The sequence below is a fragment of the Salvelinus fontinalis genome, chromosome 8, assembly GCF_029448725.1.
Source record: "Salvelinus fontinalis isolate EN_2023a chromosome 8, ASM2944872v1, whole genome shotgun sequence".
In the NCBI taxonomy this organism is placed as follows: domain Eukaryota; kingdom Metazoa; phylum Chordata; class Actinopteri; order Salmoniformes; family Salmonidae; genus Salvelinus; species Salvelinus fontinalis.
The window spans coordinates 15,031,550-15,102,704 of NC_074672.1; the positions used below are offsets into that span (position 1 = coordinate 15,031,550).

At 42.9% G+C, this 71,155-nt stretch overlaps 4 protein-coding genes and 1 long non-coding RNA gene across 9 annotated transcripts in view; 3 read left to right on the forward strand and 2 right to left on the reverse strand.

The window, feature by feature from the left end:
- Positions 1-14,314: 14,314 nt before the first annotated feature.
- LOC129860671 (trypsin-like) lies at positions 14,315-24,267 on the reverse strand. Its single transcript, XM_055931303.1, has 5 exons — positions 24,167-24,267; positions 21,706-21,862; positions 18,222-18,363; positions 15,311-15,577; positions 14,315-15,027 (listed from the first exon to the last, which is right to left on the reverse strand). Exons 1-5 carry the CDS (start codon positions 24,219-24,221, stop codon positions 14,857-14,859), a joined length of 792 nt encoding a protein of 263 aa, XP_055787278.1. The 5' UTR covers positions 24,222-24,267; the 3' UTR covers positions 14,315-14,856.
- Positions 24,268-32,003: 7,736 nt separating this feature from the next.
- Positions 32,004-35,769, forward strand: LOC129860672 (uncharacterized). The gene is made up of 2 exons (XR_008760399.1): positions 32,004-32,584; positions 34,932-35,769. It is a non-coding gene; the product is annotated as an uncharacterized LOC129860672 (long non-coding RNA).
- Positions 35,770-44,526: 8,757 nt separating this feature from the next.
- On the reverse strand, positions 44,527-52,901 carry LOC129860673 (dnaJ homolog subfamily C member 16-like). Its single transcript, XM_055931304.1, has 15 exons — positions 52,730-52,901; positions 52,225-52,413; positions 52,028-52,094; positions 51,579-51,903; positions 51,178-51,362; positions 50,983-51,087; positions 50,459-50,617; positions 50,021-50,151; positions 49,712-49,895; positions 49,260-49,442; positions 48,971-49,047; positions 48,793-48,873; positions 48,627-48,716; positions 48,284-48,454; positions 44,527-48,076 (listed from the first exon to the last, which is right to left on the reverse strand). Exons 2-15 carry the CDS (start codon positions 52,401-52,403, stop codon positions 47,620-47,622), a joined length of 2,394 nt encoding a protein of 797 aa, XP_055787279.1. The 5' UTR covers positions 52,404-52,413; positions 52,730-52,901; the 3' UTR covers positions 44,527-47,619.
- Positions 52,902-52,952: 51 nt separating this feature from the next.
- Positions 52,953-59,092, forward strand: LOC129860674 (caspase-9-like). Its single transcript, XM_055931305.1, has 11 exons — positions 52,953-53,049; positions 54,516-54,681; positions 54,872-55,076; positions 55,181-55,306; positions 55,391-55,452; positions 55,720-55,896; positions 55,994-56,083; positions 56,178-56,325; positions 57,817-58,008; positions 58,133-58,242; positions 58,394-59,092. Exons 2-11 carry the CDS (start codon positions 54,550-54,552, stop codon positions 58,517-58,519), a joined length of 1,368 nt encoding a protein of 455 aa, XP_055787280.1. The 5' UTR covers positions 52,953-53,049; positions 54,516-54,549; the 3' UTR covers positions 58,520-59,092.
- Positions 59,093-62,505: 3,413 nt separating this feature from the next.
- LOC129860676 (basement membrane-specific heparan sulfate proteoglycan core protein-like) overlaps positions 62,506-71,155 on the forward strand; it is a 160,517-nt gene continuing 151,867 nt past the window's right edge. For all 5 annotated transcript variants that reach the window (XM_055931307.1, XM_055931308.1, XM_055931306.1 and 2 more), the window contains exon 1: positions 62,506-62,877. In XM_055931307.1, the coding sequence (XP_055787282.1) occupies positions 62,809-62,877 (69 nt within the window). In that variant the 5' untranslated portion in view covers positions 62,506-62,808. The remainder of the gene's footprint in view (positions 62,878-71,155) is intronic.

The following is a 71,155-nucleotide window of genomic DNA, read 5'->3' on the forward strand; positions in this document are numbered from 1 at the left end:
GAGTGTATGTAAACTTCTGACCCACTGGAGATGTGATGAAATCTGAAACAAATCATTCTCTCTACTATTTTTCTGACATTTCACATTCTTAAAATAAAGTTGTGATCCTAACTGACCTAGGGTATTTTTGGGTATTTTTACCTGGATTAAATGTCAGGAATTGTGAAAAACTGAGTTTTTAAATGGATTTGGCTAACGTGTATATAAACTTCCGACTTCTACCTCAATTTTCTTTTCTTTTTTTAAATTTTATTTAACTAGGCAAGTCAGTTAAGAACAAATTCTTATTTTCAATGACAGCCTAGGAACAGTGGATTAACTGCCTTGTTCATGAGCAGAACACCAGATTTGTACATTGTCAGCTCAGGGATTCAATCTTGCAACCTTTCGGTTACTAGTCCAACACTCTAACCACTAGCCTACGCTACCTCATACCCCTGCATATAAACTCGGTACTGGTACCCCTGCATATCAACTCGGTACTGGTACCCCATGTATAGCCAAGTCATCGCTAGGCTACCCATTGTGTATTTATTCGTCTGCTATTATTTTTCTATTTTTCTATTATTGATATGTTTTCTCTCTGCATTGTTGGGAAGGGAAGATCATTTCACTCTAAGTCTACACCTGTTGTTTACCAAGCATACGATTTGACTTTGATTTTGAGTCGATTAAATTTCTCTCTCAATCAGGGGGAAGAATACATGGGCCCCATTTGAGTGGTAATTGGTTTCAGTGCTGACTGGCTGTAAAACACTTGAGACTGTCTGTCAGACCAATTATGAGATTGGACAACTATTAACTGGAGGAATTTGTTCTGTTCTTTTCAACCATACAGGAGCTATGACTTATGTTTCTACATTAGCTAATGGATCGCTTTGTCTCGGTTTGTATCTTGGCAGGAGAATTGACTCTGAGTGGTATGTTTCTGTATTAATGACAGTCTGAACTGTAGAGGATAATTTATTCAGTTAAAACGTTTGTTATCCTTTAATGGTAACGTCATGACTGAGTCAATTATCCTTTGAATTTAACCTCTCTGGACACCTGTGAGTAGCAGATAAAAGTGTCATCTGTTGTGGTGCTCAGTGCCATCTACTGCGGTCATCAATTAGGCTATGCTGCTTTAAATCAAACAACATTTTATTTATTGCATGCTTCGTAGACATCGGGTGTAGACGAACAGTGGAATGCTTACTTATTCACAGCAACAATGCAGAGTTAAAGATAAGATAAAACAATTGAATAACATACTGCTTTCTAAAAATCTAAGACCATGGATATATATATATATATATATATATATATATATATATATATATATATATATATATATATATATATATATATATATATATATATAGTTCCAGTCAAATGTTTAGACACGCGTACTCATTCAAGGGTTTTTCTTTATTTTTACTATTTTCTACATTGTAGAATAATAGTGAAGACATCAAAACTATGAAATAACACATATGGAATCATGTAGTAACCAAAAAAGTGTTAAACATTACACATTAACTTCTTGCGACTATAGGGGGTGCTGTTTCGCATTAGCATAATTTGCTCTACACATTAAACGGCATCCTACTCAATTCTTGCTCGTACAATATGCATATTATTATAATTATTGGATAGAAAACACTCTCTAGTTTCTATAGCCATTGGAATTTTGTCTCTGAGTGAAACAGAACTCCTTCTACAGCACTTTTCATGATAGGGAGTCAGATTTCAGACATCTTGGCCCCTGATCTGGAGTCAGTTTAAAGGTCCGTGTAAATGCTATGGAGAAACAGACACTTCTTACGTCTTCCCCTGGATGTCAGTACGTGATGACGCTTTGAATGGAGTCGATTGCGCAATCAGGGGCTGTGTAAAACAGCAAATACCGGAAGTAGCTTCCCTTTGCTGCCTGCGCCTGGCGCACGAAGGATGTCGGACTCGCCTCCTTCCAAGCTTTTGTTTAGCCAGTAATATTTCTCAGGTCATGTTTTTACTCGTTATAGGTGTTAAAAACATCATAAGGTAGTTAATTTAAACCGTTTTATAGCAATTTATATCCGTTTAGTGTGATTTTGAGGCATTGCTTTGTAATACACTTTGAAGCGCCGGGCACGTTTCGGGGTCCCGGTCGTACGTTAGTGGGCATTTCGACGGACAAGTGGACATCTTTCGACCAAAAGAAGATTAGACCCAAGAAAGGATTCATTGCCCAAGATTCTGATGGGAGAACAGCTCATAGTAAGAACAATTTATGATGATAAATCGTGTTTCTGTCGAAAAATGTTAAACGCTTATTCCGCCATTTTGTTTGCTATAGCTTCGCTTGGCGCAACCTGTATTGAAAAGTAAGGATAATTTAAAAAATGTAATTCAGCGATTGTATTAAGAATTAAATTGTCTATCAATCGCTGTCCACCCTGTATTTTTTAGTCAAGTTTATGAGTATTTATGTATAAGACTAGATCACTGTCTAATATGGCGCACGACATTTTCTGACCAGCTGGGCTACTTTTATCATTGTCTAACCATGATTTTGGTGGCTAAATATGCACATTTTCGAACAAACTCTATATGTATGTTGTAATATGATGTTACAGGAGTGTCATCGGAAGAATTCTGAGAAGGTTAGTGAAAAAGATAATATATTTTGGCGATGATAACGATATCGCTCTCTTTGGCTTGAATCAGTGCTCGGGTAACGTTTGCATATGTGGTATGCTAATATAACGATTTATTGTGTTTTCGCCGTAAAACACTTAGAAAATCTGAAATGTTGTCTGAATTCACCAGATCTGTGTCTTTCCATTGCTATGTGCTGTGTATTTTTAAGAAATGTTTTATGATGAGTAAATTGGTAATACAAGTTGCTCTCTGTAGTAATTCTAGTCGCTTTGGTGAGATTTGTGATGGTGGCTGCAATGGCAAACTATGATTTATACCTGAAATTTGCACATTTTTCTAACAAAACCTATCCTATACCATAAATATGTTATCAGACTGTCATCTGATGAGGTTTTTTCTTGGTTAGTGGCTATCAATATCTTAGTTTAGACAAATTGGTGATAGCTACTGGTGGAGAGAAAAAATGGTGGACAAAGAAAAATGGTGTCTTTTGCTAACGTGTTTAGCTAATAGATTTACATATTGTGTCTTCCCTGTAAAACATTTAAAAAATCTGAAATGGTGGCTTTATTCACAAGATCTGTATCTTTCATTAGGTGTCTTGAACTTGTGATTTAATGATATTTAGATGCTACTATTTAATTGTGACGCTATGCTAGCGATGCTAATCAGTGTGGGGGGGCTCCCGGACCCGGGGTAGAGGCTCGTGAAAGGTTAAGACATGAAGGTCAGTCAATACGGAAAATTTCAAGAACTTTGAAAGTTTCTTTAAGTGCAGTTGCAAAAACCATCAACCGCAATGATGAAACTGGCTCTCATGAGGACCGCCACAGGAAAGGAATACCCAGAGTAACCTCTGCTGCAGAGGATAAGTTCATTAGAGTTACCAGCCAAAGAAATCAGCAATTAACTGCACCTCAGATTGCACCTCACAGAGTTCAAGTAACAGACACATCTCAACATCAACTGTTCAGAGGAGACTGCATGAATCAGGCCTTCATTGTTGAATTGCTGCAAAAAAACACGACTAAAGGACACAAATAATAAGAATAGAGTTGCTTTGGCTATTTGACCAAGAAAGAGAGTGATGGAGTGCTGCATCAGATGACCTGGCCTCCACAATCACCAGACCTCAAGCCAAATGAGATGGTTTTGGATGAGTTGGACCGATGAGTGAAGGAAATGCAGCCAACACGTGCTCAGCATATGTGAGAACTCCTTCAAGACTGTTGGAAAAGCATTCCAGGTGAAGCTTTTATTTATTTTATTTATCCGTTATTTTACCAGGTAAGTTGACTGAGAACACGTTCTCATTTACAGCAACGACCTGGAGAATAGTTACAGGGGAGAAGAGAGATGGTTTGGGATGAGTTGGACCTCAGAGTGAAGGAAAAGCAGCCAACAAGTGCTCAGCATATGTGGGAACTCCTTCAAGACTGTTGGAAAAGCATTCCTCATGAAGCCGAATGCCAAGAGTGTGCAAAGCTGTCATCAAGGCAAAGGGTGGCTACTTTGAAGATTCTCAAATATAACATTTATTTTGATTTGTTTAACCGTTTTTTGGGTTACTACATGATTCCATATATGTTATTTCATAGTTTTGATGTCTTCACTATTATTCTACAATGTTGAAATTAGTAAAAAATTAAGAAAAACCCTGATATGAGTAGGTGTGTCCAAACTTTTGACTGGTACTAGATATAATAATATATATACAGTACCAAAAGTGTGTGCTCGTCTAACATCTGATTCCAAAATAATGGGCATGAAAATGGAGTTTGTCTTCGCTTTGCTGCTTTAACAACCTCCACTCTTCTGGGAAGGCCCTCCAATAGATTTTGGAACGTTGCTGCAGAGACTTGCTTCCATTCAGCCACAATAGCATTTGGTCAGGCAGTGATGTTGGGCGATTAGGCCTGGCTCGGGTCGGCTTTCCAAATCATCCCAAAGATGTTCTATGGGTTGAGGTCAGGACTCTGGGTAAGTTGTTCCACACCAATCTCGGCAAGATTTTTCTGGAACTAAGGAGCATGAATCATGAATAACAGCCCCAGACCATTATTCATCCTTGAGATTTTTTTGATGTTGTTTGTACTTTCACTCCTTTTTCTCCCCAATTGGTAGTTACAGTCTTGTCCTATCGCTGCAACCCCTGTACAGACTCAGGAGAGTCAAAGGTCAAGAGCCATGCGTCCTCTGAAACACGACCCTGCCAAGCCGCACTGCTTGTTTAACCCGTAAGCCAGCCACACCAATGTGTTGGAAGAAACACAGAACAACTGCCAACTGGAATCAGCTTGCAGGCACCCAGCCTACCATAAGGAGTCACTAGAGCGCAATGGGACAAGGACATCCCGGCCAGCCAAACCCTCCCCTAACCAGGTTGACGATGGGCCAATTGTGCACCGCCTCATCGGTCTCCCGGTCACGGCCGGAAGTGACACAGCCTGGGATCGAACCCGGGGCTGTAGTGAAGCCTCAAGCATTGCAATTCAGTGACTTAGACCGCTGCGCCACTCGGGAGGCGCTCCACCAAACTTTACAGTTGGCACTATGCGTTCTCCTGGCATCTCTCGAACCCAGATTTGACCGTCTGACTACCAGATGGTGAAGCGGGGTTCATCACTCAAGAGAACGCATTTCCACTGCTGAGCTTTACACCACTCTTGATATTGCGCAAAGTGATCTTAGGCTTGTGTGCGGCTGCTGGGCCATGGAAACCCATTTCATGAAGCCCCGACAAACAGTTTTTGTGCTGACGTTGCTTCCAGAGGCAGTTTGGAACTCGATAGTTAGTGTTGCAAGAAAGGACAGACAATTTTACGCACTACGCACTTCAGCATTCAGTTGTCCCATTCTGTGAGCTTGTGTGGCCTACCACTTCTCGGGTTGAGCCGTTGATGTTCCTAGACGTTTCCACTTCACAATAACAGCACTTACAGTTGACCGGGTAAGCTCTAGCATGGCAGAAATTTGACGAACTGACTTGTTGGAAAGGTGGCAACCCATAACAATGCCACATTGAAAGTCACTGAGCTCTTCAGTAAGGCCTTTCTACTGCCAATGTTTGTCTATGAAGATTGCATGGCTGTGGGTGTGAGGTGTGGCTGAAATAGCCGAATCCACTAATTTGAAGGGGTTTCCGCATACTTTTGTATATATAGTGTATGTCACAAATCTCTCCCATAGGATGTAATGTAAAAAAAATCATCCAACACATCAGTTATGGAAATATGGATATTGCTGCCTGGCCTAGTTCATGGAAGTCCATTTTCATTCCCCAAACTATATAACAAGCTTTGTCTTCGCAGTCACGAAGCCCTTTCCCCTGGGATTGCTTGTTTGTCTGTGCCAGAATCGATAGCCTACAATACTCTTTATTCAACGAACAAACACAACAAAAAGATTTCCAAATTTATTTGAGGTTAATGTATATATGGCAAACTAAAATGGTCAAATGTCAGACGATACGTTCGATATACCCTGTAGACCCATTCTAAAGATGGCAGTGGCAAAATAGTAACCACTCTTTATGTAACCACTTGCAAAGTTTTAAAAAGGCCAAGAAACATGTCAATCATATTATATGACGCCTGGCCAACAGCAGTGAAACCAGAGAGGCCCATTAAGCAGGCTATCAACTATTCATTCTGTTGTGATACGCCTAGCGCTATCAGGAGTCGCTCGATTCGGTACATATTTGTCAGAGCTACTAGGAGTACTGGGTGGATGGAGTCAAATGCAGAGAGCAGGGTTAAGGAACGTGGATTTATTTCCAATGCACAGGGAAAAAGATCATGCCCTAAAACATACGGGCGCATGAGAAAAGGAGTCCAAAAAACACCGGACTAAACTGTTCCGAGGAAATACAAAATCCACTACACGATCCAACACCAACATAACAGAAAACAAGCCCGCACAACAGCCAGCGGGCTACCTAACCTTAAATAGCCTACCCACCAAACTAAACTCAAAACAGGTGCACCCAATCAGCCCAAACTAACAGAAACAAAAAGGAAAGAATCGATGGCAGCTAGTAGGCCGGTGACGACGACCGCCGAGCTCCGCCCGAACAGGAAGAGGCACCATCCTCGGCGGGATTCGTGACAGTACCCCCCCTCTGACGCGCGGCTCCCGCAGCGCGCCGACCCCGACCTCGAGGACGACCCGGAGGGCGAGGCGCAGGACAATCCGGGTGGCGACGGTGGAAATCAGCCAAGAGGGAAGGATCTAAAATATCTCTCCCCGGTACCCAGCACCTCTCCTCCGGACCGTACCCCTCCCAGTCAACGAGGTACTGCAGGCCCCTCACCCGGCGTCTCGAGTCCAGAATAGCTCGTACAGCGTACGCCGGGGACCCCTCGATATCCAGAGGGGGCGGAGGGACCTCCGGCACCTCACCTTCCTGAAGGGGACCAGCTACCACCGGCCTGAGGAGAGACACATGAAACGAGGGGTTAATACGATAGTAAAAAGGGAGTTGTAATCTATAACACACCTCGTTTATCCTCCTCAGGACTTTAAATGGCCCCACACACTGCGGCCCCAGCTTCCGGCAGGGCAGGCGGAGGGGCAGGTTTCGGGTCGAGAGCCAGACCCTGTCCCCTGGTGCGAACACAGGGGCCTCACTGCGGTGGCGGTCAGCGCTCCTCTTCTGTCGCTCACTGGCCTGCCTGAGAGAGGCCTGGACTGCCCGCCAGGTCTCTCTAGAGCGCTGGACCCACTCCTCCACCGCAGGAGCTTCGGTCTGGCTCTGATGCCACGGAGCCAGGACCGGCTGGTACCCCAATACGCACTCAAATGGCGACATGTTAGTTGAGGAGTGGCGGAGTAAGTTCTGGGCCAACTCTGCCCACGGGACGTACCTTGCCCATTCTCCAGGCCGGTCCTGGCAATACGACCTCAGAAACCTACCCACTTCCTGGTTCACTCTTTCCACCTGCCCATTACTTTCGGGGTGATACCCAGAGATAAGGCTGACCGAGACCCCCAGACGCTCCATAAACGCCCTCCATACCCGGGACGTGAACTGGGGACCTCGATCAGATACGATGTCCTCCGGCACCCCGTAGTGCCGGAAGACGTGGGTAAAGAGAGCCTCCGCAGTCTGTAAGGCCGTAGGGAGACCAGGCAATGGAAGGAGACGACAGGACTTAGAAAACCGATCCACAACGACCAAAACGGTAGTGTTCCCCTGAGAGGGGGGAAGATCAGTCAGGAAATCTACCGATAAATGAGACCATGGCCGTTGTGGAACCGGGAGGGGTTGTAACTTCCCTCTCGGCAGATGCCTAGGAGCCTTACTCTGTGCGCATACCGAGCAGGAAGAGACATAGAGTCTCACGTCCTTAGCCAAGGTGGGCCACCAGTATTTCCTCCTAAGATCCCGCACTGTTCTCTCAATCCCCGGATGACCCGAAGAAGGTAGTGTATGGGCCCACCGAATCAAACGATCATGAACACCAAGCGGTACGTACCTAAGGCCAGTTGGACACTGGGATACCCTTAACGCCCGCTCGATGTCCGCGTCCACCTCCCATACCACCGGGGCCACCAGACACGAGGCTGGAAGGATGGGAGTCGGATCGATGGACCGGTCATCCGTGTCATAGAGACGAGACAGCGCGTCGGCCTTAGTGTTGAGGGAACCTGGTCGGTAAGAGATCGTAAACCTAAAACGAGTAAAGAACATGGCCCACCTAGCTTGACGCGGACTCAGTCTCTTCGCCTCTCGGATATACTCCAGATTTCGGTGGTCAGTCCAGATGAGAAAAGGGTATTTTGCCCCCTCAAGCCAGTGTCTCCACACCTTCAGGGCTTTTACCATAGCTAGTAACTCCCGGTCCCCCACATCATAGTTCCGCTCCGCCGGCTCCAGCTTCTTTGAAAAGAAAGCACAGGGACGGAGCTTCGTGGCGTGCCCGAGCGCTGGGATAGCACGGCTCCAACACCAGCCTCGGACGCATCCACCTCCACTATGAACGCTAGCGAAAGGTCCGGATGCGCCAACACGGGAGCCTCAGTAAACCTTGCCTTCAACTGGTTGAAGGCTCCATCTGCCTCAGCCGACCACCGTAAACGCACCGGCCCCCCCTTTAGCAGTGAGGTAATGGGTGCCTCCACTTGACCAAAACCCCGGATAAACCTCCGGTAGTAATTGGCAAACCCTAAAAACCGCTGCACCTCCTTTACCGTGGTTGGAGTCGGCCAATTACGCACGGCGTTTACGCGGTCACACTCCATCATCACCCCCGAGGTGGAAATGCGATAACCCAGGAAGGAAACGGCTGGTTTGGAGAACACACATTTCTCAGCCTTGACGTATAGGTCATGCTCCAGCAGTCGCCCAAGCACCCTGCGCACCAGGGAGACATGCGCGGCGCGTGTGGCAGAATAGATTAAGATGTCATCAATATATACTACCACACCCTGCCCCTGCAAGTCCCTGAGAATCTCATCTACAAAGGATTGGAAAACGGCTGGAGCATTCTTCAACCCATACGGCATGACGAGGTACTCATAGTGGCCTGATGTGGTACTAAACGCTGTTTTCCACTCGTCTCCTCCCCGAATACGCACCAGATTATACGCGCTCCTGAGGTCCAGTTTTGTGAAAAAACGCGCTCCGTGGAATGATTCCATCGCCGTAGCGATCAGAGGTAGTGGATAACTAAATCCCACTGTGATTGAATTTAGACCTCGATAATCAATGCACGGACGCAGTCCTCCCTCCTTTTTTCTCACAAAAAAGAAACTCGAGGAGGCGGGTGACATGGAGGGCCGAATGAACCCCTGTCCCAGAGCTTCCGTGACATATGTCTCCATAGCCAACGTCTCCTCCTGTGACAAAGGGTACACGTGACTCCTGGGAAGTGCAGCGTTCTCCTGGAGGTTTATCACGCAATCCCACCGTCGATGAGGTGGTAATTTAGTCGCTTCCTTCTTACTAAAAGCGATAGCCAAATCGGCATATTCTGGGGGAATGCGCACAGTGGAAACCTGGTCTGGACTCTCCACCGATGTGGCACCGATGGAAACTCCCACACACCTACCTGAACACTCATCTGACCACCCCTGAAGAGCTCCCTGTCGCCAGGAAATGAGGGGATTGTGAATGGCTAGCCAGGGAATCCCCAACACCACTGGAAACCCAGGTGAATCAATAAGGTAAAAACTGATCTGCTCCCTATGATCCCCCTGGGTTACCATGTCCAGCGGAATCGTGGCCTCCCTGACCAGCCCTGACCCTAACGGTCGGCTATCTAGGGAGTGCACGGGAAAAGGTGGGTCTATCTGCACCAGCGGAATACCCAACCTACGGGCGAGTCCGCGATCCATAAAACTCCCAGCTGCGCCTGAGTCGACTAGCGCCTTATGCTGAAGAGAGGGAAAAAACGCAGGGAAAAAAATAACCAAAAACATATGACCAACAGGGAGCTCTGGGTGAGTCTTGTGCCTACTCACCTGAGGTGGCCGAGGAGTATTCCGCCTGCCATCCCGACTCCCAGATGGACTCCTCCAGCACCGGTCCGAAGTGTGTCCTCTCCGGCCACAGTAGGTGCAAGAGGAGCCACCTCCTCCGGTCCCCCTAGATGCAGCTCCTCCCAACTCCATCGGAGTTGGAGCGGGAGGGCTGGGAGGTGGAATGGACAGGACCCTCTCTGAACGCCCGCGGGCAGCTAGCAGGTTATCTAGTCGAATCGACATGTCAATCAGTTCATCTAGAGATAGTGTGGTGTCCCGACAAGCTAGCTCCCGACGAACGTCCTCCCGAAGGCTACAACGGTAATGGTCTATTAAGGCCCTGTCATTCCACCCCGCACCAGCAGCCAAGGTCCGGAACTCTAAAGCGAACTCCTGGGCGCTCCTCGTCTCCTGTCTCAGGTGGAACAGACGCTCACCCGCCGCTCGGGCCTCTGGTGGGTGGTCGAACACAGCCCGAAACCGGTGGGTGAACTCTGCATAATGGTCCCGAGCTGAGTCTGGGCTGTTCCATACCGCGTTGGCCCAGTCCAGGGCTCTCCCCGACAAACAGGAGACAAGGAGGCTTACACTCTCCTCCCCCGAGGGAGTCGGACGCACGGTAGCCAGGTAAAGCTCAAGCTGGAGCAAAAATCCCTGGCAACCAGCCGCTGCTCCATCGTATTCCCTCGGGGGGGTGAGACGCAATGAGCTGGTCCCAGCCGATGACCCTGTGGGAGTGGGTTGTGTCGTCTGCAGGGGAGCTGTAGGGGGCGTCGGGAGACCACTCCTCTCCCATCGTTCCATCCTCTCCATCATCTGGTCCATCGCTGATCCGATACGATGAAGTACAGCTGTATGATGCTGGACACGCTCCTCCATAGTTGGGAGAGGGGTGGTCGCGGCTCCTGCTGACTCCATAGTGTGGTGCGGGCTTCTGTCAGAGCTACTAGGAGTACTGGGTGGATGGAGTCAAACGCAGAGAGCAGGGTTAAGGAACGTGGATTTATTTCCAATGCACAGGGAAAAAGATCATGCCCTAAAACATACGGGCGCATGAGAAAAGGAGTCCAAAAAACACCGGACTAAACTGTTCCGAGGAAATACAAAATCCACTACAAGATCCAACACCAACATAACAGAAAACAAGCCCGCACAACAGCCAGCGGGCTACCTAACCTTAAATAGCCTACCCACCAAACTAAACTCAAAACAGGTGCACCCAATCAGCCCAAACTAACAGAAACAAAAAGGAAAGAATCGATGGCAGCTAGTAGGCCGGTGACGACGACCGCCGAGCTCCGCCCGAACAGGAAGAGGCACCATCCTCGGCGGGATTCGTGACAATATTCTCCAAGGTGTTAAGGCAGTCTCAAGGAGAGGGAGGCGGGTCCTTCCTGGAATCACAGCTGTTTTGTTTAGTATTTACACTTCCGCCAGGCAGGGTGAGGGAATCTATTAAAGTCTTAGTCATTACATTAGAAGAAATTGCAGAGCCAAGCCTGACTCTATGCATATTTCATTAGGATTCTACGCCAGTCTTGAGGTAATTCATCAAGCAAAGAGCACCATCTACAACCATATTATTAAAGATGGTGACCTTAAGCAAACAGAGTGGCCGTGATATCCGGATGAAGTATAGATGAGGGTTACTGTACAAATGTTTGAGACAGACATTAGTGCAGTCGTGCTGTTGAGCAACTGCCGACTTAATTTTGAATCACATGGTTAGCTACATAAGGACGCTGTTGTATCTCAGAAAACAAGTAATGAAGATTGATGCACATCCCTAACAAGCTGGGTAGCTATGTTTCACTGAATTTTATTTCTGTAATTAACCCACTCCCAGTGTATTACTGAATATATCACCCTGTGTCCCACTGCTGGCTTGCCTGTGAAGCTAAGCAGGGTTGGGCCTGGTCGGTCTCTGGGTGGGAGACTAGATGCTGCTGGAAGAGGAGGGCCAGTAGGAGGCATTCTTTCCTCTGGTCTAAAAACAATATCCCAATGCCCCTGGGCAGTGATTTGGGACATTCCCCTATGTAAGGTGCTGTCTTTAAGATGGGATGTTAAACAGGTGTCCTGACTCTCTGTGGTCCTTAAAGATCCCATGGCAATTATCATAAGACTAGGGGTGTTTTCTTTTTTTGTAACAGTATTTGTATTGGAATATTACAATTTTCTCCCATATTAAGAGATACAGTAACAAAGATAAAACAAGAATAACAACGAATATATATATATATTAAATGAACATAGAGACAGAAAGTAAACACAAAAGCTCAGTTTAAATAAAGGAATCAGGTCCAACACATGGAACGTACAGTGTAGTCCAGCGACAAGTAAACAACCACCCTTCTAAGAAAATCAATGTAGCATAATAGCTGATAAATTAGGTTCTAGGGCATTTAAATAAGGTTCCCACACTTTGTAGAACTGATCTGTTTTAGAATTGAATGTACATGTCAGATATTCCAAAGGCACCCATTGAAATAGTATCTTATGCAATCCTTAATAGAAGGGACCTTGTCATGAATCTACTGTAAAAGGATGTTTTGCGATTTGGGGATATATGCAATCTGTGTATTATTCTTAATTGGATTGCTCTAGTACAACTACAGATAGATTTTGTTTTTGCATACATGTATCTCCAAATGTCCTCCCACATCTCCTCGTCAGTAGTAACAGACAATTATTTCTCCCACACTCGCTTGACCCTCTGTGCGTCCACAGTAGAAAAGGACCTCAAAGCATCATAAAATAAACTTACAGACGTTTCCCTTTGTGAGAAAAAAAGCATTATTTCAATGACAGACGCATCAGGGTTGCCAATTAAAGTGGTGCTCTTCAAATTATGTCTTGCTTGTAGAAAGTGGAAAAAGTCCTGCTTTGGAAGTTAATATTTCTCAACCATCTGCTCAAATGAAATTAAAATCTTATCAGCGAATAAAACATTTAGTCTGCCTATGCCCTTATTAAGCAAAATGTTAAAGCCAGCATCCAGCAATCCTGGTAAAAAATCTGGGTTGTTAAGAATTGGGGTAGTAGAGGTTAGAGGTTAGGTTAGGTTAGAGGTTAGAATTGGGGTAGTAGAGTAGAGGTTAGTTTGGACCTTCCCAGGAAGCATTGAACTGACCTCCATACTTTGAGTGTGTTAAGTGTAATGCGATTATTGCAGTGATCTTTTATAGGCTTTAACCTTCTGAAAAATAAAATATCCTGCAGGGGGTATTTTGAAAAAGAAGTCTCAATATCTAACCAAATAGAGGAGTCATTATTTGTGATCCAGTCAGAAATCAAACATAAGTGGGCACACCACTGATAAACCTAATATTGGGAAGATCCAAGCCACCCATAGAACCTGGCAGCTGCAATATTGTCAAGTCTTGGCTTGTGTTTACTCGATATGAAGGGACTTAACCAGCCACTTAAATAGTCTATTACCTTATTGGAAAGTAAGACTAGGATAATTTGGATTGGGTAAAGTAGTCCAGGTCAAATGTTCATTTACAAGCGGGATTTTCTATCCAACCACGAAATCGGAAGAGAGTTCCAGCGCTCCAGATCCTGTCTTATTGTATCAAACAGGGGAACGAAATTGGCTTTGTACATTTGCTGGAATTTAGGAGATACAAATATACCCAGATATGTAAAACCTGAGGGGGACCATTTAAAAGGAAAGGGGGGAGAGGTAATAGGTACAGATGGAAGACAACCAAGTGGCATAGCCTCTGATTTAGTTAAATGAATTTTGTAGCCTGAGAATTCACTGAGTAATTCAATAGTATTAACAAGAAGTCTCGGGGCTAGAGATGAATATCAAAGCATCATCAGCATACAAGCAGATTTGATGATGAACGTCACCAATGAGCAGACAAGAGTAGCGGTGTTAACCCTGGTGTCCTGGCTACATTTCCAATCTGGCCCTCATATCATCATGGCCACCTAATCATCCCCAGATTCTAATTGGCTCATTCCTCTCCCCTGTAACTATTCCCCAGTTTGTTGCTAAATGAGAATGTGTTCTCAGTCAACTTACCTGGTAAAATAATGGTTAAATAAATGCAATTATGGGTACAGCTGGGATATTTGTTCGGCAACTTTGGAAGTTGATAACATTTCTACTCCACATTTTTTTTTGTAAATATGACTGTCCAGAATTTGATTCCTCAATTAAATCTGGATGACACACTTGTAATACAAATTGTGAAAATAAAACCAGTCCACCTTGAATTGGTAGTGATGTATTATATAAAACAAGGAAAACATACAGTTCACTTCATTTTTTTACAACACACTTACAATTTCACAATTATTTAACTATTCTATGTCGTCTAAATATACATGCACTCACCACTCAGACTTGAAGTTGCTTGATTCAAGTTTATGCTTTATGCATTAGTGTCTGGTTGATAACACTGGTCTTCATATAAACTAAACCATGTTAACTTGGCATTACATCTCTTGTTAAATAAATGTTTTATTGTTGACATTATTTATATTTTATCAGTTGTTCTTCATGTTGCTTTGTGGAATAGCATTGCTAGGGGACTACAAGTAGCAACATACAGTACTGCAAGAACATGTTGGGAATGGTCCATTATCTATGTTTCTATCTATTTTTTATAAATCTGATTAATATACACAAATAAAAGTAATGAAAAACTACATGAAACTGGGAGACTTTTTTATCCCCATGTTTCACATCAAGCTCTCTGAAATGTTTCAAGTTCAAGATAAGGGTAGTGTTTCAGACAGAAACACTTGATTCTAATACTTGCTGCAGTGTCCGTAGTAGCTGAATATGGTCCGGTCTATCCACCTTCGATACTTTGACACAGCAGTGTAGACTCCTGGGTACTTGGCATCGGCACAGCCCATCCCCCAGGAAACCACACCATAGATCCGACCTTCACACACCAGTGGGCCCCCAGAATCTCCCTGAAACAACAAACAGACAAAAGCCTGGAGTTTAGAGACACAAAATCATCTATACCGTGTGCAATGGCAATCAATATTTGGATGCCGAATTCGATTTTTCTAGATATCCTAAAGATTCAAGGCATGTTTGACGGACCAAGCTTAAACCTACTCCCTCGACTAATAGCCATGCTCAATGGAAAATATGTATTAAACATGCTTTTTAGTCTAGTATTAGGTATAATCCGAGCCATAGCATTAGAAATCGTAAACCCTATCCTAGTAACTATAGCATGGGTCCTACCTTACACGCGTCCTTTCTGCCAGCGCTGTAGCCTGCACAGATCATGTTGGATGTGATGTTCCCATTGAAAGACTCACTGCTGTTGCATTTGGCTGTGGAGACGATGGGAAGTTTGACGGTGCGCAGGGAGGAGGGTATCTGTCCCCCACTAGAGCTGGTGAACCCCCAGCCTGACACCCTGCACAACTGCCCCTCTGCCACCGAGGCACTCTGGCGGGGCAGCGGAGCGATGGACACATAGCTATTCAGGTACACTGGAGCTTTCAGCTGAAAAGAGATGGAGACAGACACAGGAAATGTGGATCAGGTTAGGTTTGAAGAAAAAACTTTCTGTCTTTTACCAAGGCCTTCAAAGAGTAATAAAACACCTAATGATGACATTTAACTAAGCCTTGAGTGAAAAAGTACAGTACCAGTCAAAAGTTTGGACACACCTACTCATTCAAGGGTTTTTCTTTGTTTTTACTATTTTCTACGTTGTAGAATAATAGTGAAGACATCAAAACTATGAAATAACACATATGGAATCATGTAGTAACCAAAAAAGTGTTAAACAAATCAAAATATATTTTAGATTTTAGATTCTTCAAAATAGCCACCCTTTGTCTTGATGGCAGCTTTGCACACTCTTGGCATTCTCTCAACCAGTTTCATGAGGTAGTGACCTGGAATACATTTAAATTAACAAGGTGTGCCTTGTTAAAAGTTAATTTGTGGAAATTCTTTCCTTCCTAATGCATTTGAGCCAATCAGTTGTGTTGTGACAAGGTATGGGTGGAATACAGAAGATAGCCCTATTTGGTTAAAGTCCATATTATGATAGCCCTATTTGGTTAAAGTGCAAATCCATATTATGCCAAGAACAGCTCAAATAAGCAAAGAGAAACGACAGTCCATCATTACCTTATGTTATGGAGATTCATATGTTTAAGGTAATGGTAAGATAATGACTAAATTATTTATACTTTCAAATTAATGTTAAGGCAATAACTAACAGTATTCCACCCTGTCACTGGATAATGGAGTGAGATGTATTTGAATCATAAGACTAGAATTGTGCATAGAAAAAGAGGAACTGTTCAACAGACAAGGAACTGTGGCAGACAGTTCGGCCACAAAACCTGAACCTATAGGGGAGGGTCTGGGTGGGCATCTGTCCGCGGTGGCGGCTCTGGCGCTGGACGTGGACCCCACTCCACCATAGTCTTAGTCCGCTTCAGTAGCGTCTTTAGGGCGGCGACCCTCGCCGCCGACCTAGGACTGGCAACCCTACTAAAGGGCCCCACTGGACTGAGGAGCGCCTCTGGACTAAGGGGCAGCTCCGGACTGAGGGGCAACTCCGGACTGAGGGCCAGCTCCGGACTGAGGGGTAGCTCAGGACTGAGGGGTAGCTCAGGACTGAGTGGCAGCTCAGGACTGTGGGGCAGCTCTGGACTGAGGGGCAGCTCCGGACTGAAAGGCAGCTCTGGACTGAAAGGCAGCTCTGGACTGAAAGGCAGCTCCGGACTGAAAGGCAGCTCCTGACTGGCGGGCGGCTCTGGCGGCTCCTGACTGGCGGGCGGCTCTGGCGGCTCCTGAGTGGCGGGCGGTTCTGGCGACTCCTGACCGGCGGGCGGCTCTGGAGGCTCCTGACTGGCGGGCGGCTCTGGCGGCTCCTGACTGGTGGGCGGCTCTGGCGACTCCTGACTGACGGGCGGCTCCGGCGGCTCAGGACAGACGGGCGGCTCTGGCGGCGCTGGACAGACGGACGGCTCAGGCGGCGCTGGACAGACGGACGGCTCAGGCGGCGCAGGACAGACGGACGGCTCAGGCGGCGCTGGACAGACGGACGGCTCAGGCGGCGCTGGACAGACAGACGGCTCAGGCGGCGCTGGACAGACGGACGGCTCAGGCGGCGCTGGACAGGAGGGAGACTCAGGTGGCGCTGGACAGGAGGGAGACTCAGGCGGCGCTGGACAGGAGGGAGACTCAGGCGGCGCTGGACAGGAGGGAGACTCAGGCGACGCTGGACTGGAGGGAGACTCTCACAGCGCTGAGCAGGCGGGAGCACCTGTAGTACGGAGACGGAGAGACAGCCTGGTGCGGGGGGCTGCCACCGGAGGGCTGGTGCGTTTAGGTGGCACCGGATAGACCGGACCGTGAAGGCGCACTACAGGTCTCGAGCACCGAGCTTGCCCAACCCTACCTGGCTGAATGCTCCCCGTAGCCAAGCCAGTGGCTGCGGCGAGGTGGAATAGGCCGCACTGGGCTGTGCTGGCCAACCGGGGCCACCATGCGTAGGGCTGGTGCCATGTACCCCGGCCCGAGGAGACGCACTGGAGACCAGATGCGTTGAGCCGGCTTCATGGCACCTGGCTCGATGCCCACTCTAGCCCGGCCGATACGAGGCGCTGCTATGTACCGCACCGGGCTATGCCTGCTCACCGGGTTTGCTGGTGACACTGTTAATGAATTATTTAGAATTCAAGGCACACTTAACCAGCAAGGCTACCACAGCATTCTGCAATGATACGCCATCCCATCTGGTATGTGCTTAGTGGGAATATTTGTCTTTCAACAGGACAATGACCCAACACACCTCCAGGCTGTGTAAGGGCTATTTGACCAAGAAGGAGAGTGATGGAGTGCTGCATCAGATGACCTGGCCTCCACAATCACCCGACCTCAACCCAATTGAGATGGCTTGGGATGAGTTGAACCGCAGAGTGAAGGAAAAGCAGCCAACAAGTGATCAGCATATGTGGGAACTCCTTCAAGACAGTTGGAAAAGCATTCCAAGTGAAGCTGGTTGAGAGAATGCCAAGCGTGTGCAAAGCTGTCATCAAGGCAAAGGGTGGTACAATTGGTATAATATACTACATAGCCTACCTAGATACTACAGATATTACTAGTATTTCTTCCTCTCTTTTACCTTGATAAGCATAATATCTGCGTTGTTCGTAATCTTGTTGTACTGGGGGTGGGGTATTAAGAGCTGGGGTATGAAGAACTGTTCGGTCCCTTCATACATGCTTACTGAATAGTCTCCTGCTACTATCATAATTTGTTCCACCCTGTAAACAAAAGAGACATATTTGTATTACTTCCACGTTAATGCAGAGCCAACCATGGATACACACAATAGGCCTTATTGTATGTGTTGACAAACTGGAGGAAATGACTGTTCAGCAGTCTAATTATTTTTCATTCCCCTCAGTGTCATCACCAGAGCATAACTGTAGCTCAACCAACATAGTTAAAAACAAACTAGGGTAACACTTTGCCAATGACTATATATATGAATGGACAAAGCCATCAATCACGTGACACCATAAATCTCATGTGAAGACTCAATAGCGCATTGAAGCCAAATGGATTGTGTCTCATGGAGACGTAATATGCACAATTTGAGCTACTCCAGGAAGTAACGTTGCAGTCCAGCTCAGTGCTGCCCCTCTCATTTGGTAACTAAAATGTAAGGCCAACCTTGGAATTGCAGGCTGCCATTAGCAACTAAATTATCCTTATAACTTCTTATGGGTGCAATTTTATGAGTCACAGTATGAGATGTTATACAACCGGTTATAATGGGTGTTAAAAATTACTGTTCATGTCCATTCAGGCTGCAAAGGCGTCAATTTCCTCCTTAACTAAATTTAATGGCGAGAAGGCGGGAAGAAAATTATGAAAATATGCATACTTTCTTTTTGAAACACCATTTTCCATCACCATGCTGGAGTAGCTAATGCTACTTCCTGATGTTGCGCTCCGCACTCAGCCAGGGGTAAACAACAGACTGCTGCAGTGTGATTGGCTGAACGTGATACGCAACATCTAGCATTCCTAGGCATTAGCCACTCTAGCATGGTGATATGATTATCTGACAGAAGGGCTCTTAATGACTTTTCATTGGATCTGCTTTGTGTCAGCATATAGCTGAAATTTCATGGACAGTTTGGAGATCCAATGAAATGTTATTGAGAGCTCTCGTGCCAGCGAATCATATTGCTGAAATCAGAAGAAAGGTGGGAAATGAGATGGAGAAGAGATATTGGCACTAGCTACAGCAAATAACATGGATAACAATAATGTTAGTTTGCTTGAGTTAAATAACGTGTATTAACATGAAAAGGTAAATGTGTTTAAAGTGAAAGAGAATGTTAATGTGCTACAGAGTTTTTAAACTCCACCTGTAGCTAGTAAAGTTAGCTAGCTAGCTAGCGCTAGCAGATTGCTAGATAGCTAACGTTAGCCGTCAGTGGGTCAGCAAAATGCTGCAATTGTAACAATCGTCGTCCCCGTCGGATGAGGAGTAGTCAAGATCAGACCAATACGCAGCGTGGTAATTGTCCATCTTTATTAATATAAATAAACTGAACACTGAAGTAATCAAAAACAACAAAGACAGTGAATGAAACGAAACAGTCCTGAAAGGTGCAGCAACACTAAACAGGAAACAACCACCTACAACCAAAGTGGGAAAACAGGCTACCTAAGTATGGCTCTCAATCAGAGACAACGATTGACAACTGCCTCTGATTGGGAACCATACCAGGCCAAACACAATAGAAATAGAAAACATAGACATACAAACATAGAATGCCAGACATAAAATGCCCACCCAAACTCACGCCCTGACCAACCAAAATAGAGACATAAAAAGGATCTCTAAGGTCAGGGCGTGACAGCAATAAAGCTCACCAGCTTGTTGTCCTAAAAAAACTAAATGAGTTAGCATTTTCTACCTCTGGTTCATTAGCCATTCCCGTGGGGGAAATTATTAGAGAAAATAATGGGGTTTTGGGATATACGTTGAAAATAATTAGATTTAGCTTTAGCTAGTTTGTAGTTCCATTTTTCTGACAGTTAGTTTACCACAGACCTTATTTTCAGCATTTATCCAAAACCCTACAAAAAAAAAAGAATCCCCATAATCTTTTCCCAACGAGCCATAGCGGAGTTAGCCTCCGTTAGTGCCTACAAAAATACACCATTATTATTTCTCTCTATTGCAACATAAACCAACTAGTCAATTACCTGATTAACAAGCCATTTTTTCATAATATAGCAGTCATTGTTACTGTAGCTTGCACACATTCCTTTTTAACAGCTGTCACAAATCCTGTTGTGTCCCATGCAAAGTTGGTTTTGTTATCCATTTCGTTTCAACATTTTTATGTTTTTTTGGCAAGCTGTTGGTATTAAGTACATCTGTGCTCCCATTTGCACATTTCTCTTGGAGATCCTTTGAATGGTCAAGGTTTGTGATATTCTTAACTCATCCTGTGTGTATAAGCCCACTTATAACTGTTTTATAACATCTCAAAATTAATGTAACTGTACTTGTCCGTGCACACCATATGACATGGTTATGACGCCTATCATTACGTTCAATGTAATACTGGTTGGTAAATTACATAACACCCTGTTACAAAATCTGGTATCTTGACTCTTATGTAGCATGAGTTGTCATGCTACATAAGAGTCATGCAGACTATGTAATAGCAGTTTTTATTAGCAGTTGACAGAGCATATGACAACAGAACGAACGGTCATTTTTAACAACTATTATAACCGGTTTCATAACATCTCATACTGTGACTCATAACTATTTAAAAGTACTTATAACAGCTTATGACAAATATTAAAATGTGTTATATAGCTGTTATAAAGGCTTAATGAATGCATGCATAACAACACCCACAGTAACGTATTACCCCCAAAAAGTGGCACAAAGGTCACTCAGCCATAATAGCTCACAATATCTGTCCTGGATTCCATTCTTTAAAAAATATAATATTCATAATAATGTACAGACATAAATCTTGCATTTTGGGTTCATGTGTAAATTCACTTTCCCGAACAAAAGCTTCTGTGTTTTGGTGTCAGTACAGTACAGTATGTAAGTACGTCAATTAGCCTCTGGGCCCTGGGATGCTTGAGTCAGATTGCTGTGCCACAGAATCACGGCACAAAACCAAGCTCACAAAACTCATTGTGAGCTTGGTGTCCGTATCGCTTTCAGGCACTTGCTCTCAGCCTTGATACGTTTCAGCTGGGACAATCTGATACCTATCCATGGACCTGCTAACGGACTTGACTTACACACACCCACAAACACACTCTTATGGATGTCAAGTCGAGCTGCCCTGTAATAAGTCTATTATATTGTTTCCCAGTTCCTGTATACTGTACTTTTGAGGCCATCGTAGCTACATCATTTCCCATAAATACTAAGTTACAGAGTGAGTAATGCTGTATAATATATCTATATCATATCTGACCTGGTTAATTTTGTCCGTTAGATCAGGTTTGCGCTTGCAACATACATACTGTACGCATGTGTAAAGCTTACTATTACAGAAAGGAGGGTGGGGTCAAATAATGACAAAACAAGGACATGAAAAAAAACTTACCCTATAGTACAATGTGCTGCTGTGAGCACCCAGTATTTATTTATCAAGGATCCTCCACAAAAGTGATGTCCTCTAGTTGACTGTATTGATACAAGGTATTTGATGGAATGGGGTGCAGGGGCATATCCTCCCACTATACGCCCTTGTAGCTCCTGGCCTGTGATATAAAAAAAACATAAGTATATAGTACATAACACAATCACATACAGTTGTAACAGTTACTGTGGCAGCACACACCTCATAAAGACAACATCATAGGGTTTTATGGCACAGATGCTGTACAGATCAATAAAATCCAATCTCAGGCGTGCACAGAATCAGAGTCAATATCAATCACGTTTCACTGTGGCCATTATAGAGTGTAGCCTCTCATGTTGGTAACATGTTTTGGGGGACAATATTGAATTTGACCTGGATTGGATCTTATTTTCCATGACATGCTTTGTTTTGCTTGTGCTGTTTCTGTGAATATCTATACATATAAAGCAGAAGACTGTTTCAGAGTAACATCCATCATTTTACTGTTGTCTGTTTACTCATCATGTATAGGAGAGGATAAGATAGAATAGGATAGGATACAATAAACTGTATTTTTCCAGAAGGAACTAAGGTCCATGTACTACATTAACTAAAGTTTATCTGCATCATAATTGCCACCTTTTTGTCTTTTTGTATTGTCCTAGAAGGGGAAATTGTCTAGGACACAGTCTAGGTACAGTATGTATTTAATAAAGTTAACACACAGAAAACCCAGGTTTGAGCACCACCCACTGGGCAAAAAACTGGTTCAAACAACATTGTTTCCACGTCATTTCAACTAAAGAAATCAATGTGATGACGTTGAATCAATGTGGGAAACTGATTGGATTTACAAAAGTCTTCAACGTAATGGAGTTTCAACCTAAATCCAATGACTTGGTGACATGTTTTGTTGATGTTATGTTCAATTCACATTAGTTGACAACTCAACCAAATGTAAATCAAAACTAGAAGTTGAAATGACGTCTGTGCCCAGTGAGTAGAGACCAGACAGGAACTGAGATCTCTCTATGGCATAAAAGCCAATGCTCCATTAGGTTCCTGGATATTGATCCTGTCCCATGCTTTAATTAGACAGTTCCGTGTAAGAAGCAGCAGGAAAGGTAACCCTATACAATATGACCTAGCACGGAATAGACTGCACTGTTTAACGTTCATTGTCATGAGTCTTGCCCTGGAGGCAGAACTGAGCGGTTTCCGCTACATGGTATGTGGTTGTCCCATCTAGCTATCTTAAGATGAATACTCTGGAGAAGAGCGTCTAATAAATTATTAAAACATCAAATATAAATGTAATGGGCGAGCTGCAAAGTCAGAATTGGCTATATTGTCAAAATTCATGGAAACAAAAATGTGCTTTTTGGTCATCATTTATGGTTAGGGTTAGGCATTAGGGATAGCGGTGTAGTTAATGTTAGTGTTATGGTTAGGTTTAAAATCTGATTTTATGACTTTGTGGCTCTGCCAGCAAGTGAACACTCCGCAGTGCAGGAGTCATCTCAGTAAATGCCAAGCTGCATAGACTGCACCCTTATTCTGGTACAGTATGTGCTTGAAATGGATGATGACTATGTCCTGTCTACCACAGGATGAGAACACAGTATGAGAACTAGCACGTTAATGATATACGTAAGTCTATGGAACTAAGACCTAGGGAATTAACACATAATGAACAAGAACTATAAGGCACAGAGAGCATGTGTTTGAAGACACTAATCTGAATCTACCTTGATTTTAACTTCCATGGCTTAATAAACATGCATTGCTTCCACAGTTTTTCAATCCAAAGGTATAACTGAAATGCACTTTTGAACTTGGATACATACATTGCCTCTTTCCTGTAATTGATATGTGAAAACAGTTGCTAGAGTAAAAATGCATTATTGAGCATCTGTTAAAGAAGCTAAAAATAGTACGAGAAGAAAATCACCTCATGAGTGTTTGGGTGAAAACGTAGCTTGTCAATAATTGTTTGGTCAGACAAATAAGTCAGACATCATAACTTGCCTTTTCAGATGAGAGTGAGCCTGACATTTTCGATAAATGACTCTTCCCACTTTGGACCTCAGCCATAACTGTCAAAGTGATTTCATTTCTAAATTAGGATTCCTAATTACAAACAAATCAACTGTAGCAATAATCATCTCTAGATAATAATGACATTGACAAATAATTGGCAAAAAGATAGTCCCAAGGGGTATATGACATCAGAAAAAATAAATACAGAACATAGAAAAACTGTTAAAGCTTACGATATAATGACCACAATGAGCAAAATCTACTATTATCTATTCTACATTTTTTACCTTCGTCTTTTCACATTCAATCATAAAATCAGCATTCAATGGACTAGTCATCCAAGCACAGCCACGTACTACAACAGTAAATTAACCAGAAAATAGAAAATGAAACATTTGCTTACAGCTCACAGCAAGGAGTTCCAGAAGTATACATAGTAAAACTGAAGGCAGGTCCATGCTGAAACAAAGGAGAGGCCAGACCAGACAGAGACGTTCACCTTGACCTGTGCTACACTAATCCAATCTTAAGGTGAAGGGATCTAGGAACTCAACAGTATTCTCAGGTTTCTTAGTTCCGATGTCCGTTTCCATGGCCACTCTGTCGTCCTGAAACAATATATTCAGTGCATCCTGAAAGTATTCAGACCCTTTGACTTTTTCCACATTTTGTTACATTTACAGCCTTATTCTAAAATGAATTAAATAGTTTTTTTTATCAACATACACACAATATCCCATAATGAAAGCAAAAACAGGTTTATAGAAATGTTTGCACATTTATAAAAAATTCAAACGTAAATATCACATTTACATAAGTATTCAGACCCTTTACTTAGTACTTTGTTGAAGTACCTTTGACAGCGATTACAGATTCGAGACTTCTTGGGTATGACGCTACAAGCTTGGCACACCTGTATTTGGGGAGATTCTACCATTCTTCTCTGCAGATCCTCTCAATCTCTGTCAGGTTGGATGTGGAGCTTCAATACACAGCTATTGTCAGGTCTCTCCAGAAATGTTCGATCCGGTTCAAGACTGGACTCTGGCTGGGCGACACAAGGACCTTCAGAGACTGAAGCCACTCCTGCGTTGTCTTGGCTGTGTGCTTAGGGTCGATGTCCTGTTGGAAGGTGAACCTTCGCCCCAGTCTGAGGTCCTGAGTGCTCTGGAGCAGGTTTTCATCAAGGATCTCTCTGTACTTTGCTCTGTTCATCTTTCCCTCGAACCTGACTAGTCTCCCGGTACCTGCTGCTGAAAAACATCCCCACAGCATGATGCTGCCACCACCATGCTTCACCATAGGGATGGTGCCTGGTTTCCTCCAGACTCCAGACACTTGGCATTCAGGCCAAAGAGTTCAAACTTGGTTTTATCAGGCCAGAGAATCTTACTTTTGGCAAACTCCAAGCGGGCTGTCATGTGCCTTTTACTGAGGAGTGTCTTCAATCTGGCCACTCCACCATAAAAGCCTAATTGGTGGAGTGCTGAAGACATGGTTGTCCTTCTGGAAGGTTCTCCCATCTCCACAGAGGAACTGGAGCTCTGTCACTGGACTGGAGTGACCATCAGGTTCTTGGTCACCTCCCCAATCAAGGCCCTTCTCCCCCGATTGCTCAGTTTGGCCAGGCGGCCAGCTCTAGGAATGATGGATGCCACTGTGTTCTTAGGGACCTTCAATGCTGCCGTAATGTTTTAATACCCTTCCCCAGATCTGTGCCTTCACACAATCCTGTCTCGGAGCTCTACGGATAATTCCTTCAACCTCAACGGTTTGGTTTTTGCTCTGACATGCCCTGTCAACTGTGGGACCTTATAGAGACAGGTGTGTGCCTTTCCAAATCATGTCCAATCAATTGAATTTACCACAGGTGGACTCCAATCAAGTTGGAGAAACATCTCATGGATGATCAATGGAAATTGGAGCACAATTTTGAGTCTCATAGCAAAGGGTCTGAATACTTATAAGGTATTTCTGTTTTTTATTTGTAATACATTTGCAAACATTTTTAAAAACCTGTTTTCACTTTGTGATTATGGGGAATTGTGTGTAGATTGATGAGGAACACATTGAATTGCATAAATTTTCGAATAAGGCTGTAATGTAACAAAATGTGGAAAAAGTCAAGGGGTCTGAATACTTTCCGAATGCACTGTAACTGAAGCAGCAGCAGCGTAAAGCCTACACCCCCTGGCGTAACCTGTACTGTGACCTTTTCAGTCTTTCTAATGATTAGAAAGGAAGAAATGTGAGGCTGCTGATTGCTGCTGGGATGGGGAGATGTTTTTCTCTAGTTTCCCAGGGACAAAAGGGCAATTTCCACAGAAACAGAGTGATGCTGAGACTTAGATTTTTCACTTTAAAATACATGCCAAACATAAAACCAATGATTGCAAAGTTAAACAAACCATACAATTCTATGCACAAAGACTAATTTTAACAATTTCCACTGAACATTTTACAAAAATCCATTCACTTGAAGAACAGCACAGCTGCAAAGTTTGGTAACAAAATGACGGTGTGTGCTGTCTGTGCCGTCATTCTGTTACCAAACTTTGCATCTGCGCTGTTCTTCAAGTAGGTGTAAATATTCTGAATGAATGCAACAACCTGCTATGGGTTTTGTCTCAACCTGCAACTGATTGAATTGGGGCCTAAATGCAATACACTGTCTTACCATAAGATCGCTCCTGGTGAGCGCTTTACGGCCAAAGCACTACCAATGTGTATGAGAAATGGGCTGTACCACCAATGTGTATGTAAAATGGGCTTTACCACCAATGTGTATGAGAAATGGGTCGACTTCATGCCTTAATGAAAAAGAGAGTGAAGAGTGAGGTTTCTCAGCTCTTCATCATTATTGTGCCTTTTCTTATTGATCTCTACTGTCTGGAGTGATTGACTACCGTTTGACTGAGCCGCAGCAGTGTACTGCCTCAGGCTTGGCCCAGTACATCTTCCCAACAGGCCTGGCTAGGGCATCATTAAAAATGGAGCACAGAGCATTGACAGGGCTCATCAGTGCCATTTTACGCACCCTCTCTCTATGTATTTCTCTCTCCTTGTCTCCCTCTCACTATCTCTCTCACCAGTGCCACCTTCCCCTAGGTGGACCTCCTGACCTCAGCCAGCTAATGGCCCTCAGCCAGCTAATGGCCCTCAGCCAGCTAATTTGCATCTGACACTGTCTGACACAGCAAGCAACCCCCTCCCTCCCTCCCACCTCTCTGCTGCTCATCCTCTGGGTGCTGACCAAAGCTGTTTTTCCACGGTGCAAGGGCATTACCCCATCTTCATATCCCTAGGGTCATGGATAATTGGGGTCAATACCATATTAATTCTGTCAATTCAAGAAGTAAAACTGAAATTCCAATTTTCCTTTTAGTAAAGAACATTAACTGGAATTTCAGTGGAATTTACCCAAATCCTACCTGTCCGTATGACGGTGACCTCACTGTTTTGACCCCTGACCTGTAACAACATTTGATATCGAGATGAATTTACCTTACAGTCCAGCTCAGGTGTCTGTTATTTAAGTTTTTGTAGCAGATAGATATCAGTGGACCACGCGCTCACTAAATTCCAGTACCGGAATCTAAAAAGGTCAAACGTAAATACTCTGTTAATTCCTTCTTCCATATACTCTAATCCAGAAAGGTTTTGTGTTTATCTTGATCTACATTGGGACAAATTATATGAAATCTTAGAAAGTTGATTATACCCTAACATGTGCATACAGTATTCTATATATCTTTTATACTGTAACATATCCTTCTGGAAAAATATATACAGAATCATGACTGTATATCATTTCACACAACGTATCTATATAATAACGTGATATCACTAACACAGTGGCAATCAGGAAAGAACATCCTTGAGCATAATGTACTGCATAATGCTTTCTTCAAAATGTCTATTATTTCATTTCTGAATATGTGGAAAATATTGCAAACGTATGCTGTTGAACTGCAAACAGTGTGATATACACAGTAATGTGACACGCTCTACTTTTCCTTTCAGGAAAAGATGCGCATGACCTCAATAAACCCAATTTACCGTAAGAGCATAATTGGAACAGGGTGCTACAAAGGCCCATATATAAAGCAGAGTCATGAGCCACTGTCTGCCCTTGGACCACCTCAACAGCCATTAGTAAATCACAGTCCTTGGTAGTGGTGTAAAGTACTTAAGTAAAAATACTTTAAAGTACTAAGTCAATTTTGGGGGTATGTACTTTACCTTACTATTTATATTTTGACAACTTTTACTTTTACTCCACTATATTCCTAAAGAAAATATGTACTTTTTACCCCATACATTTCCCCTGACACCAAAAAGTACTCGTTACATTTAGAATGCTCAGCCAAGACAGAATTATGATCCAATTCACGCACCTATCAATATAATGCGTTGTCATCATCACTACTGAATCCGATCTGATGGACTCACTAAACACAAATGCCATGTTTGTAAATTATGTCTGAGTGTGCCCCTGGCTGTCCGAAAAATAAAAAATAATTATGCCATCTTGTGTGCTTAATATAAGAAATTTGATGTATAGCATTTACTTTTAATTTGTACTTTTACTCAAATATGAAAATTGAGTACTTTTTCCACCACCATACTTAAATACATTTAAAACAAGATAATTGTAGACTTTTACTCAAGTAGTACTTTACTGGGCAACTTTTACTTTTACTTGAGACATTTTCTATTAAGATATATTTACTTTTACTCAAGTATGACAATTTAATACTTTTTCCACCACTGGTTCTTGGTCACAGCCATCAAGCAGAAGAGTGTCTGATAGCGAGTGGTTTAATAACATACTGTATAGGGATGGAGAGGTTCATCTGTGTTACTGTCACAGCAGTAATGAGCGCTATAGAGAGCTGTCAGATGTTGTTTTGTCAATTTGTGTCAATAGGCTTGTTCATTCAGGAACTCAGGCCTGGTTTGTAACAAGTATATTCATAGTACAACTCCTCAGTCCTGTATTTGTGAGTAACAAAAGAGTTGGCTTAGAATTGACCTACAAAACTGTTTCTGTCTGTTGGGAATTTTCCTATCAAGGTGTGGAGTAAAGAATCAGAGTTGGGATCAGACAACAATGTAAACGGTTATCACAATGACACTGTGACTATAGTGGACAAATATATAAATTCAATAATTTCCCGTTTCTTCAAAAATCAGTTGACATTGAAATCATATCTCCCATGCCATTTTATTGGATTTTCAACATTGCACTAACTATTTTTGTTTCTGAAACTTAGATTTACAATTCTTTGAATGTTTTATTTGGTTCCAAATGAAACATTCAAAGAAAAGAACACCCTTGGATCAAACATGTGGGAGGTTCAATGATGCTGTGGGGTTGCTGCCTCTGGTACCTGGGGCCTTAAACGTGTGCAAGGCATCATGAAATCAAGGTGTTTTGGACTCCAATGTTCCACCTAGTGTCCAACAACTGGGTCTCCGTTGAAGAGTATGCGTCTTTCAGCAGGACAATGACCCCAAACACATTAAAACCACCCAGGAAGGGTTCAAGAAGAAATGGCGATACTGTATGTTCTGTAGTAGCTAGCGTTGAGTGCAGGTCGGAATCACATTGAAAGCAGCAGTTGATTGAAGTCACCCCTTAAACTTTGCAGAATTGGAGCAGTTTGCAGCTCAACAGAGGGCCAAGCTTCCAGTAGAAAAGTGCAGCAAGCACATTGATGGCTACAATAAGCATTTGTGGGCAGTTATCTTTGCCCTGCGATAGACTAGCGTCCTGTCCAGGTGGTATACTTGTACATCAAGCTGCCTCATGCTTCAGAAATAGGATATACTGTAGGCTCCTGCTCCTATGAGCCATTCCATCTGTCAAGGGTGCCAATATAAACTGAACAAAAATATAACATGTAAAGTGTTGCTCCAATGTTTCATGAGCTGAAATAAAAGATTCCAGAAGTGTTCTATACAAACAAAAAGTGTATTTCTCTCAAATGTTGTGCACAAATTTGTTTACATCTCTGTGAGTGAGCATTTCTCATTTGCCAAGATAACCATCTGCTTGACAGGTATGGCATATCAAGAAGCTGATTAAACAGCATGATCATTACACAGGTGCACCTTGTGCTGGGGACAATAACATGCCATTCTAAAATGTACGGCTGTCTCAAGTTTTGAGGGAGCGTGCAATTGGCATGCTGACTGCAGGAATGTCCACCAGAGCTGTTGCCAGAGAATGTAATGTTAATTTCTCTACCATAAGCCACCTCCAACGTTGTTTAAGAGAATTTGGCAGTATGTCCAACCGGCTTCACAACCGCAGACCACATGCAGACCACATAAAAATGTCCCAGTTCTTCCATGGCCTGGATACTCACCAGGCATGTCACCCATTGAGCATGTTTGGGATGCTCTGGGTCAACGTGTATGACAGCGCTTTCCAGTTTCCAACTTCCAGCAACTTCGCACAGCCATTGAAGAGGAGTGGGACAATGTTCCACAGGCCACAATCAACAGCCTGATCAACTCCATTGTTTTGAGCAGAGTACAAATAGCAAATAGAGTACTCTGAAAGGTAAATACTTCTGTATGCGTGAGTGTGCCTGTTTGTGTGCAGGCTGTAGTCTGCAAACAAATCTAATGCAAAAAGAGCTGTGTCCAGCCCTGAATAACCTTTGTATGTGCCATCTTATCATCATCAACAAGGGTGTCAGGTCTTTTAGAAAAGTTTCTTATGACCTTTGAAGTCCCTGTAGTCCATTTCCATTGAACAGTGTACAACACAACAACTTACATGATCAGACTAACATTGTTAGTTTCAACATTTTGTTGTCACATGCACAACATACAGCAGGTGTAAAACAGTACAGTGAAATCAAATCAAATTGTATTTGTCACATGCGCAAAATACAACAGGTGTAGACCTTACCGTGAAATATTACTTACAAGCCCTTAACCAACAATGCAGTTCAAGAAATAGAGTTAATAAAATATTTACTAAATAAACTAAAGTTAAAAAATCTAATCAATCAATAGGTAACACAAGAAATCTACATAACAATAACCAGGCTATATACAGGGGATAGCGGTACCGAGTCAATGTGCGGGGTACAGGTTAATCAAGGTAATTTGTGACTATGCATAGATAATAAACAGCAAGTAGCAGCAGTGTAAAAATGTAAATACTTCGGGTGGCCATTTGATTAGTTTAATTGTTCAGCAGTCTTATGGCTTGGGGTAAAAGGTGTTAAGGAGCCTTTTGGTCCTAGACTTTGCACTCTGGTACCGCTTGAAGTGCGGTAGCAGAGAGAACAGTCTATGAATTGGGTGACTGGAGTCTTTGACAAATGTTTGGGACTTCCTCTGACACCGCCTAGTATATAGGTCCAAGATGTCAGGAAGCTTGGCCTCTGCGCCTTCCGATCAGTTGCCATTGCAGGCGGTAATGCAACCGGTCAGGATGCTCTCAATGGTGCAAATTAATGTAGGTGTAAATTAATGTAGGATAATATAACACATTAGGTCTGGTAAAAGATAATACAAAGAAAAAACATGCATATTTTTTTTTTGTACCATCATCTTTGAAATGCAAGAGAAAGGCCATAATGTATTATCCAGCCCAGGCACAATTTAGTTGTTGACCACTAGATGGCAGCAGTGCATGTGCAAAGTTTTAGACTGATCCAATGATGTTTGTACATGTTGTATCAAGACTGCCCAAATGTGCCTAATTGGTTTATTAATACATTTTCAAGTTCATAATTGTGCACTCTCCTCAAACAATAGCATGGTATTATTTCACTGTAACAGTGAATTGGACAATGCAGTTAGATTAACAAGAATTTAAGCTTTCTGCCCATATCAAATATATCTATGTCCTGGGATTTTTTAAAATTACTTACAACCTCATGCTAATCACATTATCCTATGTTAGCTCAACCGTCCCTTGGGGGGCACACCGATCCTGTAGAGGTTTTAAAGAAGTATTTTTAAAGGGATACTTCAGGATTTTGGAAATGAGGCCCTTTATCTACTTTTCCGGCGTCAGATTAACTCTTGGATACCATTGTTGTGGTATCCAAGTTGAGCCACACTCATGGAGTGAAGTGGAGCCACACTCATCCGGGCCAAGTAGGTGTGTGTCTGCTGCCCTCTGCTGGAAACGGTGAGTACTGACTACAATTATGGGAGAGTGATGAATAACAGTGTACAGTGTACACAATAGCATATTTGGGTGGATTCATCTTAGCTCGAACGGGTTTTGGACAATTCTATTCTAATTCTAACCGTACTCTGCTCCTGGTCATGAAGAATTAAGGATCATTCTCCTCCATTTATCTGTCTGTTATCTCAATGTGTTGGGGTCTGTTTCCCAGCCCCAGATGAAGCCATCTTTTGGACTAAAAAGCATTTGATTTTTTAGTCCAGGATTAGGCTTAATCTGTGTCCGGGAAACCGGCCCATTATGTATTATGTCCAGATTGGTCCAACTCTATATTCACCCACCCCAGAGTATACTGTTCTAACCTCTCCTCCCCCTGTTTCCATAGTTACCCGTACACCCTGCGTCAGTACCTGGAGGTGAACGTGCCCAGCAGGAGAGAGGGCCCTCTGATGTTGCTGCAGCTGCTGGACCTCTTCTTCATTTCAACCAACATTGAGTAATCATATTGTTATTTAATATCTTTATTGTGCAGATGGCTACCCCCAGCTGGTTATCACTGACTTTGGCTGCTGCTTGGATCAGAAAGACTCCAGTCTACAGCTGCCCTTCAACTCTATATGGGTGAATAAATATGGCAACTCCTGCCTGATGGCACCTAAGGTAATCATCCTCAGAGAAATACAATAACACAACCTGCACATTCAAAACAACAAGCCCTTCTATTTGGGATGTGCCCGACAAAAAAAAATCTTGGTCGACCGAGATACATTTGTTCTTTTGACCAATCGATTGGTTGAAATTTTAAAAGGTGCATTTTTCCTTATATAGACACACCCTATGTGTTTTATTAAAATCAACTATATGTAGGCTATTGAGCTTGTCTTATGCTTTAAGCACACTGTGATGAAATAATTAAGACAAATTGACTCAAAAGGGAGCCAGAGGGACCTCCCTAGTGGTGCAGCGGTCTAAGGCACTGCATCGTAGTGCTTAAGGCGTCACTACAGAACTGGGTTCGATCCCAGGCTGTGTAACAGCCGGGCGTGACCAAGAGACCGGTGAGGCGGCACACAATTGGCCCATCGTCGTCTGGGTTAGGGGAGGGTTTGGCCGGCCGGGATGTCCTTGTTCCATCGCGTTCTAGCGACTCCTTGTGGCAGGCTGGGCGCCTAAAAGCTGACTTTGGTTGCCCGTTGTACGGTGTTTCCTCCGACACATTTGTGCAGGTGGCTTCTGTGTTAAGAGGCGTGGTTTGGCAGGTCATGTTTCGGAGGACGCATAACTCAACCTTTGCCTCCCGAGCGCATTAGAGAGTTGCACCGATGAGACAAGATCGAAATTGTGGAGAGAAAAGGGGGTAAAATACAAACATTTTATAATATTAATATCGTATAAATCACAATGGCTACGCATGGCATGTCTGCAAGGACCGTGAAACATTGTATCAACTATCAACTTGGGGCCTGAAGCTGGCACTAGCAAACTTGCAACATTGTATAAAATATTCTTGGCCCTCCGAGTTTCCTGTGTCAGTGAGCTCCAGGCAGACACAGCTATAAACTATTTGTGCAAATGATAAGAAGTAATCAGGTAGGCCTATTTTATGACGTTTCCACCGGATCAGAGCATGACATACCCCCTCCCCTTTCACGCGAGGTGTTATCGAAAGAGAAACGTTGAGGAACTGTTGTCATTCTCAATGTATGTAAAACCAGACTTTGTTACCCTGCTGTTTGAGGTGAAGACAAAATGACTTCATATTTCTCAATCAAATCCCCAAATGGGCACATTTATAGGCCTACATTTGCGTGAAGGCCAGTTAGCCTAGGCCTAATTCTATGCACAATCAGGTGCACTTCCTTACTCAACATTGACAGGAGCGCTACAAACAAACTCGTAAATGGAATTAAATAAACCAAAAGGCATTCCTCACAAGCGTAGCCTAGGTTGTAAAATCCGCAAACACAGTGTCCACTCTGACAATGAGAATGGTAAAATACTGTAATAATAATATATTGAATCCATTAACAGAAACTCTAGTACCCAAACAGACATTGTAGATTAGAACGGTAAATATATTACTGGGGATACTGGTGTGCCATCCCCGTGGCCTCCGCAATGGATTAGTCCACTGAGACAGGCGTGAATCAGACAGGTGTCCGTGTGCCATCAAAAAACAAAAACATACTGTATATTTGCGACTGCTCGACTAAAAACATTTCAGTCGACCAACAGCCTATCGACCAAACAATCGACCAGTCGACTAAATGGGTTCAGCCATACCTTCTATAAACCCTTTTTATCTATCCATTTTTGAAGCAAACTTCAATTGTTCTACCAGGAGTTGCTGAACATCTTTTCATCTTTGCTCTCTCCAAAGGTGGCCACTGCAGTTCCAAGCCAGGGAGTGGTAATCAATTACAGGAAGGCAGATGCCAGGGCTGTCAGTTTCATTTCCTATGAGATATTTGGCCAGGCCAACCTGTTCTATGGAGCAGGGGGCCTGGCTAGCAGGAGTTTCCAGGAGAAGCAGCTCCCTGCCCTACCTGCCAGTGTGTGTGTGCTGACATGCAGCTCGGGGCGGCAGCTAGCCTAGTGGTTAGAGCATTGGGTCAGTAACCGAAAGGTTGCTAGATCAAATCCCTGAGCTGACAAGGTAAAAATCTGTTGTTCTGCCCCTAAACAAGTCAGTTAACCCACTGTTCCCTGGTAGGCTGTCATTGTAAATAAGAATTTGTTCTTAACTGACTTGCCTAGATAAATTAAGATTAAAAAAAAAAAATAGTGGTCAGGCTGCTCATGCGAAAGAACCCCAATAAGGCAGGAGTCTAACTAGGATTTTCAAACCTTTACTTCATTGAAGGGTGTATTAAAGAAGAATTCAGTATTCCGTTCAGTAAATAAGGGTTTGGTGCTTAGTATGCAAAGCCGTTACATTATCAGAGGTATCAGAGATATACCCTGAATCCAAGACTCATATTATGCTCATATTGTTGTTTCTCTGCAGTGCCCCAGTGCCAGAGTGGCTGCCAACATGCTGCATCTCAGCCTCTGGGGAAGGCGGGCCCTGGCCAATCAGGACAGCGCTGGTATGAAGACGTTAGCTGATTGGCTGCTGTGCCAGTCTGCCATGGTGCTCCTGAGAGGCTGCAGGCCCAGTGGGAGCTTGGAAGAGGCAGAGCTACAGTACAGAGGTGCTTCATGTCGAACGTGGACCTGGAAGACCTCCGATTGTGGTGGAAATGGAATAGAAAAGTCACTCTGTGAAGTTGTGGGAACCCACCAATATAAAATCATTGAATTCACCTTAAAAAGGAAAATAATAATAATGTCAAAATAGTTTCTCTCCCCATTTCCACCCATGTGTGTAGAGCTTTCAGGAAACAAATACAGTGCGCTCCAAAAGTATTGGGACAGTGACACATTTTTGGTTGTTTTGGCTCTGTACTCCAGCACATTGGTTTTGAAATGATACAATAACTGTAAGGTTAAAGACTGTCAGCTTTAATTTTAGGGTATTTTCATGCATATCGTTTTGAAATTACAGCACTTTTTGTACATAGTCCCCCTATTTTAGGGGATTGGGACAAATTCACTTGTGTATTAAAGAAGTAAAAAGTTCAGTATTTGATCCCATATTCATAGCGCGCAATGACTACATCAAGCTTGTGACTCTACAACTTGTTGGATGCATTTGCTGTTTGTTTCGCTGGTTTCAGATTATTTTGTACCCAATAGAAATTAATGGTAAATAATATATTGTGCCATTTTGGAGTCACTTTTATTGTAAATAAGAATAGAATATGTTTCTAAACACTTTCACATTAAATGTGGATGCTACCATGGTTACGGATAATTCTGAATGAATCGTGAATAATGATGAGTGAGAGTTACACACATATCATACCCCCAAGACATGCTAACCTCTCACAATTACAATAACAGGGGATGTTAGCATTTTTTTTTTGGGGGGGGGGGTGATATTTATGCATCTGTGACTTTCTCACTTGTGTCTAACAAATTGTACTTGTTACAATCAATGTTATATAAAAGTAGGACAATGCATGGTCCGTTACAGATTTAGCCATCGTCAGATCAGAGCAGGGTCTGCCATGTTGAGGGCCTACAAAAGTGGCACCTGGGCAGTCCCCTATGAGTCTCTGATGGTGGCTGATATTGGGGACGTCAACGTGTATGAGGCCTACCGTACAATCCTGGCCACGGGCTTATTACACCTTACTATTGGTGAGGAGGAGCCCCCCCTTCTGCACTATGCAATCTGAGATGTGAGGAAAGTGATTTTGGACATTATAGCAAAGGCCTACTAACTGCAGTTCAGCAGTGTTCAGTTTACCTTTCAGATGTGCCTCAAAACAACACCTGCTTCGTCCTTCTCCTCGTCACACATTTAGGCTAATGTCGAATGAACCTTCCTGACAGTTGCAGGACAAAGGTTACTGTTATATTGTTTTGACACAAAGCACTCAAGATCCATTTGTTGTAACGTTTAACTGTATAGGCTACTTATTTTAAACAGGTGGTGATCACACCATAGCATACCGTATTCTCCAAGCAGTTGCTGAGAAATAAGTATTGTACTAGTAAGCTTGCATTTTTCATATGCCAGAACAACTAGAATACTTTCAGGGCCGGTTTCCCGGACAAAGATTAAGCCTAGTCCTGGACTAAAAAATGCTTTCAATGGAGAATCTCTGATGAGCACAATATTTTAATGCAGGACTAGGCTGAATCTATTTCTGTGAAACAGTACATTTGTGTCCTGTGTTTGTCAGACACGGCCCTGTGGGTCTCATCCATGTGGATGCCCAAGATTGGCCCGGGACCCCTTTCAGACGTTGTGAGGAGAAGGGCCTGCTGGACTGCAAGAGGGTTGTCCAGATAGAGCTGTGTGGAACACGCTACTCACCTGAAGCCTACGAGTGGAGCCGAGGACAGGTACACACTTTTGTGTGCAGTGGTCTTTCTCACCTAGGGCGACACAAACATTAACAATAGTTAAAAATACAGGTCCTTCAGAAAGTATTCACACCCCTTGACCTCTTCCACATTTGCCTGACTTTAAAATTGATTCAATTGAGATTTTTTTAAATCATTGCCCTCCACACAATGCCCCATAATGTCATAGTGGAATTCTGTTTTTAGTCATTTTTACAAATTAATAAAAAATTCATAGCTGAGATGTCTTGAGTCAATAAGTATTCAACCCCTTTGTTATGGTCCATTATGCACACCTGATTCTCATTCCCCCTGATTAGTAATTGTATATATGTGCCCTCTGTTCACCATTGTTTTGTCAGTTATTGTTCCCATGTCCGTTGGTCTTGTGAGTAGCTGTGCTTTGTGGATTCGGCTTTTGTGCTGAGTGTATTGTGTATTTGTTATTACGGGTCACGTCCCGTGTATTGTTATTACGGGTCTCATCCCATGTATTTATTAGAGGTTTAAGTTCACTCTTTTGTTTGGGTTACATCCCTGTGTTTTTGCATACGTGTTTGTTTTGGGCTTCGTCCCCGTGTCTTTCATGGCATGTTGTATTTTTGGGTGGAGTATTAAAAAACCCTATTACATATCCCTGCGCCTGTCTCCAATCATTTATACAATGTGACATAGATGGGTAAACATAAAATAAAAAGCACACATTGAATATTGCTTAAAGCATGATCAATCAATCAATCAATTTTATTTTATATAGCCCTTCGTACATCAGCTAATATCTCAAAGTGCTGTACAGAAACCCAGCCTAAAACCCCAAACAGCTAGTAATGCAGGTGTAGAAGCACGGTGGCTAGGAAAAACTCCCTAGAAAGGCCAAAACCTAGGAAGAAACCTAGAGAGGAACCAGGCTATGAGGGGTGGCCAGTCCTCTTCTGGCTGTGCCGGGTGGAGATTATAACAGAACTATGCCAAGATGTTCAAAAATGTTCATAAGTGACAAGCATGGTCAAATAATAATCATGAATAATTTTCAGTTGGCTTTTCATAGCTGATCATTAAGAGTTGAAAAACAACAGGTCTGGGACAGGTGGCGGTTCCATAACCGCAGGCAGAACAGCTGAAACTGGAATAGCAGCAAGGCCAGGCAGACTGGGGACAGCAAGGAGTCACCACGGGCGGCAGTCCCGACGCATGGTCCCAGGGCCCAGGTCCTCCGAGAGAAAGAAAGAGAGAAGGAGAAAATTAGAGAGAGCCAAGATTTTCAAAATGTTCATAAATGACAAGCATGGTCAAATAATAATCAGGAATAAATCTCAGTTGGCTTTTCAAAGCCGATCATTAAGAGTTGAAAACAGCAGGTCTGGGACAGGTAGGGGTTCCATAACCGCAGGCAGAACAGTTGAAACTGGAATAGCAGCAAGGCCAGGCGGACTGGGGACAGCAAGGTGTCAGCATGCCCAGTAGTCCTGACGTATGGTCCTAGGGCTCAGGTTCTCAGAGAGAAAGAGAGAACGAGAGAATTAGAGAGAGCATACTTAAATTCACACAGGACACTGGATAAGACAGGAGAAGTACTCCAGGTATAACCAACTGACCCTAGCCCCCCGACACATAAACTACTGCAGCATAAATACTGGAGGCTGAGACAGGAGCGGTCAGGTGACACTGTGGCCCCATCCGAAGAAACCCCCGGACAGGGCCAAACAGGAAGGATATAACCCCACCCACTTTGCAAAAGCACAGCCCCCGCACCACTAGAGGGAAATCCTCAACCACCAACTTACAATCCTGAGACAAGGCCGAGTATAGCCCACAAAGGTCTCCACCACAGCACAAACCAAGGGGGGGCGCCAACCCAGACAGGAAGATCACGTCAGTAACTCAACCCACTCAAGTGACGCACCCCTCCTAGGGACGGCATGAAAGAGCACCAGCAAGCCAGTGACTCAGCCCCTGTAACAGGGTTAGATGCAGAGAATCCCAGTGGAGAGAGGGGAACCGGCCTGGCAGAGACAGCAAGGGCGGTTCGTTGCTCCAGAGCCTTTCCGTTCACCTTCACACTCCTGGGCCAGACTACACTCAATCATATGACCTACTGAAGAGATAAGTCTTCAGTAAAGACTTAAAGGTTGAGACCGAGTCTGCGTCTCTCACATGGGTAGGCAGACTGTTCCATAAAAATGGAGATCTATAGGAGAAAGCCCTGCCTCCTGCTGTTTGCTTAGAAATTCTAGGGACAATTAGGAGGCCTGCGTCTTGTGACCGTAGCGTACGTATTGGTATGTACGGCAGGACCAACTCGGAAAGATAGGTAGGAGCAAGCCCATGTAACGCTTTATAGGTTAACAGTAAAACCTTGAAATCAGCCCTTGCCTTAACAGGAAGCCAGTGTAGGGAAGCTAGCACTGGAGTAATATGATCAAATTTCTTGGTTCTAGTCAGGATTCTAGCAGCCGTATTTAGCACTAACTGAAGTTTATTTAGTGCTTTATCCGGGTAGCCGGAAAGTAGAGCATTGCAGTAGTCTAACCTAGAAGTAACAAATGCATGGATTAATTTTTCTGCATCATTTTTGGACAGAAAATTTCTGATTTTTGCAATGTTACGTAGATGGAAAAAAGCTGTTCTTGAAACAGTTTTGATATGTTCGTCAAAAGAGAGATCAGGGTCAAGAGTAACGCCGAGGTTCTTCACAGTTTTATTTGAGACAACTTTACAACCATCAAGATGAATTGTCAGATTTAACAGAAGATCTCTTTGTTTCTTGGGACCTAGAACAAGCATCTCTGTTTTGTCCGAGTTTAAAAGTAGAAAGTTTTCAGCCATCCACTTCCTTATGTCTGAAACACAGGCTTCTAGCGAGGGCAATTTTGGGGCTTCACCATGTTTCATTGAAATGTACAGCTGTGTGTCATCCGCATAGCAGTGAAAGTTAACATTATGTTTTCGAATAACATCCCCAAGAGGTAAAATATATAGTGAAAACAATAGTGGTCCTAAAACGGAACCTTGAGGAACACCGAAATGTACAGTTGATTTGTCAGAGGACAGACCATTCACAGAGACAAACTGATATCTTTCCGACAGGTAAGATCTAAATCAGGCCAGAACTTGTCCGTGTAGACCAATTTGGGTTTCCAGTCTCTCCAAAAGAATGTGGTGATCGATGGTGTCAAAGGCAGCACTAAGGTCTAGTAGCACGAGGACAGATGCAGAGCCTCGGTCTGACGCCATTAAAAGGTCATTTACCACCTTCACAAGTGCAGTCTCAGTGCTATGATGGGGTCTAAAACCAGACTGAAGCATTTCGTATACATTGTTTGTCTTCAGAAAGGCAGTGAGTTGCTGCGCAACAGCTTTTTCTAAAATTTTTGAGAGGAATGGAAGATTCGATATAGGCCGATAGTTTTTTATATTTTCCGGGTCAAGGTTTGGCTTTTTCAAGAGAGGCTTTATCACTGCCACTTTTAGTGAGTTTGGTACACATCCGGTGGATAGAGAGCTGTTTATTATGTTCAACATAGGAGGGCCAAGCACAGGAAGCAGCTCCTTCAGCAGTTTAGTAGGAATAGGATCCAGTATGCAGCTTGAAGGTTTAGAGGCCATGATTATTTTCATCATTGTGTCAAGAGATATAGTACTAAAACACTTAAGTGTCTCTCCCGATCCCAGGCCCTCGCAGAGCTGTGCAGATCCAGGACAGCTAAGCCCTGGAGGAATACGCAGATTCAAAGAGGAGTCCGTAATTTGCTTTCTAATGGTCATGATCTTTTCCTCAAAGAAGTTCATGAATTTATTACTGCTGAAGTGAAAGCCATCCTCCCTTGGGGAATGCTGCTTTTTAGTTAGCTTTGCAACAGTATCAAAAAGAAATTTGGGATTGTTCTTATTTTCCTCGATTAAGTTGGAAAAGTAGGATGATCGAGCAGCAGTGAGGGCTCTTCGGTACTGCACGGTACTGTCTTTCCAAGCTAGTCGGAAGACTTCCAGTTTGATGTGGCGCTGATGATGATGAAGTTATTAATCCCTTTTCCCATCTCCAAGGTCATTAGCCCCTTTGCTGTTTGTCTTCTGTTGCCCCGTACCCTCTGTATACATCCCACCTTGACACATGGAAGGTGGGATGTATACAGAGGGTACGGGGCAACAGAAGACAAACAGCAAAGGGGCTAATGACCTTGGAGATGGGAAAAGGGACGATAAACCGGGGGGAGAGTTTGCGGGATTCCACCCGGACAGACAAATCCCGGGTGGACAGTCATACCTTCTGCCCGAAACGATACAGGGGAGCCGGGGTCCGGTGACAATCCGCTTGTCGTCGATACCTGGAGGTGGTCTTGAGGAGGGCCGTTCGGGCTCTCCTCCAGGTACGATGACAGCGGCGGACAAAAATCTGGGCCGAAGGTATGCCGACCTCTTCTTCTTGTTCAGGGAAGAGCGGGTCTGATACCCCAGGGAACACTCAAAGGGTGATAGGCCCGTGGAAGAACAGGGAAGGATGTTGCTGGCGTATTTGACCCACACAAGCTGCTGGCTCAAGGTGGTGGGGTTCGCGGAGACCAGCGCAGAGTAGTTTCTAGGTCCTGGTTGGCTCACTCCGACTGGCCGTTGGACTGGGGATGGAACCCGGAGGACAGGCTGGCCGATGACCCAATGAGGGTGCAGAACACCTTCCAGAACCGGGACGAGAACTGAGGACCCCGGTCTGAGACCATGTCTACTGGCAGTCCATGGATCCGGAATTGGTCCACCATGAGCTGGGCCGTCTCTTTGGCAGAGGGTAGCTTGGGGAGAGGAATGAAGTGGGCGGCTATGGAAAACCGATCCACTACAGTCAGGATAGCGATGTTGCCATCAGACGGGGGGAGACTCGTGACAAAGTCCAGGGAGATGTGAGACCAGGGATGGTGAGGGACAGGCAGAGGTTGGAAGAGACCAGCCGGAGCTTGCCGAGGAGTCTTGTTCTGTGCTCAGACCTTGCAAGCGGTGACGAATGCGGAGACGTCAGGAACCATGGTAGGCCACCAAAAGCATTGTCGCACAAAATCCAGTGTCCGACGAGAGCCCGGGTGGCAGGCAAGCCTGGAGGAGCGGACCAGGACCAAGGAGCGGACCGCGACCAAGGAGCGGACCGCGTCAGGAACAAACATCCGGGGTTCGGCTGGGAACGGTGCGCCTCACGAACCTGCTTCCCTATCCCCCAGCTGTGTGCCGTCGCTAGGCACGAGGTGGGAAGGATGCTCTCAGGTTCCAGGGTAGTAGCCGTGGGACTATAGCGGCGTCACAGCGCATCCGGCTTGACATTCTTGTAATTGGGCGGTATGGAAGGGAGAAGTAGAACCGGGTGAACAGTAGGGCTGACCTAGCTTGCCTGGAATTGAGGTGCTTGGCAGAGCAGAGATGTTCCAGGTTCTTGTGGTCGTCCACACAATGAAAGGATGTTCCACCCCCTCCAGCCAGTGCCTTCACTCCTCCAATGCCATCTTCACCACGTGAACTCACGATTCCCCACATTGTAGTTCCTCTCCATGGCATTGAGGCGGTGGGAGAAGAAGGCACAGGGATGTAACTTGAGGTCCAGGGCAGACCGCTGGGAGAGAGCAGCCCCCACTCCAGCATCCGAAGCATCGGCCTCTACCACGAACTGGCGGGACGGGTCAGGATGAACCAAGATGGGCGCTGTGGTGAAGCGGTGTTTGAGATCCCGAAATGCCCGGTCAGCAGCTGGGGAGCACGTGAACGGAGCCTTGGGAGAGGTGAGTGCAGACAGGGGGGAAGACAGGGTGCTGTAGCCCCAGATAAAGCGTCGATAAAAGTTGGCGAATCCCAGGAAACGTTGCAGCTGTACTCTGGATGTAGGCTGGGGAAAATCCACCACGCTCTCACTTTCCCGTGATCCATCTGTACACTCCCTGCAGCGATGATGTAACCCAGAAAGGGGATGGTGGAGCGATGGAATTCGCACTTCTCTGATTTTACAAAAAGCTGGTTTTTCAGGAGGTGTTGGCGAACCTGTCGGACATGGAGCACGTGTTCTTGGATGGAGCGGGAGAAGACGAGGATGTCATCGAGGTAGACGAAGACGAACCGGTTCAACATGTCGAGGACAACATCATTAACCAGAGCCTGGAACACAGCATTGGTAAGGCCAAATGGCATGACCAGATACTCGTAGTGAACACTGGCTGTGTTGAAGGCAGTTTTCCACTCGTCCCCTTCCCGTATCCGCACCAGGTGGTAGATGTTCCGTAGGTCCGGCTTGGAGAACACAGTGGCCCCCTGAAGCGGCTCGAAGGCCGAGGAGTTGAGAGGTAGCGGATAGCGGTTCTTCACCGTGATGTCGTGGAGACCCCGGTAGTCGATGCACGAGCGAAGGGTTTTGTCCTTCTCCAGGAAGAGAAGCCTCTCTACCGGACAACGGAGAATCAAACACCTTCCAAACCTCCTCCACGAACTCCTCCAGACTGAGGCAGACGGCGGATTGTTGCTCCCACCGCAGTGGTCCAGGCGAGTGCCCTCCCGGACATCAGCGTTATGATGTACGCTATCATCGAACCGTCCGAGGGGAAAGAAGAAGGCTGCAGCTCGTAAATGAGGGAGCACTTGGAGAGAAAAGCCCAGCAGGTTCCGGAATCTCCAGCATAGCACTCCGGAATAGGTAAGCGGGGTTCTCGGGACACTGGGGTAGGCTGGGAGATCACCATTGTGGTAGGCTGCCTAACAGACAACCCACGGAATTGCTCCAGCAATGTGTTAACCGCTCAGTCATGGCGTTTGGCCAAGGTCTGGAACCCTTCCGTAAGTCCACGAAGCAACTCCTTGTGCCTTCCAATGGTGGTTCCTTGGGAGGAGAGGGCGTTGCGGAGTTGGTCCAAGTCTGCTGGGTCAGTCATGGCCAGTTCGTACTATCAGGTTTCAGGTATAACCCAGATGCAGACATTGTCGAAGAAACAAGTTTATTTCTAGTACAGGGTCAGGCAAACAAACGCTGGTAGCTTTCAAGAAAAAAAACGAACTGGCAACATACAGAGAACACAGGTAAAAATACACTGGGAATAATGGAGAAGATGGGCGAAAGCTTGAGGGGGGTAGAGACAATCACAAAGACAGGTGAAACAGATCAGGGTGTAACAATGTACAGTAGTATAAATATTAGAATGAGCTGTCACGGGAATACAGTATTTAAATAGTGTGAAACAGAAAGTGTCCAGTGGTTCACTTTATAACGAGGTGAATCAGCTTTAATATTGCAAATAGATTGTGGCTTCTATCAATGTAATTGTCTGCATAATATGTAATCCCCCATATATTTGTATAAATATTATTTTAAATATATTATTTTTTAAATATATTTTCCATTATTATTTTCCCCTTACCCTACCACATCTCCCCTAATTGGAGTAAACTAATGGGCAACAACACTCAGGCTTCTATCTCTGACGCACCTGTACTGTTTCCATCTGTTGGACAGAAGCAGAGTTAGTCCGTGGCTTGGGGGGGCCAAGCTGAATTTCTTCAGCTGCCTGAGGTACAAACAACAATACAATCAAAGGTAAAATATTCACTCGGTGTGACCATATCATGCCAAACAAGGATACTGATAAAGCTGAGGAATAGAAATTAATATAATTTGTCTTGGCAACATATGAACGTAAAGCATTTATTACACACAGCAAGAGGATATGCACTGTAGCAGAACCTTTGAGACATGTGAAACATGATTAATTTATTTAGTCAACATTGTACTATAGTAATTCTGTAACAAAAACATGTTTAAAATTTAACAAACAACAGTATTGATATGACAACATTATAATAAATCCATGTAAAAACAAATATTTGATTTATTACAGTATGTTAATATATGTACAGATGATGTGGTAGAACATGTACAGCATTTCCAAATCCAACTAAACTATTGTCATGACAACAATATTAGTTTGTTTGTAAATTAATTTGGGTTAAGCACAATCAAGTTTAGTTTTTTATTTCAAAATAGATCAGATAATGTCGCATGAAATGTTGTCCATTCTCCAACACACAGTGCCTTGCAAAAGTATTCATCCCCCTTGGCGTTTTTCCTATTTTGTTGCATTACTACCTGTAATTAAAATTTATTTTAAATTGGATTTCATGTAATGGACATACACAAAATAGTCCAAATTGGTGAAGTAAAAAAAAAGAAAAAAAGGCTTGTTTCAAAAATATATATTTTTTAAAATAAATAAACGGAAAAGTGGTGTGTGTATATGTATTCACCCCCTTTGCGATGAAGCCCCTAAATAAGATCTGGTGCAACCAATTACCTTCAGAAGTCACATAATTAGTTAAATAAAGTCCACCTGTGTGCAATCTAAGTGGCACATGATCTGTCACATGATCTGTCACCTGTTCTGAAAGGCCCCAGAGTCTGCAACACCACCAAGCAAGTGGCACCATGAAGACCAATGAGCTCTCCAAACAGGTCAGGGACAAAGTTGTGGAGAAGTACAGATCAGGGTTGGGTTATAAAATAATATCAGAAACTTTGAACATCCCACGGAGCACCATTAAATCCATTATTAAAAAATGGAAAGAATATGGCACCACAACAAACCTGCCAAAAGAGGCCCGCCCACCAAACTCACGGACCAGACAAGGAGGGCATTAATCAGAGAGGCAACAAAGAGACCAAAGATAACCCTGAAGGAGCTGCAAAGCTCCACAACGGAGATTGGAGTATCTGTCCATAGGACCACTTTAAGCCATACACTCCACAGAGCTGGGCTTTACGGAAGAGTAGCCAGAAAAAAGCATTGCTTAAAGAAAAAAATAATCAAACACATTTAGTGTTCGCCAAAAGGCATGTGGGAGACTCCCCAAACATATGGAAGAAGGTACTCTGGTAAGATGAGACAAAAATGTAGCTTTTTGGCCATCAAGGAAAACGCTATGTCTGGCGCAAACCCAACACCTCTCATCACCTTGAGAACACCATCCCCACAGTGAAGCATGGTGGTGGCAGCATCATGCTGTGGGGATGTTTTTCCATCGGCAGGGACTGGGAAACTGGTCAGAATTGAAGGAATGATGGATGGCGCTAAATACACGGAAATTCTTGAGGGAAACCTGTTTCATTCTTCCAGAAATGTGAGACTGGGACGGAGGTTCACCTTCCAGCAGGACAATGACCCTAAGTATACTGCTAAAGCAACACCCGAGTGGTTTAAGGGGAAACATTTAAATGCCTTGGAATGGCCTAGTCAAAGCCCAGAGCTCAATCCAATTGAGAATTTGTTGTGTGACTTAATAAAGATTGCTGTACACCAGCGGAACCAATCCAACTTGAAGGAGCTGGAGCAGTTTTGCCTTGAAAAATGGGCAAAAATCCCAGTGGCTAGATGTGCCAAGCTTATAGAGACATACCCCAAAAGACTTGCAGCTGTAATTGCTGCAAAAGGTGCCTCTACAAAGTATTGACTTTGGGGGGGCGAATAGTTATGCATGCAAGTTTTTTTTTTTCTTTCTTATTTCTTGTTTGTTTCACAATAAAAAAATATTTTGCATCTTCAAAGTGGTAGGCATGTAAATCAAATGATAAAGCCCCCCCAAAAAATATATTTTAATTCCAGGTTGTAAGGCAAGAAAATAGGAAAAATGCCAAGGGGGGTGAATATTTTCACAAGCCACTGTATACTAGATCATTGCTACATGAAGCCACTGGCCAAGTTCTGTTGTAAAACTAAAAAAGCTCTGACCAAGGCCAAGAGGACGATACGTAAAGCCTAATAAAGAACAGTGATACTAGCAAGAGCAGTGTGCGGGTTTCTCTTTTCTTTCACGTAAAAAATAAAGGGAAATAGACTAATGCAAAAAGCTTGGTCATGTAACAAAAGCCTAAAGTATAACGTTATAGACTTTTTTAAATAGCCTATTTCTACATGAATAAGAATGAACATGAAATATTAGCAGCCAAGGATAAATGGAAGGCATTGTAGTTACAGTATATATTGCACAAGAATAAAACATATTTTTTAGAGTAAGGTCAAAATGGTGAAGAAAATAGATCTAGTAGAGACATGCATCTCTATTCACAGTACTGACCAATCACCATTGGGACAGTGAAGCTAATATTAAAGCACAATCTGATATATTAGATATTTGAATAATAATGGATGACGGTTATAAAAAGGCATGAGTCTACTTATGACCACAGTGATTCAGTTAGCTCATCTAGAGGTTGTAACAGCAGTAGATATTAGTTAGCTACTTAGTTCTAATTACAGCATGCAGAGGAAGGGATCCGAAAGGGAAAGCAATCTAGGAATTGTTCAATGGTTGTTGCTTTGAGATCCACTATATTCTGTACCCTCCCTCTTTAACTGAACCTACTTTAAGAAGTACTTCCGTAACAAATAAATATTTCAAGTGCAAAAAAGGCAGCAGAACTCCAGCAGAACATGATGGCAGATAAATGTAATACAGTTGTCGCAATGAGCCAAGCCAACCTCACTATTGAAAGTAATTTTTTCAAACCATGTCCTAGTGCAATCACTCAAAACATACAGTAGCCTCCTCCCCCTGAACACAGCCATGAGGATACCTCGGTGTCGTCTTGGCTTTTAAACACAGATAGCTTAGGTATGTGTCCATTTAGGCCTGTATCCTGACTTGGGATGTGTGCATGCAATGCATCTCAGACTTCCAAGCATATCTTTTTGGGGATATTTTTTCACAACGTACAGTAATTGACACGATTTCTATTTGGGGCCTGTGATCTTGTCCAGGCCCGGCCAGCCAGGAATGTAGTACCGGGGCAGAGTTCCCTCCATAAGCCTCTCCATCCACAGCCCCAGGCGGTCCAGTTTGTGGTGGATCTGCAGTGTGGCGGTGGAGCGGGACCTGGGCGTAGACCTGCGTGGTGGGTGGTCGTCCCTGGACCCGGACCTAGACCTCTTCCCTCCCCCAGTAGCGCCCCCGGGCCCTTCCTCCTCAGAGGACCCACCTTCCTCCCCGGTGTAGACAGGCTTGAAGAGGCAGAGGTACTTCTTATGGCCGTTGAGTGCCAGTACATAGCCTGTGTAGTCTATCTTGTGGCGGGCACAGTCATCCTCTTCAGTGTCTATCTGCATGGCGTCCTGGGCAAACTCCAACAGTGTTTCCATCCATGCACTGTGCTTGTCCACGTTCAGGAAGGAAAAGTGCAGAGTCAGGCTCCTGTAGTGGCAAGAGGAGAAGACATGATATGTTGGTAACCTTTTAAACATGTATAAACATTTATAATGTGAATATAAAAACGGCAGTTGTGTTCACCATACCACTCGCCTATACATATTCATGTTATAAGCATATAAAATACATCATTCAATGTATGTCTATTTCACCTCAAGCACCAGACCATGTGGGATCATATCCTGCCCTCACCCGGTGAAAGAGTAGACTTCTTTGGCGAACTTGCTGAGTAAGACGTTCTTGGTGGCATCAGTGAGCACCAGTACCACGTTCATATGGCCTGGTCTCAGCTTCACCAGGTTACTGGTGTATGTGATGTCTGTCAGCTCCGTCACCTCCACAAAGTTCTTCTTCGGTGGGCGACTATAAAATTTAAATAAAAAGCAGAACCACTGAATCACTCCTTTTCATTTATTGAAAGCGAAAGGAGAAATATAATCCCTAAAATATGTCAGATAGTTCAACCAAAACATCATATTTTAGTCACAGCTTGAATATTTTCAATATAGCTTAAAATTAAAAAATGCTGTCTTGCCTTGAGGTGCTGCTGCTACCCGGTGACCCATTTTCTGCCTTAGTTCCTTCTTTTGCCTTTGGTTTGGATTTGCCATCTTCACTAGAGTCACTGAAATCTCACAAAGCAGAACGGTAAGCCTAAACAAGTAGTAGAATAGCAGAATCACACTGTTCCTCTATTTTACCTGAAGGCCTGAACCACCACAGTGCCAAACAAGATGAATAAGGCCGAGAATATCAACGACAGGAGGGGCATCATCTCACGCCTGCAGAAACATATTACAGACATTGATTATGTCCTTTTCTCCTTATGTTGTCCGCTCCCAAATACATACCTACAATTTTGAATAAAAGATAACTTACCAATTATTATGAAGAATATCATCAAGGATTTCAGAAATGTAATCATATGCTGTATAGATCCATCGAATAAGAAACATCTGGAAAATATATATACATTTACTGCCTATAATTATACTGTATTATCCATTATATTAAAAACCATTGCAGATTTGGAATGCCATAAAAGAACATTTGATCAAATACCTTATCTCTGGACACAGTACTAATTACTACATCATTACCCTTGCTCTGCCGAGACTTAAGTAGGCCAGCCTTTCTAATGAGGATAATACTGTGGAACTCAATTTACAGAGGCAAACTCATTGTTGAGCTCCGGCAGCATGGCGTCGTAGTTGAGGATGGTGGGGTCTTTCTGCAGCCTCTCCAGCTCATCTAACAGACGTTGTTTATCCTCATCAGTACCATTCCAACCACCCGCCACCTCCTTGTACAGGACCTTCCCTGCTGGGTTACGACGCTCCAAGATGAACACCTGCCGAGCAAGCACACCCAGGCAGACACACACATCCACATGAGCTTATAGTATTGGGGAAAGGTGATTTTACCTTGTGATACATTATAACAGAAAGAGAGGATGAGTGGCTGTAGCTCATTATACAGACACTTCTACCATAAGCTCTCAAAAACTGAATTGCAGTCCATATGACTCTTAAGATGCATCAAAGGAGATCACATTAACAAAGTTCATATTTAATATGGCACTCTACAGTCTCCACTACAGCTATGTTAGCATACACTTACCTGTGGTGGTGGAGGTGTGCTGTCCTTAGTCTTCAGCAGAATATCACACAGTGATTGTTGCAGTCTTTGGTAGACGTAGGCAAACCTCACCACCTCCAGAGTGTTGGTAGAGGCAAATGTGAGGAAGGCCTGGTTTCCTATGGTATAGGACTCCTCATCACCAGTGATCAGTAGAACACAGTACCTAAAAGACAGATGTTTGGGAATATGATGCAAAAGTGAAATCATGTAAACTGGCTGTTCATAAACGATATGTTTAAAAATAGACATAGACTTCAGCCAAAAAGGAAATAAAAAGCATAAGCTTACTTCCTGCGTCGGTGGAACTGCTTCACAGGGCAAAGTTCATCAAACAGTTTCTGGTTCACCAGTCGAGGGACGAGGAGAAACTTGTTGTTTGTTATAAATTCATCGACGATTTGTTTTTTCATCCCTTTAGCCTAGAGGAGAACAACGACACATAGGTATCAATGACATGAAATGCCATGTCTCTAATCAGCTTAATTAACAACAAACACAGCATCTCTAAATATAATCAATGATATGTCAGTAATACAGATAATATGTCAGTAATACAGATAATATGTCAGTAATACAGATAATATGTCAGTAATACAGATAATATGTCAGTAATACCTAAGATACTTCTCAGGTATTCAAATGCTATTTAATTATTCAATCAAACTGTCTGGTGGAAAAGTAAGAGGATCCACAGTAGTCGAGTCTAGTAAAGCATCTAGTATCTACCTGTATAATGTCTGCAGGCTTGTCTGTACTCTCCTTAAAGACCAGCATGGTGGGGGCGTAGGTGTTGATGTTGAACTGCTTCAGTAGGTTCGCAGTCTCTGACAGGCCCTGGTCCACGTATCCAAACTGAACATAATCCTTATAGGCGAAAGCAGTCAGCTAAAAAATATAAGAGCAAAAACTCAACTGTAAGCAAGTATTAGAAAGCTGTTGTCAATGGTCTATGCTCCGGAAGGAAGTAAATAATAGTTAGTCAGAACAGCGCTCTCAGTGGTGGTTAAAACTGATGCCAGACTGACTAATCTAGACCAGGGCAACTCCCGTCCTCAGGGGCCTGATTGGTGTCACCCTTTTGCCCCAGCCCCAGCTAACACACCTGACTCCAATAATCAACTAATCATGATCTTCAGTTAAAAAGACAATTAGTTTAAATCAGATGTTTGCTAAGGATGGGGGAGAAGTGTGACACCAATCAGGACCCTGAGGACTGGAATTGCCCAGGCCTGATCTAGACAATGGCTTACCTTGTACAAGAGTGGAACTACAGGCACTTGGTCAAACAGAAGAACGTGCGGCTTGTTCTGCTCATGCCAGCTGTTCAGGAATTGAAAGTCGTTTCTGTCTGTAACCTGAAACAGTTTATTTTTTGTAAACATAATTGCTGAGATGCCAACAATGGTGAGTCAGAAAACAAATCTGCCAAAAACATGTAATTTTACCTTCTCAACCAGTCTCTGAGGGAGCAGGTCCTCCACAAACTGCCTCAGGTGCTCCTTCACCACAGCGTAGTGGAAGAAGGTCACTTTCCCGTTGATGACCCCCAGTATGGATGGGGTGCGGTGAGCACCGAGGTGATTGGCCAGACGTCTCTCATAACCAACGTCCACCACACCAATCCCCACACCTGAGACATAACACACCAGTTGAACACAATCAGCCAAACCCCAGACTCCGTATGGTTATTTTACCTACTTTAGTTGAATGCACTGATTGTATGTCGCTTGGGATAAGAGTGTCTGCTAGAAGACTAGCATGTAATGTAAATGTAACACACTGTCATGTGGAAGGTGAAGGCGCTGAGTCATTTTCATTTGTGTAATGCATTTCATAATTTTCCTACCCAAGGCTTCCAGCTCCAACACAACCTCTTTCCAGACCGGTTCAATGTGGATACAGCTGAAACACCAGTCGGAAGTGATTTTGATCAGGTACGGTCTCTTATAGCTGTCAGGCACCACGTCATTCACATACTGGTTGAAGTGCAGAGCGTACTTGCTGTCGGCAAACTCCCGGTTGCCCTTATTGTTGAATGGGAAGTGGAAGAAGGACTCGTCGAAGTAGAAGTGGTCGTGGCGGTGACCATAGTGACCATGACCATACGGCTGGGTGTCATCAGTCTGGCCATATCGGTCATAGTTGGTTCTCTTCTCCTCATTGGATAATATCTTAGAGTTTGGGTAGAAAGCAGATGCATATGGTTAACAGAGGGTGGAGCCTTCCCTTCTGAATAATGCATTTACAGTAAACTGCTGAGGTTTTAATGTTGGCAAATATTGGATACTCTCTTACCTCATAAGATTTGGTAATCTTGATGAACATATCTTCAGCGCCTTCGTTTTTGTTTTTGTCCGGATGCCTTACAGAAATAAAGGACCATGCATCACTGGCCATGTATTTTTGTAAACAGGGTCAATCATCTTAATGCTAAATATATCCACGGAGTCCTGACACCCAGAAGAGAAGGGGTCAGTTAAAGATGTTCTTACCATTCCCTAACTAGGCGCTTGTACACTTTCTTGATTTCAGCTTGACTTGCACTTTTGGTCACTCCAAGAATCTTGTATGGGTCTACTTCATTGGCTGTCTCCATTGAGCCACCCAGAAGATGCAGACAGACAACCACTATACCAGGAAATGTCAAAAACATCCTTGTTCTTCTTGCCATGTGTTTTTGTCTGGAAAGCACCAACAAAGACAGTCAGATAGAACATATCTGCCTGATGGGATGTCTAGCTAAGGTTAAGCAAATGAGTCTGTATCGGTAAAAGGAAGATTTGAATGCCAAAGGGAAAATATACACAGACAAAAATAACCATCTAAACACAGCATTTAGCAGGCAATGGCATTATAATTGCCACATGTGAAGATTTAAAACAGAACACATGCATTACATTGCCATTGACTTGAATCACCACATTGCTATGCAATCAATTTATAATAGAGAGCTCGCTAGCTATCCAGGCTAGCTTGTTGAAAAAAACATACACGCACCTCAAGAATCTGGTTGGATCAACTGTTCTTCTGTCACATTCATCTAAAATGTATCTGTCACTGCTGTTCTGCGAATGAAAAGCATGGAAAATGTGTGATTTGAAGCATCATCTGAGCTCTCTAACGTTATCTCTCCTCCGTAAATGATAACCTACCGGGACTGCATCCAGTGTGAAGGAGGGATCAGATACACCGAAAAGCATTGTGGGAATTGGGGTCTATTACTATCCATCAATCACGAAGATGTGTGATGTAAACAAGGAAGTCGGTTGTGAAATAGAAAGGGAGATTTCAGCCTGTGAGGAGATGACACGGAGCAGGTAAATATATATGTATCACCACTGTTTGTCATTATATTCAGTGTGTTATTTGTATTCTAATTTACAACTGTATACTACATGTATACAGTTAAATATGTATAAATATACTGTATTTTGAAACTCAGCTCAAGACGTCCGTGTAACATTACTTTAGCCCTGGTCAATGTCGTTTCATTATGTAGCTAGCTAGCCTGTTTGCGAATGGTACAGAACGTTTAAATGGACTTTTCTAACGAGTTTAATTGAGAAACAACTGCTAGAATTTTGCTCAAAGTATGTGTTGGACCCATTAATGTGTCTATAATCATAACATTTGAATTAATTATATTTCTATGTCCATAATACCATATTTAGATGGTTATGGAAAGGCAGGTATAATACTAGTCCAATAATGGACTAAAGGACCTAACGTTATTCCTTAGTCCAAGGACCTTACATATTCAGTTTAGAGGCGATTTGGCTCTGACAACCAAAACAGCCAAATACTCCCATCTAAACATGAATCGATTCTCAATTGTGGTACTTGTTCTAGAAACATAAAACCCTCTACTTTCAAATCGCATCAAAATATAACATTTCACAAATGCAAAATATAAACTTACTAGCACACTCACACTGTATAAACTGGTTTTAACACAGTATTTTTCAGTGACAATATTGTAGTGAACGTCTTCCATTTACACATAGGTCTTTGGAGGCTCGATAGCTATTTGCACAGGTATGCCTCTGTCTTCCGTCTGTTTTCCATGAACAAGCGCTGTAACATGGAAATTTGGCCATGTGGGAACCCTAACCCTAGAAAGCTTTTTTTGTTCTTTTTTTTTGTTCTTTAATTTTTACTTATTTAATTTTTTTTATTTAAAGATGCTTTTCTTATGTTTCCAAAACCATCCTGCAAGCGAGGCATTTTAACATTCAGAACGAGCGTTGGGGCTCTTAACAAAACGACTTTGGCTAGAAGATACTATCGTCAATAGGCGATAAAGGTAGTTAGCGACTATGAATGTCTTAGGCAGGTACATTTTCACAATTTTTCGCGAAGCAGCCAGTTCGAATCCTGGGTCTGCCGGGTAATAAAGAAGTGAGAAGTGAGTTTGCACCCGCATTATAGACATCCTAGATCCCATCTCCTGCCATTGTGCCCTTAAGCAAGGCCGTTAAACCCCACAACTGATCCACGGGCCCCACAGTATGGCTACCCTCTGCTCTAACCACTCCAACTTATGTTTGTGTGTCTTTCGGAACGGTTGGTATAACGCGGAAGTCGAATTTCCTTTTAACCTTGTGTACAATTGGACAATAAAGTGATCTTTGTCTTCTCTGCCTGTTTGCTGTTTGTATTGCTCATTAATATTTCGTAGTACTGGGATTGTCTTTGTAACTACCATGTAAATACATTTTTAGGAACACTTATGGCAGTGGCACTGGTTTGGTCATTTCTCTTCTCTGCCACATAATCATTGCAGAGTTCCTGTTTCATGCCTCATATAAGCCTACAGAATGGAGGAGAGACACAAAAGGATTCTCCAACGCAATAGGGTCAATCTCGTGAGAGACCTGAACCCATCAGATATGTATGATGGACTTCTGTCAAAAGGAATCTTTACTCAAGACATGATCGACGAGATAAAGGTAAGGTGTGACGCTATTCTTCTTGACAATTATTGTCTGTCTTGCAAGAATCCCGATTCATGATAGACATCATCATGATTAGGCTATCCTCATTCCCATGCTTTTGCACACAGCGAAGTCTGGAATTCTAACCAAGTATCATATGCTGCTTTCAGTTCTCACAAGCCCATGCCTTGTTCCTCAATTTCAGAGATCAGGAACCAGACGAGACCAAGCCAGACAGTTGGTTCGAGACCTGGAGACTCGAGGGAGTCGGGCCTTCCCAGCTTTAATAGAGTGCCTTCGTGAGAAAGGACAGCATAGCCTGCCAGATCTCCTGTTGGCGGGGGAACCGCAGAGCCAGCCTCTACCTCTGCCTGTCCATGTCCGGACAGTTGTTAGGCCTTTGCCAGTTTGTAAGTATGCCTATGTGGTTAAATATAATCTGTGATTCATTGCAATGTCGGTCCATACTACTGAAATGTTCATATTTGCTTTGGATTTTGCTCTATTTTGACAGACTCTCATATGGACACTGTGGTAACCCCTGTCTATCCAAGTCAACCAGTTAGGCCTTTGCCTATTACCCCTGTCTATCCAAGTCAACCAGTTAGGCCTTTGCCTACGCCTACCACTCCAAGTTTATGTATGTGATCATAAAAATTTTCTGTAAGTACTTTGACATATGTCTCTGAATATTCAAGTATAAAAGTGGTGATGTTTATTACAGCCCCTGAAAGGGAGTTTGGAAAACCCAGGGCAACAGGAAGAGTTAGACGTGACAGTATTCAGGTAAGTTATCTTGCCTTTTGGCTCTGTACTATAGGGCAAATGTAGCATCCGTTCCCCATTGTGGTTATCAACAGTACTCTCCAGCGGAGTTGTTGTGTCTCACTTCTGTTGAATTTAACTTCACATATTATGCTATATAAATCCACATACTGTATCTTGCCTCGTCAAGATTATAACAAGTCTAAATTTGAGTCTAACCAGTTCCCTAATTTTATAGTTTGGATATACTGTGGAATCAATGCATGCTTTTCTTTCATGTTCTCTCAGAGTTATAAGATGGATGCCAGCCCCTGTGGACACTGCCTGATCATAAACAATGTCGATTTTGAGCCTCAGTCAGAGCTGAATAACCGCACAGGGTCCAACATAGACTGCGACAAACTGGAGAGAAGATTTCAATCCCTTAACTTTATTGTCCTTGTCAAGAGAAACCTGAAACAGAATGTGAGGATTTCCTCAGCTACTCTCCTTTATATCTATTCATGATTAACTTAGATACTGGCCTAATGATCTAATGCTTACAGTAATAACTATATTTCAGCAAATAAGGCAGGAGCTATCAGCTTTGTCCAAGAAGGATCATTCACAATATGATTGTTGTGTGGTGATCATGTTATCACATGGGACGGAGGTAAGAGACTCATATCCTTTTACAAATGCATAGAAAGTAGAAAGGTTTGTCTTTCAGGAGATGAATAATGTTATTTCATTGCATATTTTTTAAGGTAAGTCACAATCGCTTCCCTGGTGCAGTGCTTGGAGTGGATGGGCCCAATGTCCCAGTTCAGCTCATCACAAACTACCTCAATGGTCAGAACTGCCCATCCCTACAGGGCAAGCCCAAGCTCTTCTTCATCCAGGCCTGTGGGGGAGGTAAGACAACTTCGCTGTAGGCGTTTCTTATGCTTAGTGATCACTTAGTACTGCTTATGCAGCACTGTAACAATAGTGTTATAAATGTGTTGTAATACTAGTCTGTACACTGGGTTACATCTCCCAACAGTGGAGGAAATCTCTCTCTGCCAGTCACCACCCCGGATTCACGTTCGAGAAACCTAGAACTGCTGGAGTCCAGGCTAGGATACTAATATGTACAGTACCAGTCAAAAGTTTGGACATGCCTGCTCATTCAAGGGTTTTTCTTTATTTGTACTATTTTCTACATTGTAAAGACATCAAAACTAAGAAATAACACATATGGAATCATGTAGTAACCAAAAAGTCTTAAACAAATCTAAATATATTTTATATTTGAGATTCTTCAAAGTAGCCACCCTTTGCCTTGATGAGAACTTTGCACACTGTTGATATTTTGACATTCTCTCAACCACTTTTGACATTCTCTCAACCATTTCACCTGAAATTCTTTTCCAACAGTCCTGAAGGAGTTCCCACATATGCTGAGCACTTGTTGGCTTCTTTTCCTTCAATCTGCGGTCCAACTCATCCCAAACCATCTCAGTTGGGTTGAGATCGGGTGATTGTGGAGGCCAGGTCATCTGACGCAGCACTCAATCACTCTCCTTCTTGGTCAAATAGCCCTTACACTGACAGTGTCACCAGCAAATCACCCCCACACCACCTCCTCCATGCTTAAAGGTGCAAACCACACATGCAGAGATCATCCGTTCACCTACTCTGCGTCTCACAAAAACCTTATAAACTTATCCTCATGAGGTGTTCCTCACCGCAGAGGTAACTCTGGGTCTTCCTTTCCTGTGGCGGTCCTCATGAGAGCCAGTCTCATCATAGTGCTTGATGGTTTTGGGACTGCACTTGAAGAAACATTGAAAGTTCTTGAAATTTTCCTGGATTGACTGACATACATGCCATTTCTCTTTGCTTATTTGAGCTGTTCTTGCCATAATATGGACTTGGTCTTTTACCAAATAGGGCTATTTTCTGTTGGCTCAAACTGATTGGCTCAAAGGCATTAAGAAGGAAAGAAATTCCACAAATTAACTTTAAACACACACACCTGTTAATTGAAATGCATTCCAGGTGACTACCTCATGAAGCTGGTTGAGAGATTGCCAAGAGTGTAAAGCTGTCATTAAGGGAAAGGGTGGCTATTTGAAGGACCTCAAATGTAAAATATATTTTGATTTGTTTAACACTTTTTTTGTTGTTGGTTACTACATGATTCCATATGTGGTATTTCATAGTTTTGATGTCTTCACTATTATTGTATAATGTAGAAAATAGTAAAAATTAAAGAAACTCTGGAAGGAGTAGCTCTGTCAACTTTTGACTGGTACTGTAGATGGGATGTTACTATGTCTATTACGTTCATGATCTATATCTCTAATAAAGATAATACATTTAAATAGCTTGTATAATGTTCTATGCATTGTGGTCTGGCAGGTGAGAGAGACACAGGCTTTGAGGTGACTCCTGACGAGGATAGGCCTTGTATTGGAGGAACAGATGACCAGACGGACGCCATGCCCATTTCCTCCAGCAGTGACTCTCTGAGCACTCCGTCTGATGAGCCAGACGCTAGGGCCACACTGCCCACACCCAGCGACATACTGGTGTCCTACTCCACCTTCCCAGGTGTGTGTGGGGGTGGGGGGGTGTTGCTCTCAAATACAATACTTATTTGTGGTGATCAATCGCAAGAAAGTGTCATTAGTATGCCTGTCGCCCTGATGGCTGTTTGTCTGTGTGACTTGAACAGGTTACGTCTCCTGGAGAGATACACAAGCTGGCTCCTGGTATGTAGAAACACTGGATAACGTCTTAGAAGACAATGCTGCCGCTAATGACCTGGTCACCATGTTAATGATGGTGAGTTTGTTGTTTTTAATATTGTTAAAAAAATTGGCAATACAGTTAATTTTTTGTTTAAAAAAATGTGTATTATAAAGCTGTATTTTTATTTTGAACGGCAGTAAGGATATTCTCTTATGAAGCTATCAATGTTTTTGTTTGTGGTCAGGTAAACAATGAAGTTTCACAAAACTCAGCCAAAGGCCTCTACAAACAGATGCCTGGTTCCTTTAACTTTCTACGCAAACTTCTCTACTTTCAAGTCCTGCCCTGCCAGAGACCAATCCAGGCATGACGAAACTCTCAGGAAATATTTGTCTCTTCATGTGCCATTAAAAAAAAAGATCCTCTATCAATGTTTATTTGGATATGTGAACAAAAGGACCAAGATTGGAATTGAATGTTTGTTCTTTTAAAATGTTCTTTCTTTTCTTGTTTTTACACTCAATGTTTGCTCTTACAAGATTGCAAAATCTTTGTGACAATCAAAAACATTGTAATCAATAAAAACCAATGGTTTTCCTTGAAGCGCTCTGCAAAATATGAATCGGTACTGCACCCTCTATAACCACTGTGATTATTAGTTGACCCTGCTGGTCATCTATGAACATTTGAACAACGATTTGGCCTTAATGGCCATGTACTCTTATAATCTCCACCCGGCACAGCTAGAAGAGGACTGGCCTACCCCGCAGAGGCTGGTTCCTCTCTAGGTTTCTTCCTATGTTCCTGCCTATCTAGGAAGTTTTTCCTAGCCACCGTGCTTCTGCATTTCTTGCTGTTTGGGGTTTTAGGCTGGGTTTCTGTATAACCACTTTCTGCTGATGTAAAAAGGGCTTTATAAATACATTTGATTTGATAACCTTTACTTTTAGTCAGAACATCTATTGTTTATAATATGTTGTTTTCATCTTGAGGGATTTAGTTTTAGGTGAATGGGTGTTCAGTGAATGGGTATTAATGTACTATAGCTGAATGTTGTGATGTCCAAATGTAATGCTCTGTTCTGGTTGTCTTTCTACACAGTTTTTTTTATTTGAAGGTTACCGTTGCATTCATTCAATTTAATGAGATACTGTAGAGTTGACTGGCTCACTATGTCTGTAGCCTTAGTCAATTGTCATTTTTAGCTCAGTTGTCCATTGCCTGAATCTAATGCAAACGTTAGAATCTATCATTGGAGTATCTTGGCTGGAAGCCATGCACATTTGGCTGCACTAGAGGAGAGAGCTTCTTGGGGAAAGAATTCACACCTAGATATAAATATAGTACTGCTTATGTCTCTATTACATTTGAATACTTCACACAGTAGAAGTTGAAGGATATAATGGTAAGTGTCCAATAGATGGAGTCTGTGAGTCAGGTGTTGGGGATTTGGTCTGTGTACATACCATACACAGACCAAATCCTCAACATCTGAGTCTATGACGTGAAACAGTGTTTCCCGAACTGTGGTCCACAATACATAAAAATCAATCTGTAATGGTGGATGATTTTCATTTATATTCCAAATCACACCATTGTGGATTCAGAGTCCTGCAACACAAATAATTCTTTGTGATTCTTGAATCCAAGAGAATAATAATATATTTATTTTATATTGTGCTTTTCAATACAAACAATCTCATAGTCTCTTTAAAAAACAAACACAAAAACAGATGGCAGATTATTGGGTGTTTGGCTTCCACAGTTTAAGATGATAAGATATCGAGGCAGTATGGAGAAGCAGTTGCTTGATGTGGGGGAGCATAGATAGTAGGCCTACAGACAGGAGAAATGTCCGTCAGGACACAAGAGCTCTTCATAACGTCTACGATGTTCAGCTCATCTCTAGGTGGGCTGGGTCGTCAAGTCCCCAAAGTGTATCACCCACTTGGGTGATGCTTCGGCGACTGTAAAAGTGCCAGAAAAGACCACCACACCTTGGTAGTATCCAGGAACAGTCCTTTCAAGTGTTATTAGTCGTATGTACAGGATGCACATGGTATACACTGTACAATAAAATGCTTACTTACAGGTTCCTTCACAATGCAACAACAACAATAAATAATAAAAGATAAGATCACAAACATAAAGTCAAAGGCAGTAGAATATAATAAACACTTTAGCATAAGTATAATACAGGAAGGCACAATGTGTGGTCCAATATGTACACGTGCATTGGGGTGCTTAAATTGTGCATTAGCTATAGTAAATACACGTCTGGTAGCAGCAAGCCTGTGTGAGTGCATGTGTGCTAAGGTATGGAGAATCAGAGCAGGTGGTCAGTCCAGTTCAAGTGTTCAGCAGTCTGATGGCTTGTAGATAGAAACTGTCTCAGAGCTTGTTGGGATCAGGCCTCATGTTCTGATAATGTCTGCCCAACGGTAAGGGAGTGAACAGCTCGTGGCTGGGGTTTGAGGGGTCCTTGATGATGCTGTCCTCAGGCACCGTTTTGAGTAGATGTCCTGGATGGGTGGGAGTCTTCACCACCCGCTGGAGGGCCTTGTGGTTGTGGACGCTGAGAAGTTAAGGCAAAGGGTGGCTACTTTGAAGAATCTCAAATATAAAATATATTTGATTTGTTTATCACTTTTTTGGGGGTTACTACATGATTCCATATGTGTTATTTCATAGTTTTGATGTCTTCACTATTATTGTACAATGTAGAAATATTAAAGATAAGAAAAACCCTTGAATTGGTAGGTGTGTCCAAACTTTTGACGGATACTGTAGGCATTACTCTTGTCCATATGTCATGCCATGTGAATAGCGATGGAAATGGCATGTTCTGTGGATCTGTTGGAGCGGTAGGAAAATTGGAGTGAGTCCAATGTGCCTCGCATGCCTGTAGTCTCTCATCCTGCACACCGCTTTCATCGTCCTAGGAACTGGGGCAGGTGAAAAGCCAAGGAAGAGCAGAGGAGCCTGCTCTAACCCTGGAGCCGATCACAATTTACAGTATGTATTTTTGTGTTCATATAACGGTGGCATGCAATGCAACTTTGGCACCTGAATTCAATGTAACGTTGGTTCCACATTACACTGGCTAATGCATATGCATTACATGCAGGTATAATGCAATTATAGTGTAGTTACATCGTATTACACTGTACTTTCACTGTACCATGCATGCCTATGTAACTACACATATCTATTCTGTTAATCAGTGTTGTTGCAGCCTTTGAGAAGGAGTGGAAACATAATGGAACAAGCTGCAGCTGAAATTCCAGGGTTAAACTCTTAATTGACAGCAGCTGCTCGGTGTGATCTCTTGAGATGGAGGCGTTCTTTGTACCAATTATGGATATGAATGAACACAAACATAAATCCACTGTCAGTAAATGCTCTCTTTGTAAGTGTTCAGGGGATGGAGCATGGGTTGAAAATAGCCAGACCTGGCCTACTTGCTTCAGGCCTAAAGGTTAGTAGGCTTAATAGTTCATCTGTAGGCTAAACTGTTAGAGCAAGTCTCTTTTTGTTTGCAATGGTGTCCAGTAACACAATTGTTTCAGTTATTGTTAAATTGTTACTCTAGGCTTACACTATTATCATTTTAGAAAAGTACTTGCTTAATTATGGTTTTGTGTATTGATTTCATGAAGAATAGTATGTTTGTAATGTACTGTTAATCACATAAATTCATTATCTGATATGCAGTGGAGAAACGTCATCAAGCCTTCATGATGGGCCACAAGGGCAATTGATTCAAGGGCAACTGATTTGAGATCAACAGAGGGCGCCGATGTGCAGACTTCACCAGCATCAAGGTAGGCCTAAACCACTGTTGCAAACTTTCCACATAGGCCTACAGGCTACAGTAATTTCACCTGGAATAGTTCATGCTTTAAAGGTAAAGTGATCCACATCGTGTAGTATCTCTTCCCCCAAACCACTTTTGGTTTGGATGGTGGTTATGCATGACAAAAGCGAGCCACACGTCTTTGGCGGGCATGAGAGTAGATCTAAAATACATGCCAAGAGGGCATCATTCTGTGACCGGTCAAGTGATTAGGAAAAAGTACAACATTTGCATCCGAGTGGATTTCAAATTGGTGAGTTATTTAACGTAATTATGCATAAGTATTAATCTATACATTAAATCAAATGTATGATCCAATTCAATTTGTTCTTTTAACTTTGTAGCCTAAAACACATTTTGAACTAATGTGGTTGTTTTAAAACTGTAACGCTAAATATGTTCTATGTGGCGTCTCCTCACGGAGTGATTAAGACTGCCTATCAGCAGCACTCCCTGAATTCCATTCCGCCTTTTATGCAGGGAAGTGGCTCGTGTGTCTCAATAGCGTCAGACTTCCCAGTGACTCACTGACTTGCGCTCGCATTACAAGTCGAAGTTTTGAGTGCAAACGACAGTGGGTCCGAAGTGACGCAAACCGATCTATCTATTTCACGGCACTTTTGATAAATATTTTTGTTCTGTTTACATAACAAAACGCACAAAGGGATCATTTTCTGTTGATGAAGTCCCGCCGCGTGTGGGACGTAGAAAGTGTAGAGGTGCACCTTTATATTACTTCAGTGGCCAGAAGACCTTGATTTTCCTTTCCCCAGCATTTGCAGCCTGTGCTGGGTTGGTGGAACATGGGCACGCGGATCCACAAGGTCTCTGGACTTATCGTCTCGTTGATATTTACCTGTCATCTGGTGAATGTAAGTTATTTTTTGCATACTTTTATTTTGAAGTTTCATTTATTTCTGGTGAACAAGCTTTTGTAGATCATCTGCTCTAGTGCTCACACCGTTGCACGCACAGCAACCTTATTTATTTCCCAAAGAAAATAAACGCAGTTAATTATTTTCAAAACGTTATTACAAAATAAGAAACGTATTGGCTATTTGTTTCTTGAGTGTTTCAGTTCAAGTGTTGTTACATATACCATAGTTGAACATATATAATTCCCCACACACTAATTATACTTTTCATAAAGATGCTGTTAAAAGTAATGTGACAAAATAGAATCTCTAGTGGATTAGATCTGATCTAATTCTGTCCATAGAAACAGTCTATTCATAGTCTGTCTGGCGTCTACATGCTTTAAAGTTTCTCAAACTTATGTCTGAATCACACTCACTTCACTTGAAACACTTCAGGAAAATTGGCAATATTTGACCACAATTCCATTATTTGCAAAATGATGCAATGGTAGATAATTTAACTCACTTGGTACCCAGAAGGAACTGATTATTACGTTTATTAAGTTATAGGTGGTAGCTGCAGACAATAAAGGTAACCTAGGGCTACATAAAACAATGATGGAATGGTAGTGAAAGAAACTGGTCAGCATCTAGAATTGGTTGCTTATTAGTGACTGCAATAAAATCAATGGTAACAGCTTTTCTTCTTGGGGAAAATACTGGTGTCTATAACATATCTTCATTCTGTCAATATACTTTGATCATGCCACTTGTTCTTGTATAAATATTAATCAGTGTACTTTTCAACTTGATACAGTCCTTGTGCTAGTGACATAATGTTTTCAATTCATTCAAAATGGTCTGTGAATATCTCTCTTCAGACAGAGCTTCACAGTCCTTGGGTCATAAGGATAATGTATAAGATGTAGCCTGGCCCTGCATTCAAGTGATGTGAATTGTAGGATATGGCACTTTATCAAACACTATAAGAATAAGACTATACCCGAGATCATGTCTTGTTTCTCACCTATTTGCTCTCTAACAGAAAAATCTGTCACGTCTGTCTGCCTGTCTGTCTGCTACTACTATGTTTTTAATTTGATCAAAAGTTAAGCCCCCTGTAATTCCTGTGGTTTACATGACGATAATGGAAAGTGTTGTTGTGGTTTTTCTGTTGTTGTGGTTTTTCTGTTTCGGGTGCATTTTCAAGCATATCATAAATCGCTATCAAAGATCAACTTCTTTTTGGGTTTCCATTTGGCAGTAATCTGATACATGTTGACTCAACTGTTTGTTGGTAATGGCAGATGGCTTCCATAGTTTTACAAGTAACCTCGATGACAATAGCAGCATAATTGAATTATCTGGGACAAGGAGCAGTGTCTGTTTCTAGCGTTTTGACTCTGCACTGTGACAGGCTTGACACTTGATTCAATTAAGCACATATACTGATGTTAGTATAGGGCCCCCTTCACTCGTCTGGAATGTGAGGGTCAGTTCTAGCGATCAACTCAAACAATCAATAGCTAGGTTTCCATCAAATTGGTTCCAGATTTTCATGTGAATATTCTAAAATCTGCATAAAAACAATATGCGCATTTTCCCACTAGAGAGGTGTTCCCATCAAATTGACTTGTTGCAGATTAAAGGCTGTGCTTGATGTCATAATCCTGGTCAGTCCCTGGATGGGAGACTAGATGCTGCTGGAAGTGGTGTTGGAGGGCCAGTAGGAGGCACTCTTTCCTCTGGTCTAAAAAATATCCCAATGCCCCAGGGCAGTGATTGGGGACACTGCCCTGTGTAGGGTGCCGTCTTTCGGATGGGACGTTAAACGGGTGTCCTGACTCTCTGAGGTCATTAAAGATCCCATGGCACTTATCGTAAGAGTAGGGGTGTTAACCCCGGTGTCCTGGCTAAATTCCCAATCTGGCCCTCAAACCATCATGGTCACCTAATAATCCCCAGTTTACAATTGGCTCATTCATCCCCATCCTCTCCCCTGTAACTATTCCCCAGGTCGTTGCTGCAAATGAGAACGTGTTCTCAGTCAACTTACCTGGTAAAATAACGGTAAAATAAAAAAATAAAAATAAATAAAAATAATATATTAAATTCCCATGTACCAAATAAAAAAAAACAAGTTAAATGGGTTTCCATTGCATTTTCAACTCTACTGATGGTTTCTCACAAAACAAATGTTTGCGTTATATAGCGAGTGTGCCCACAATGGTATTGGCACGTGCGCTCTAGTCAACTTCTCGCAGATACAGTGCAGGTACTAAAGCCAAGCATCAATGATCATGTCACCAGAATAAGACCCTTGATATTTTCTGTAAAGGATCCTCAAGATCATCAACTTTCACAACCCTGTGAAGTTCATCATAATTTATTTCATCTGTAGCCTAATAAACTGCATGGTTTCCCGACGAGTCGTAGTGGAAGGGTCACACAACATGTCATCGTGTGACTGCTAGTTTACTTCGATGTAATGGTTATTATATAAATATATATATTTTTATTTTATTTTATTTTTTTATACATTTTATCCCCTTTTCTCCCCAATTTTCGTGGTATCCAATCGCAAGTAATTACTATCTTGTCTCATCGCTACAACTCCCGTACGGGCTCGGGAGAGACGAAGGTCGAAAGCCATGCGTCCTCCGAGGCACAACCCAACCAAGCCGCACTGCTTCTTTAACACAGCGCGCCTCCAACCCGGAAGCCAGCCGCACCAATGTGTCGGAGGAAACACCGTGCATCTGGCCTCCTTGGTTAGCGCGCACTGCGCCCAGCCCGCCACAGGAGTCGCTGGAGCGCGATGAGACAAGGAAATCCCTACCGGCCAAACCCTCCCTAACCCGGACGACGCTAGCCCAATTGTGCGTCGCCCCACGGACCTCCCGGTCGCGGCCGGCTGCGACAGAGCCTGGGGGCGAACCCAGAGACTCTGGTGGTGCAGTTAGCACTGCGATGCAGTGCCCTAGACCACTGCGCCACCCGGGAGGCCCATTATATAAATATTTGAGCATAAAAGCGTTTCTACCGACAGTTCTCGCATATTTAATTTTACAGACAAAAAGATCCCGCATAGCATATTTTGTTTTGTCGACATTTGGAAAGTTTACCGACAAATGTTCTGTTTCCATCAGGCAGTGTCATTAAAAAAAATTATCCGACATGTACTTAACTCGCATAAAAAGGTTGGATGGAAACCTGGTTAATGTCAATAAAAGTCTATAAAATGGCTCCTAACAGTGGAGCAACTCAATCAACTGCTCTCATCCTGCCATTAACCATCAATATCTTATGTTGGGGATCATTTAAGTGAAAGGGTTTTATTGTTAACACACTGATGAAGCCACCAGCATCTGTCCAGGGTAGTCGAATCAGGGCCAGGGTTTCTAATCTTGTTCTCTGCCTGTCCTGACCATAGATATAGAACATGGTATATCTCTATGGTCCTGACACCCTGTCCTTCTCATGATAATACGAGCAGTTTGGAGTTTGGTTGTTTTCTGGTTGTCTGACATCAGAACCGTGAGCACTGCTGACTATTTTGGCTCTGTGAGCCCTCCCTCCCAGTATAGAATACCACAGCCACAAGTATCCCCTGACTTCATTGGTGTCCCCTGACTTCATTGGTCGTTGTGTGTGAGGGGGAGGTTGCCCTGGATTTCTGAGCCCATATACAGCCTGTGTGCCCATTGTCATAAACTTGTTCTTTTTTAATCCTGTAAAACTATCCCCTTCTAACTCTTATGCAACATCTTGATATAGCTAGTGATACAGTCCAGGGTGTCAGGCCATGCTTTGTGTCAGGCCATGTGGTATATTAAGTAAGCCATTTAGTCTGTTACTGTGTGCTGCTGCTTTGTCACCCCAGATCTGTCTGTGTGTTGAGATTTAGTTGCAGGGATCCAAAGCCAAAATGACCACATACAGTATTTCAGTGAGTGACTATCAACGGTTCAGTGATTTCCAGTGTTTTATATTTGTGCCTGCCCACCCAGTTTTCTATATTCAATCAAAAATAGAGACACCCGAAACTGATTAGCAATAATACGTTTTCTATTGACTAGCTACCTGTTGTTCACTGATTCACACAATAAGGCCCCCACCCAGGGTCCCTGGTGCACTGCGGTGCAAACAGCAGTTTAGAAAGTGGGCCTCAAGAATTTGAGCTAATTGGGTGAAGACTTGGCTTGACAAACATTGCATTGTTGACTTACTTCTCCCCCCAGGAGGCAAAGGAGGCCATCTTGTCTCTGAGGACAATGCTATCCTGAAGTGGCTGGCTTGCCCTGCCTCCTCAAACATATTTAGGTGCACATGCACGCACACACATGCACACACACACGCACACACACGCACACACATGCACACACATACATGTCAATGTATTCATTCTCCCATAATTCTTACTTATTCGTCAGAGAGCATGAAAATAGTGTTTGTGTGCAGAGTATTTGGAACTCACAGTTAATAAAGCAGAAAATGCTTTGTTTTGTCACTCCGCTCTACAAACAAACCTCTTATATTTCTTCTCTAATGCAGTGTGCTTAGTGGTTGTGGTTGTTATGGGGAGTGTGTGCTTTGCTTTCATGTGTGTCGCATCCATGTCAGGCAGAAGGGCAGACTCCAAACACAGCTGCACATCAGCTGGTACAGCAGGACTGAGCATGTGCTGACATGAGCAGAAGCAGCATAGCCTGCTCCTCTCTTAGTGCCACCTTGCCTGATGCAACAGGAGACCCTGAGAAACCCTGTTTCCCCTTCTTTCTTCCTCCCTTCCTATTCTCTCTCCCCCAGATCTTTGCTAGCCTCTTTTCTGGAACACACATCACCCAAAACTATTATGACACACTTCAGTATGTTGCTGTGACATTCTGGCCAGAAATGTTCCTCTCTTCATCCCTCGTGAAGCTATGCTAGATCTTGGCTGACCCATGAGCTATGTTTTAAGTGGAGGACAAGGGCAACACTTATCCTAAAATATAAATGTCCATGGTGTCAACCCACTGGGCACAAAATGGTTGAATCAACGTTGTTTCAACGTAATTTGTCAGTGTTATGTGACATGGAATTTATGTGGAAAATACATTGGATTAAGGGTGAAATTTCAACCACAGGATTTTGTCATCATTGTAGACAATTTCAACATAGACAAACCTTGTATGAAATATGTTGAATTTTTGTACATTTCAAATATCAGATCTTCAACGTTATATCCACTATATGAAAATTAACAAGGCTGGGCAGCACCTCCTACTGGAGAGTTGATCTATAGCTATTCATTTAGTGTCCCGTCCAGGGTTTTAACAAAGCCCAGCTTTTATATTTGTCACTGACTACTACCCATGTGCTATTGTGAGAATGATTATTCAGAGACCTCTTTATAACTAAATATATTCACTGTTGCTATTGAAGTCATTCTAAAGGGTAGGTTTAAAAGAGCAAATTAAATAGTATCGTCAATGATACTATTTAGGCCTATATAGTATTTGCAAAGTCATCAACAGCTGCTGGGTTTCAATTCAACCCAGGGTTCAACTAAAAATAGGTAATACATATAGGCCTAGGGTTTCAAGCTTTGGTTGATTTCAAATTTAATCTTCAATTTAATCATTAATATGTTGGATTCTCATCTCAAGCTCAACTAAACATCAAAGTTAAAGAATAGGACTAAATCAAATCAGACGTTATTTAAAGTGCATTGCAAATTTGATTAGATTAGATTTAGTCGTATTCTTTAACTTAGATTTTTGGTTGAGCTGGAGACATGAATTCAACAAACTGCATGTTGAATTGTGTTTGGTTGTAAATGCAACCAAATATCAGCATTTGAAGGAGATGTATCTTCTGCTTGGATAGTTCCATCTGTGCCACTGACTTAGTCTGGCTTCAATTCCAGCTTGTTAAAGAATAAGACATAATCAAATCAAACTTTAAATGCACATTAAATAAAGTTTACATTTTTTTAGTCCAATTCTTTTTCTTTGATTCTTGGTAGAGATGGAGACCTAAATCCAACACATAAATTATTAATTTGTAGACAAACTGGAATTTGTTGACAACCAAACACAACTCAATATCACTTTTTCAATACAGTAAATAGCCTATGAACTTGTTTGATAAATTAACAAATTATATGTTGAATTCACGTCTCCAACTAAACCCCCCCCAAAAGTTAAAGAATAGTATTAAGCATGTGGCTCAGATGGAACTATCCAACAAATCGATATCCTTTAAATGTTGATATTTGGTTGTGTTGTCAAACAAACAAAATTAAATCATATTTTTGCAGTACAGTACATAGCCTAAAGTTAAGGCTATCTAACAAACTAATGTAACAGTATTTATTCAACATTCCATGGCCACATTTTGGGGTTAGCCTACTGTAACTAATGTCTTATGTAATCATGGAAATCGTGCATGTTCAAAATAGCATGCAAAGGTCGCAGGTCTGCAGAGATCTTCACAACTGCTGTAATAATCTGTGCATAATCTTGAACATCATTGATCACTTGCATTACGTACTTTTAATGTAATCTCAACTGCAATCCAGGTCATTTGGTTCTGCTATTAGATGTGAGAACACATTAAATCATTAAATCATGGTGGGCCGAGTGTCTGTGGGTTTTTGCTCCTTCCCTGTACTTGATTGATGAATTAAGGTCACTAATTAGTAAGGAACTCCCCTCACCTGGTTGTTTAGGTCTTAATTGAAAGGGAAAAACTAAAACCAGCAGACACCAGACTCTCCATGGAATGAGTTTGATACCCCTGCATTAAATTGTTGAAAAATACAAAATATCTGAAATTGTATTTCCATTTGAACTTTGTTGTGCTTTTAAATGTTTGAAAGTGCAGAGATAACACATTTAGATGACAACTAATCAAAACATTTGACGTTGTTTTTCCATTGGAATTTGATTGTGCTTTTAGGTGGTTGAAAGTGTAGTGATGACCCATTGGGAATTCAACTCTTTTCAAGTGGGTGAATAAAGGTTGAAATCTCATTGATCAATCATCTCAACCAAATATTACCCACATTTCCACGTTAAAATTACCTGGTGTTACCAATGGGAATGGCCTCTAAGAAGTCCTTCCAGACATAAACAGTCCAATGTGAAGTCTAATATACCTGATGCCAGTAACTGTTTAGTGGGGGATCCAGCTTGAGTGAAAAACCTTTAGTCTGGTTGGATTCTTCCTCATACCTCTTTTATGGAACTATGTATGTCAGTCAGAGAGACAGTTGAGTTCATGACAAGGTCACCCACTGGCCGGAGGCCTCAGCGAGGGAAACTATCCCCCTGTGTCCCAAATGGCACCCTATTCCCTATAGTGCACTGCTTTTGACCAGAGCCCTATGTTTCCCACTACATAGGAAATACGGTGCCATTTGGGAAACATACTTCATATTTTGCTGGTAGACTTTCTCTCCCGGCTGCCTGTCTCTTGGCCTGCACTTATTGGAGGTTCATTGAAATGATAAGTTAACTGTATGACATGTTCTCCCTTTGAAGGCTCTTTATCGTCGTCTGTGTTCTTTAGAATCTCCCTCATTGTCTTTTCCCCTTGATTAACTTTAAGCCATTTGAATGCCCTCCTTATTGTCCAGAGGAGTTAATGCATTGTTATGTATGGCTCTTACTCCTTGGTTGTAGACTTCTCTGCTCTGCAACATTGAAGCGGGTTAGTTAACCTATTTACCAAGGCTTCTTTGGCTAAATAAATTATGTGCTTGAATCCTATATTTTGTTGTCAAAAGTATATTATTAAGCAAGTACTGTTCTTTTTTAACCTAACCCTTTTTTAACTCCTAGTGACCCTGCCATCCTGTGGTTTGTTGATTACAAATCCGCTTCCTTATTTGGTGATTCCCAAACTACTGAACAGAGACTAAAAGGCCCATGCCATCCTTTCCTTCAATGTCAGACAAGCCCCTGCCTGTCCCGAGAAGAAAAGCTCTGTTTTATCAATGTTTTTTTTTCTCTTAACTCCAGTAAAATGCACATTCTCCCTGGGTGTTATTAAATCATTGATGTTTATTGAGGAAACCGGGCAAAGGGTATTTCACTGCCCTTGGGTCATTTTGCCTCACTGCAAAAGGAAGATAATTAAGAGGGGGAAAAGACTTGTAACTTCTGCTTATGTTTTTTTATTTTTTTACTGGGTTCGTGGGCCTCCGTTGATACTGTGAGTGACAACTTTGTTATTTTATCCTGTAAAAAGTGATACTTTATTCAAAAGTCTGCTGGATACAAGTATTTGGATGCAAAATCCAAAT

Excerpts from the sequence above, each read along its gene's own strand:
- LOC129860671 (XM_055931303.1), bottom strand. The coding sequence starts at position 24,221 with ATGGACCTGCCTTCAGTTTTACTATGTATACTTCTGGAACTCCTTGCT. Across the intron at positions 18,364-21,705 it reads GCAGCACATTGTACTATAGG|GGTGGAACAAATTATGATAG; the intron begins GTAAGTTTTTTT and ends TTTTGTTTACAG. Across the intron at positions 15,578-18,221 it reads CAGATATTATGCTTATCAAG|CTGAAAGCTCCAGTGTACCT; the intron begins GTAAAAGAGAGG and ends ATCTCTTTTCAG.
- LOC129860673 (XM_055931304.1), bottom strand. The coding sequence starts at position 52,403 with ATGGCAAGAAGAACAAGGATGTTTTTGACATTTCCTGGTATAGTGGTT. Across the intron at positions 51,363-51,578 it reads GTTGGAGCTGGAAGCCTTGG|GTGTGGGGATTGGTGTGGTG; the intron begins GTAGGAAAATTA and ends GTTATGTCTCAG. Across the intron at positions 48,077-48,283 it reads GAAGTCTACTCTTTCACCGG|GAGCCTGACTCTGCACTTTT; the intron begins GTGAGGGCAGGA and ends TTGCCACTACAG.
- LOC129860674 (XM_055931305.1), top strand. The coding sequence starts at position 54,550 with ATGGAGGAGAGACACAAAAGGATTCTCCAACGCAATAGGGTCAATCTC. Across the intron at positions 56,084-56,177 it reads TGTTATCACATGGGACGGAG|GTAAGTCACAATCGCTTCCC; the intron begins GTAAGAGACTCA and ends ATATTTTTTAAG. Across the intron at positions 58,009-58,132 it reads GTCCTACTCCACCTTCCCAG|GTTACGTCTCCTGGAGAGAT; the intron begins GTGTGTGTGGGG and ends TGACTTGAACAG.